A 72089-nucleotide genomic window follows, 5' to 3' on the forward strand; every position below is an offset into this window, starting at 1 on the left:
TTCCTGTTGTGGGTCAATGCCGGGTTGATGTCAAATGTGGGCTGACGGAATAGGTCCGGTGCGTCTTCCAGCGTTTGGTCGTGGAGGGTGAATACACCTTTGAGGTCCGCTAATTCGTCGAGAAAGGCGATCGTCGTGCCCTTGTTGAGATGCCGGTATTCTTCGGAGAAGTTTGTTACCAGAACCTGAGCTTGACCTCTCCGGAATTTCGTGATGCCTCTTGCGATGCCGACACCTCGTTCTAAGAGCAATTGGATATTTCCTTCGACGATGCCTTCAGCGGTTTCGATGTTGGTGCTACCTACGCAGACTGCGATACTTGATCGGGGCGGGACGTTCAATTCTTCGTCGAGGACGTTTAGAGGGATGTGTTGCATCGACGTCGTCGTAGCAGGAATGGCTTTGTCTGCAGAGAGCTTGATGAGCTTGGATCGCAGGTCGATGATAGCCCTATGTTCATTTAGGAAGTCCATGCCTAAAATCACGTCGCGGGAGTGCTGCTAGACCACAAAGCTGGTGGGGTAAGTACGCCCATTTACGGTTATTCTTGCAGTGCATCGTCCCGATGGAGTAATCAGGTTGCCACCTGCTGTGCGAATCAGCGGGCCATCCCAAGCGGTGGTAACTTTTCTTAGCTGAGAGGCTAACAGTCCACTAATGACTGAATAGTCAGCTCCGGTGTCTACTAGGGAAGTGACTCTGCGACCGTCGACATCAACTTCAAGGTCACTTGTTCGCGTCCTCGTATTGCACGTGGGCCTTACCGCCGTATTCACAAACACGCCTTCACTCGAACTTCTACTCCAAGCGGCCCTCGAGGCCTGTTTTTCGTTTCACAAAGCAATCTCCACTCGAATCGCTCCTCCAGTGGCGGAGAAAACTTGAGTTTTCTCGAGAATCTCGAGTCTGCGACGACGCTACCTTGGCCGCTCCTCGACCGCCACTCCGCTTGTAAACATGGCCGACATCGCATCGCTCGCTAGCTGTGTGGAATTCGTTCTACCGGTATACCAAAAGTTTCACGAAAGAAGATACGACAATGATGCACCGAACCTTTCGCTAAAGCATCAGCTGAAAGCGACAGTGACCCGGGACTTCTGGCACGCTACCGTTTTACGAATGTGGTCATGGATAGCCTCCGGCCGTCCCTGCCGCTCACGCCGAACGTGGATAACCGTGATCAGTCACCGACGTCTGTGTTGTTTGATCGTCACATCGTCGCATTGCGCGTGTGTGGCGCGGACACATCTTAATAAGGTGTCACTGGATAAATGGATAACCTTTTCGGAGCCCACCGAGTGCAGAGTTGAGGCGCGATTTGGCCAAATGGTGAGCTCGCCCGCGGCCGGAGTCGAGCTGCGGCGGCGCACTTTCCGTGGCTCGCCCCGCGAGCTTCCGCAGACGGCGTCGAACTTGTGGGGGAACAGCGTGTTTTATTGTGCGGACTTGCCCGTCGCCCGAGGGTACGTAGTACGTCTGCGGACGCGCGGCCGGCGCGGCACTGTTGAGGGAGCGCGTTGGTGTGCTCCTCCTACGTAGGGATATTCCCGGCCGACGAAGAGCATGGCTTTTAGAACACGTTTTCAATTAGGGCTCCCTACTTGTTTGGAAACCGCACGCGGCATTTTCTTCTGGAGGGTCGAATTCAGCGTGCATGAGCTGCAATGCGCTGCGAAGCAGCACGCATGTTTAGCTCGCCTCCGAGCAGGCCAGAGCCATGCTTGTAGGAGTTCGCGGCTTGTACTTTTTTTTTTCCTGCAATGTATTTTGACGCCCGGCAATAAAAAAAAGCATGGTAAAAAAAAGTTGGTCAAGCCTGTCAAAAAAAAAATAATAATAAAAAATGTCTGTAAAAGCCAGGCAATAAAAAAAGGCAAAGCGGCAAAGGGCAAAGGCCGAGCGTAGATCTCACACCAAAAAATAAACCGAAGTATTCACACCATTTCTCGAAGCTGACGTCACCAGCAGCGACTGTTGCCAGATGCGAAAACATTTTCAGCCGTTTTTCACAGCCGCCCTTTTCATCCAGCCCACAAAACAAGTTACACTATGCTGTTAACGTCGAGGTCGGTTGCGAAAGTTGTTTAGAAGACTTGACATGAAAAACTGAGCATGTTACATAGTTCAGCACGCAGTTTTCGGGCCAAAAGTTCATCTTAATCTCGTCCCCATATGCCACTTGCGCTGCTCCGAGTGGAGGAGGTATTCTCGAGGAGAACTTGTCGGAGGAAACGCCGAGGGACGTTCATGAATCCAAATCGGCCCTGGAGTGGAGTAGCCGCTGCATTCTCCGCTCCAACGAGTGGAGGTGGAGCGTCGAGTCGAGGCGCGTTTGTGAATACGGGCGTTAGTGTCCGATCACGGCTCCGTCGTTTCTTCAGGTCATGGCCGGGGCATACCGTTGTTACTTCGCTGGGCGGCGGTGTCTGCTTGCACTTTGGTCGTGTTGTCGTCGATGACGTCGTGTGGATCGGCGGTGAAACGGCTGCGTCGTCGTTAGTGGTCGTTGGCGGCCGAGGATCTTCGTCTTTTCGCCGTTGAGCAACCTCACCTCCAAAGGTTGCTGCCTTTAGTTTCCCCTACGGGGGCTTGGGGACCTTCCGCGCACACTATCATCATAGTTACGTCCTGGCGACGCAAAGCGGGCCCTGTACGGCGATGGAGACCTGAATCGACGGCTTGGTGGCGCAATCTCACCGCTACGCAGATAGTTGTCGATTTCAATCGGTCGTTCACCTGGGCGTGGTCGTGGAGCGTCGACTGCAAATCCGCGGAGACCGATTCGTCGGTACGGGCAGTGCCGCAGAATGTGGCCGGCCTCACCGCAGTGGAAGCATAATGGCCGGTTGTTCGCTGTCCTCCATGCGTCGCACTTCCTGGGGCTTGTTGGTCGTTGGTAAGCTTGGCGGGCGGGAGCCAAGGGGCGGTTTTCAGGAACAGGCCGGTAGCGGCGAGGGCTCGGAAAGTCATCACGTCGGGGCGGAGGGCGACGTAATGCACCAGCGTAGTTCATCGCTGTTGCCTCTTGTGCTGGAACAGTCGCAGCCGTCGCTTCAGGAACGCCCAGCGCCTGCTGGACTTCTTCACGGACGACGTCCGCGAGCGTCGCCACCTTGGGGTTGTTGCGATGATGGCTGCATTCGGCGGAGCTCTTCTCGCACGATCTCCCGGATGAGGTCACGAAGGTTCTCTCCACTTGCAGATGCGCTGGGGTAGTGGCTTGAGTAGTCTGGCTGAAGTGGCCGCTCGTAGTGGCGCATCCGGGTGTACAACGTCTTCTCGATGGCAGACGCTTCCGTTTCAAATTCCGCCACTGTTTTTGGCGGATTTCTTACAAGATTTACAAAAAGCGATTCTTTGACGCCTCGCATTAAAAGTTTCACTCTCTCACCTTCCGTCATGTTAGGGTCGGCGCGGCGAAAGAGGCGCTTCATCTCCTCAACGTACGCCAGGACAGACTCGTTAGGAAGTTGCAGTCTTGACTGAAGGAGGGCCTGAGCTCTTTCCTTTCGGACGATGCTTGAAAAGGCAGTCAGAAACGCTTCCTTGAAAGTCTCCCAATCCTTCATAGTTGCCTCATAATTTTCGAACCAAACTCGGGCATGTCCTTGAAGAACAAAGTAGACTTGCCTAAGTTTCGCGGCGTCATTCCAGCCGTTGAAATCTGCCACACGGTCGAAAAGGTCCATCCAATCTCCCGCATCTTCATCCGGTAGTCCATGGAAGCAGGGGGGCTCCCGGGGTTGGAAGAAAATAACCGGTGCTGTAGGCTGGGCCATTGTCAGCGTCGATGCCTTCCGCGATCGAATGGGGTCAGGCAGCAGACCGTGTTCGGGTTGTAGGCCTTGAAGTCGGCGGCTGGCTCGGTGACCTGTAGGCTGGTCTTCCAGGGCGACAGGAACACGGCTTGGGTCCTCGCTTGTAGGATCAAAGGCAGCACCTCCACCAGATGTCACGTAGTCGTGACAAGGCCGTACACGCCAAAAGAAAACACAGGCGTGATGGCACAGAAATAACTCTTTATTGGGGCTGACTTGCGCCCGCAAAAGAACTAAGCAACTCGGCGGCGGCGATAGCAACAAACGCGCTCGTCGGTCGTCGAACAAAGGATGCCCGTCACACTCGGCAACGCTCAATTTAAAGGCTGCACAGAACAATCTAGATAACGTCGCAAGCAGCTACCAGCATGGGCTGGAACATTGTGGAAAGACACCCGAGTGGCCGGAACCTTCGAGACAGATCTCGGTGTATCTTGTGCTACAACAAAACTGATAAAGGTGTAACTCGCGGCATCGAGCATTAACAAACAAAGATTACGGAACTGATACGCGGTCCAGTATCAGAGTGATAAGCCTGTATGCCGGCGGCTGTTAAAAAACAAGAAAAACTGTTTTGAAGGTTTCGCGGCAATATAGATACATGCATTGCACCAACACTTGTAATAGTGCTTGTTTTAGCTTCACCTGCTGCCAGCGGAGCCGCGACGTGCATGAATTTACTTCTGAACAAGTGTTTTGCATGCGTAAACACTCGAGGAAGCGACTCCCGATGTCCGGCTGACCTGTGCATATTTCGATGGTCAGCGCTGTTTCATTTATTCTCGAACGTATTTTATCCGCGCTAACGAAACGCTACGTTCTTGCTTGCACTTTCGCGTTGAAGGTGGCAGATCTTCAGTCGCAGATTATGAAGATGCACCGTAAGATCGTACAAGCTGCAGCGACTGTAGTACACGCAAAAACAAAACGCGATGCATTGTACTTGCTAGCGCACACATCCACGGCTTCATATCTTCTAGGTATGTACGAAACAACGCGTACTCCACATATACAGAAAAGATTTAACGTATATTATGTATGGTGTCATGCTTATTTAGCGCGAAGGCATGTTCCGACGTGGTCATCCTGGCTGAGCTTCACGATCCGCCCGAGTTGTACTGAGAAGCGGAAATACTCTGTCCCGTATCCGTTTTATTCATATCGGATTTGTCCGGTTTCTGTTAAAGCGGACATGACCTGTCCTATATATAAGCTCAATACAGGTCTGGTTCGCCCTGTTTCATATCCATACAGGACTGGGATGTCATGTATAAGATGCATATTGGAAATGGTCTGCCCTATATTAACTCGATACCGGACTGGACCAACCGGATTGAGATTCATACCGGACATGACCTGCCGATATAAACCCGTTTAAGCTTCATACAGGACTGGTCACACCGGTATCAAATTTATACGGGAAAATACAGGACCGCTTCAAACCCGTTTGTCGCGATACGGGATTTTTCACTAGGGAGGATACGGCCGGCAGGCCTCAGGTCTGGAGCCCCGGGTTAGGCCTGGCAGAAGACGCACCGCTCCGAGCTCCTTGGACAGCCGATCGGCTCCGCTGCTCGCCTGTTCTCCCCTCACCAGAGCTAAAAGCCTTCGCAAGAAATGGGATGACCACCCGGACACGCTCTACGTGGATGCAGCCGGTTCATTCCAAGGGCGGATGACAATCGCCATAACGAATCCCGAGGGCAAATTAGTCAACTGCGCATTAGTTGCACATCCAACCCCACTCACGCTGAGGAGGCAGCCATTGCACCATCGCTGGCTACCAACCCAAACGCTTTTGTACTCACCGACTCCCAAAATTCGGGCAGGAATATCACCAGTGGACTCATCCATCAATCATGTCTGACACTATTAGCAAAACGCACTCCTAATGGGCCTCAATCATATGGTTTCCGGGACACACGGAACACACAGGAGGGAATGACGCCGCCCACTGGCACGCCCGAGCTCTCTTACACCGGGATCCTCCCTTAGCCGATGAGGAAAAAGAGCATATCACACAGCCTATAATCACCTTTGCTGAACTTCTACAGGCCTACAGACAGGCCAGACAGACATATCCCACACCTCACAAAACTCTAGACAAGACAGAAGAACACACCCTCCGCAGGCTACACACAGACGCTCTCGTTACACCATTTAAACTCCACCAATGGTACCCCTCACTTTAAACACCAGAGTGCCCACACTGTGGAGAATTAGCTACGGCTTTTCACATGGTGTGGGCATGCCAAATAAATCCCTTTATTGATAAACTTCCTAATCCCAATTTGAAGCAGTGGGAGGCCATTCTGCACAGCGAGGACACCGACCAACAACGAGGACTGGTTCGCAGGGCCCACGCTGCAACGCAGGTCACTGGGCTGCCGTAATAGGCGGACCACCCACAACTCCGAGAACTACCAAGCACTCAATAATGTTTTCAATTAATCAATCCTCTCCTCGTGCCTCGCGCTTCTCGAGCCAACCTCCACGTTTTTCTCTTTTCTTCTTTCTCCGAACGTGTTTTCCTTCTTCGTCTTTTCTCAGGAAAAAGACGGTTGGTTTTTCCCCACCCCACACATGTTCTTCACAACAAGAAAGCCGTGCGCAGGTTCCTTGGGCTGGGCGCTTATTATCGACGATTTGTCAGAAGCCTTTCGCGCATCGTCGAACCGTTGACGAAGCTCACAAAGGCTGACGTACCTTTTAAATGGGAAGCGCCGCAAGGAGCAGCCTTCGAAGAACTTAAGCGCCGCCTGCAGTCCCCTTCTGTCCTGGGCCACTTTGATGAAAACGCCGAGACCGAAATTCACACCGACGCAAGCAGTTTGGGCCTAGGAGCCGTTCTCGTCCAGAAGAGTGCCGGACTGGAGAAGGTAATCGCCTGCGCTAGCAGGTCCCTCACTAAAGCCGAAGTCAATTTACTCGACGACCGAGAAGGAGTGCCTCGCGATCATCTCGGCCATTTCTAAGTTTCGTTCATACCTATACGGTCGACCATTCAATGTGGTAAGCGATCACCACGCGCTCTGCTGGCTGGCTAATTTGAAAGACCCCTCCGGCCACCTTTTGTCTCCCTTGTCTGATACTTATTGCGTTGTGGGGCTAGTTGGTTCATACTCAGAAGAGAGACAGGGCGCTCCGTCCTGTCTTCCTTGTTTTTTTTTTTGTGTCGTCTTTTTGTGCGCATAAAACCAAACTGAGTATGAACCAACTAGCCCCACAACATATATTACTGGAGTAGTCTATTAGTCGGGCCGCAAGAATTTAGACGCAGACTGCCTATCCCGCGCTCCCGTCGACGTTCCTCCGTAGGACGATGACAACGATGCCTTTCTGGGACCAGTGAGCGCCTGCAGGTTTGCACAACAGCGATCAGATCCTTACCTGAAAGACCTAGCAGATTACTTGGAAGGCAAGACCGCTTCTCCTCCTGCTGTGTTTAGGCGCCAGTTGTCGTCATTCGTCTTATGCAATGACGTGATCGTAAGGAAGAACTTCGCTCCCAACAAGACAGCGCACCTTCTTGTCGTGCCTAAAAACCTCAGACAGGAATTCTTCATGCGTTGCACGACGAGTCAATAGAAGGGCATCTTGGTTTTTCGCGCAGGTTGCATCGAATCCAGGAGAAGTACTACTGGCCGCGACTGCCTGCCGACACTGCCCATTACGTAAAAACGTGCCGTGAGTGCCAGCGACGCAAGACGCCGCCGATCAGGCCAGCTGGACTCAACCAAATACCGCCCCCAACCCTGCCCTTTCAACAAATTGGGATGGATCTTCTCGGCCCCTTTCCTTCATCATCTGCAAGTAACAAGTGGATCATCGTGGCAACCGACTACCTTACCCGATACACCGAAGCAAAAGCACTGCCCAACGGTACTGCGGCAGAAGTCGCAAAGTTTTTTGTCGAACAAATTGTCTTCTGACACGGCGCCCCAGAAGTCCTCATCACGGACAGGGGAACGGCATTTACGGCAGAGCTGACGCAAGCCATCCTAGAATACAGTCATACAAGTCATCGACGAACTACTGCGTACCAGCCCCAGACAAATAGACTTACGGAGTGTCTCAACAAAACTATTGCGGATATGATTGCAATGTACGTCGACGCCGAGCACACGACATGGGACACCATTCTACCCTGCGTCATCTTCGCTTATAATACCGCCGTCCAGGAGACAACCAGGGCGACCCCGTTCAGCCTTGTGTACGGCAGGGAGCTCACGAAGACGCTTGACGCAATGCTGCCACACGTAAGCGATGAGGATAACCTGGACGTCGCCGCCTACCTTTAACGTGCAGAGTTAGCCCGAAGACTCGCTCAAATGCGCATTAAAGATCAGCAACGAACCGACGCCCGACGGTACAACTTACGACGACGCGATGCTGAGTACAAGCCGGGAGATTAAGTCTGAGTTTGGACGCCGATTCGCCGCCGCGGACTGAGCGAAAAGCTTTTACGCTGATACTTCGGCCCCTACAAGGTGCTTCGCCGACTAGGACAATTGAACTACTGGGTCGTTCCCGACGGCGCGGCAGCATCGCAGCGGCGCCGAGTGCATCCAGAAATTGTGCATGTTGTACGCCTTAAGCCATATTATGCACGCTAAAGGCTATTCATGTTTGCTTTGCAATGTTTATGTTAATTCATGTCTGTTTATTTTGAAACATCGAGGCGATGTTTTTTTAAGAGGGGAGAAATGCCACGAACTGTTTAAATCTTTCTTTGTTCCTGTTCGACAGCCGCTGGCATGCGGCCTTATCATTGTTTTTCTGGCGCGCTTATGAATTCTGTATCCCGTGTTTGTTCATGCTCGTTGTCACGATACGACGCGTTACCATTTTCTTTGTCGCGAATGATGCGCCGAGATCTGTCTCGAAGATTCCGATCACTCGCATATGTTTCTAGAATGTTTCAGGTTGTGCTACAAGCCGTTTGCGACGTTATCTAGATTATTCTGAGCAGCCTTTAAATTGAGCGTTAACGAGTGCGACGGGCATTCTTTGTTCGACGATCGGCGATCACGATTGTTGCTATCGCCGCCGCCGAGTTGCTTAGTTTGTTTGCGGGCGCAAGTAACCCCAATTAGGAGTTAATTTCAGTACCATCAAGCCTGTGTCTTCTTTTGGTGTCAACGGAATTGTCACCACTACGTGACAATATGTCTTGTAATTTCAGGCAGCCAAATCAATGAGCTCTCAAATGCACATTTTTGAGATTCAATATTTCGAACCACCATTCCCATAAAAAATTAAAAAGAGGGCTCACGATTCATGATCATAAATATCACAATATAATATTGTCCCTTAATATAAAAAGCGGAGTTAATAGTTCAGCCAGTTGTTTTATTATCAAGGTCTATCACCATAATGTCAGCCTAGCTGTAAAACCCAACATAGGCATATCTCTCATACGTTTTGAAATACACACAATCTTATAAATTAGTAAAAAAGGAAGCATGCTGTACAATGTATAAATACCTGCACTACTCTACGTACTGTAAGGTAACGCGAAGGTCGGACTTGGGGAATCAGGCTTTATTACAGACCTGAAGCCTTGGTCGCACACTGCAGCCAAACACACTCCGCGATGACGATGGGTATCTACAAGAGGGAGCAGGATGAAGATGAAGCAGCACGTTCAGCAGTGTGGAAGATGAAGCGCCACACAGTGCTTACACTATTTCGCCCGCGCAGTTCAAGCGGCCAGCCTGGCCGCAATTAGTCCGCAGGATCGCGCCGAATAAAAGGTTTCATACGTGAAACGTGGACAACTTCGGTGCCACGGTAACGACAGTCCGGAGGAGGGTAAACAGGGGAGACGCGATAGTTGACCGGGGAGGTTTTTGCAAGAACTGTGTAAGGACCAATGTAACGGTGCTGTAACTTGTCACAAAGGCCAGGAGTGCGTAATGGGGTCCAAAGTAACACCTCGTCGCCGGGACGGAACGAAACTTGGCGATGGGTTGCATCATAGCGGTACTTGCGGTCTTCCTGGCTAGCTTCCGTGTTGACGCGAGCAAGCCGGCGTGATTTGGCCACTCGGGAAAGGAACTGGTCAGGAAGAGAGGATGAGGAACTGGCATGTGTAGAAAGAAAAGAGGCGTCAAGAAAGGTAGCGGGAGAACGGCCGTAAACGAGGAAAAACGGGGTGTAACCTGTGGTCCGCTGTACAGCCGTATTGTAGGCGAACGTAACAAAAGGAAGTATTACGTCCCAGTTTCGGTGGTCCTGGTCGACATACATAGACAACATGTCAGAAAGCGTGCGGTGGAACCGCTCAGTCAACCCATTGGTCTGCGGGTGATAGCTGGAGGTCAATTTGTGATGTGTGGTTGAGGCCTCAATAACTTCGGCTACAATCTTCGACAGAAATGTCCGACCACGATCGCTGAGAAGCACTTGAGGGGCCCCATGGCGCAGTACGAGCGATTCCAAAAAGAAGGTCGCGACCTCATGTGCTGATCCATTAGGCAGGGAAGCGGTCTCAGCGTAGCGTGTTAGGTGGTCGACGGCGGTGACGATCCAGCGATTACCTCGTGCGGACAATGGAAGTGGCCCGTATAAGTCTATGCCAACAACGGCAAAAGGAGTAGCAGGGCAAGGTAGCGGCTGTAGTAGGCCAGCAGGAGGAGAAGTGGGCCGTTTGCGGCGCTGACATGGCAGACAAGAGGCGACGTATTTTGCCACACTTGAGGCGAGGCCTGGCCAGAAGAAACGGGCTTTCACCCGGTGGTAAGTTTTATGAAAGCCTAAGTGACCGGCTGTAGCATCATCGTGGAAAGCCGCCAGGATACGGGTGCGAAGCGCTCTCGGAATAACGGGGACCCAACGCGTGCCTTCGGAGCAATAAATATAACGGGAGAGCACGCCGTTGTCAAGTTTGAACTTTTGGAGTTGCCTGCGCATCCTAGCGGTAGGAGGGTGAGAAGCACCGGTGAGAAGGTTGATTAGGGAAATACAGTAGGGATCTGCTCGCTGGTTTGAAATAATGGCGTAGCGATCTGGAGCAGCGGCAAGAGTAGCACAGGTTAAGGTTGGGGCTCTGGACGACATTGGGACGTCGAGGGTGCACGCAGGGAGGCTCGAGGAAGCACTAGGTGGTGATTCTGATAGCGGGCAGCGGGAAAGAGCATCGGCATCTCGATGTTTGCGTCCCGATTTGAATATGACATCAAAGTGGTACTCCTGCAAACGCAGAATCCAACGGCCCATGCGTCCAGTCAAATTTTTGAGGGTTGATAACCAGCACAGAGCGTGGTGATCGGTAATGATCGTGAAATGGCGGCCGTAGAGGTAGGGGCGGAATTTCTGAACTGCCCAAACGACGGCTAGGCACTCTTGCTCAGTGATGGTGTAGTTGCGTTCCGCTAGTGTTAGAGTTCGACTGGCAAACGCAATTACCTTTTCCCGAGAAGCGGTATCACGTTGCAGAAGTACGGCGCCGATACCGAGGCTGCTGGCATCGGTGTGAAGAATGGTGGCAGCAGTGTCGTCGAAGTGAGCGAGAACAGGGTCCGAAGTGAGGGCATTCTTTAGGGTTTGAAAAGCTTTTTCGCATTCTTCGGACCAATTGAAAGTAGTACGGTCTGTAAGGAGGCGGTGGAGCGGTGCAGCTATGGTAGCGAAATTTCGAATGAAACGGCGAAAGTACGAAGACAGGCCAAGGAAACTGCGTAGTTCCTTAGTCCGCTGAGGGCGTGCAAAGTTCAAAACTGCAGCAAGCTTGTCAGGGTCGGGTCGAATGCCATCGCGGCTGACGAGGTGGCCCAGGATCTTGATTTCTTTCTTGGCGAAATTACACTTTTTTGTGTTCAGCTGGAGACCGGCGGATGCCAGGCACGTTAATACTTGATCAAGGCGGCATAAATGATCAGAAAAAGTCGCAGAGAAAATAACTATGTCGTCCAGGTAGCACAAGCATGTTTTCCACTTAAGTCCTCTAAGAACAGTGTCAATCATGCGCTCAAACGTAGCGGGGGCATTACAAAGTCCAAAAGGCATGACATTGAATTCGTAAAGCCCATCGGGAGTAGCGAATGCGGTTTTTTCTTTTTCGGCTTCGTGCATCGGTATCTGCCAGTAACCAGAACGCAAATCCAAAGTGGAGAAATATTCGGCGCCCTGAAGACAGTCGAGGGAGTCGTCAATTCGTGGCATAGGGTAAACATCTTTTCGAGTGACTTTGTTAAGTGCGCGGTAATCAACGCAAAAACGCACGGACCCATCCTTTTTTTTTTGACCAAGACGACCGGAGATGACCAGGGGCTAGCTGATGGCCGAATAATGTCTCGCCGGAGCATATCATTCACATTATCTTCTATGATTTTACGTTCTGATAAGGAAACACGGTAAGGGCGGCGGCTTACAATAGAAGTACCTTCTGTAATAATGCGGTGCTGTGCAGAAGACGTTCGGCCCAAGGTCGGAGAAGTGACATCAAAGGAGGCTTGGTGTTTTCGAAGTAATTCCTGCAAAGCTTGACGGTGAGTCGCAGGAAGGTCAGGATTGATGGTGCCAAAGAGAACACAGAGAGAAGCATCGGAAGAAGCTGCTGGTGAGGAAGAGGGGGCGGTAAGGGTGGTGAGGGACACCGGGTGAATGTCCAGGACACAAGGAAAACATGTCCCTTTAGTCAGCACAATGGGCTCTGGGGAAGTGTTCGAAGCAGCGACAAGCACTGTGCCATGCTCAAACCGAACAAGACTTGGTGGTAGCGCGATTCCGCGGGTCAGATGGCGATCAGAAGGCACGATTAGCACATCTCCGTTATCAATGTCAGTAGAAGTAAGCGCGACAAGTTGTTCGCATCCAGGGGGCAACACTGAGTTAGTAGCAGCAAGCAGGCGATAACGGGGCTCGGGAGGTTCAGAAGACGGATCGCTCTCGTTCATGTAAATGACCCTGTCGCGACACGAAATGCTGGCTGATGCGGCAGACAGAAAATCCCAGCCTAAAATAATTGGGTGAGCGCACGGTGACATCACGGCAAATTGTACATGGTGGCGGACACCATCAACAAAAACTCGCACAGTACACTTAGCAGAAGGCCGAATTATTGCACCATTAGCTCCACGGAGTTCAGGTCCATCATAAGGCGTTTTCACTTTTCGCAAGCGGGAGCACAAGTCAGTGTGTATCACAGAAACAGCGGCGCCCGTGTCAACCAAAGCCTCAACAGATAATCCTTCAACCCGCACTAAAATAATATTCCAGGGACGTTCCGGAGGATTTTTGGGATGGCCGAAGAGTGCAGTTTTCCCTCCTAAAACTGCAGTGGTCAGTTTTCCGACAGGCGGGGGGTCGTCAGAGAAGCTTGACGGAGAGGCGAGGTTGAGCGGCGAAAAGGCGAAAGAGAACGGCGTCTTGAAGGCCTGTAACCAGCAGGCGGAGCGGGGCTTTCTGGCGGGGGTGATGAACGTCGGGGATAATCAGGGAATGAACGGTGGTTAGAGCCGGAAAAGCGAGGAGGGTAGTCTGCTTCAAATGATTCGTAGCCGCGGCGTTCATTCTGGAGCCTGCGACGACAGAAGCGGGAAATATGGCCTCGGTACCCGCAGTAGTAACACACTGGGCGGGCTGGGCGCCAGTTGGGGTAGTATGTCGGCGCCGCGGCAGGTGGTGCCAATGCAGCGACATGAGCAGTGGTAGGCGCCGGTGGCGTAGGCGCTCCAACTGCGGGCGGCAAGGACGTGATCTGGGCGTACGTTGGCACCTGACAGATGGTAGGAGCGACCGATGTTGGCGGGGAATAGGTCATTGAGGCCAGCTCTTCTTTAACAATGCTACGCAGGCCGGCACTTGAATTATGTGGCTCAGATGCAGGGCGGCACAAATTACCTTGAGCCGAGAGCTCTTCACGAATTAATTCGCGAATAAGCACACGGAGGTCAGCTTCGGCAGTGAAACCAAATGAAGTGGGATCAGGCTGCAGCCGTATCGACTGTAGTTCGTCAAGGCGTTGACAAGTCGATATGATGGCGTCAATTGTGGTTGGGTTCTGCACGGCCAGGGCGTTATAGGCGAGTGGACCAATACCTTTAAGGACGTGCCGAACCCGCTCGGCCTCTGGCATGGTGTCATTTATGCGCCGACAAAGTGCGAGAACGTCTTCGATATAAGAGGTATAGGTCTCATTGGACCGCTGAAGTCGGGCTTCTAGCTTTTTCTTGGCGGACTCCGTGCGAACAGTAGGAGCGCAGAAAATCTGGCGTAACTTTTGTTTAAAGGTAGCCCAGTCCGGAATCGTCGACTCATGATTTAGAAACCACGTTTTGGCCACATCCGTCAAATAAAAGGACACATTAATTAATTTAAGAGAATCGTCCCATCGGTTGAAAGCACTGACCCGGTCGTAGCTGTCGAGCCAGTCATCAGCGTCGTCGCCGCGGAGACCGGCGAACATCTGCGGGTCGCGCTGACGGCTACTGACGATCCAAGTGGCAAGGGGAGCTGGAGTCGAGTTGGTAGCAGCCGGAATAGCGGAGTGGCCCTCTTGTGTCATGACGATGGTGGTCGGGGTCAAACGGCGGCCAGAACGAAGCTCCAGGTGGATGCAGGTGACGAAGCAGCGGGGAAATCAAGGCGCACCTCCACCACGTGTAAGGTAACGCGAAGGTCGGACTTGGGGAATCAGGCTTTATTACAGACCTGAAGCCTTGGTCGCACACTGCAGCCAAACACACTCCGCGATGACGATGGGTATCTACAAGAGGGAGCAGGATGAAGATGAAGCAGCACGTTCAGCAGTGTGGAAGATGAAGCACCACACAGTGCTTACAGTACTAACAATTATTAAGTCTTGTGGTAGCAACACAAGGGTCCCTGGGCCTGAAGACACGTGTTGTAGCCATGGCTCAGGCTGAGCCAAGTGCTCTCTGGGATGCCCGAAGAGCCCACCGAGGCACTCTTACCGTCACCTACATGCTCCTGGTCCCAAGGAGCCACTACATTACTTCCCACCATTGCCTTAAGTACACGATCTTGAATTGGCAACTGCGACCCCGATTGCCTAGATACCTGTGCCTCCAAATCCCGAGGTTCATTTAACGAAAGCAGGATGACCAAAATCCAGAGCAGACAGAACCACTGGACACCACCTACACGCCGCCAATAAATGACAGCTACTGGAGGTATAGTTGTGAAGAGTATGTGTGTGAGTGGGGAGAATTTGATAAAGCCACTACATTACTGCCCACCATTGCCTTAAGTACACGATCTTGAATTGGCAGCTGCGACCCCGATTGCCTAGATACCTGTGCCTCCAAATCCCGAGGTTCATTTAACGAAAGCAGGATGACCAAAATCCAGAGCAGACAGAACCACTGGACACCACCTACACGCCGCCAATAAATGACAGCTACTGGAGGTATAGTTGTGAAGAGTATGTGTGTGAGTGGGGAGAATTTGATAAAAGACGAAGAAGGAGAACTACGTTTGGAGAAAAAAGAAGAGGAAAACGTGGCTTCGGCTAGCTAACCCTGCTAACGTATTAGGGCACCGCTACGAGCAGAAGGCGTGAATCGGCTAAGTATTGGGCGGCCAGTCCTCTTTTTCTGTTTTCCCCTGCGCATTCGCGCTTTTCACCGTGTTGATAACGCTCGCAGAGAGATTATAACTGTAAAGTGATGTCTACGCACTGATCTCCAGACCTCAATTGCGTGAAGGATCTGCTTAAATGCAATTCATTTGGATCGCTTCAGGTGAGCAGCTTTATCCCTACTCATCTTGCATGCACAAAAGGATTATTCCGAGGAGTAGACTCTTCTTTCGGCGGCTGGTGTGGTAGCGGTGTATCGTTGCAGCCGGGAGGTTAATAATGCGCGGGTACCAACAGAGTCGGTGATTGCCACATCTGCGGGAACTTCATGCCCGTCAGAGATAAAAGCATGGCCATTGATCTTCCGTGTGGATCCTCTTGAATCTAAGCCACTGCAGTGCACTAATTGCTGGCTATATGGTCACAGTGCTCGTGGTTGTAAGTCCTCCGTGCGGTGTTTCAAATGTGGCGATGGTAATCATTCGTCATCATGTTCACAACAAAACGACAAATGCTGCCTTTGCGGTGGAGCCCACGCTGCAAACTCCTTGGAGTGTCCATCTCGAAAACAGGGGCTGCAAATTCTAGAGGTAATAGATAGAAAACGCTGTTCGCGTCGTGACGCTGTAACAGAAGTTAAGGAGCGATTACACGGTTATGCAGGTGTGTCAGCCCGATCAGGTGTGCCTCTGGATGCATCAATCTCAAAGGCGATAATGACTGCAGTGGAAGCATCAATGACTAAAATGGTCGACCGAATAGTTGCTACTGTCACAGAGTGTTTTTCTAACGTTCTGGCAGTTCAGCTAACGCAAGCCCTGCAATCAGGAACAGCCCCTTTCATAGCAAATATGCCCTTTGAAAGCTCTCAACTGCTTGAAAGCACTACTGTTGCTTCGCCTCACAGGGCTGCTCCTCCAGATGACGATGGAAACATTAATAACGCAGAGATGGTAGAATCAGATGTAAGAATTCTAAAACGGTGTGGGTCTCCCATGTCCAACCATTCTTCCCCGCGGTCCCAACCAAAATCAAAGAAACATCAGCATACATTAAAGCCAAAGGATAATATTTTGGGGCAGGCAGTTGCGGCTGCCCAGATTTCGCAATCATAGGGGCACTAAGAGTTATCCAGTGGAACTGTCGTTCAATTCTAAGAGCTTCAACAGATTTAGTTTACATTTCTTCTCAATATAATGCACACATAATTATTTTGCAAGAAACTTGGCTAACAGCCGAAAAGCATTTCTATTTACAAAATTATCATTCATTCCGACAAGATCGCCAATCAAAAGAAGAGGTTTAATTATATTTGTCAGTACAAAATTCTGTCACAGGGCTAAGATTTCTTTCCAGCTATCTTCTATAGATTGTGAGTTATTGGCCCTAGACTTTGAAATGCCAGGGCACTGTCCGTTTTCCTTAGTGAATTCTTATTTCCCTAGCGGTGTACAAGAAAGATACAAAACTTCTAGATCTGCTATTATTTAATTGTCGAAACTCAGTTCTTCTGGCTGGTGATTTTAATTCGCATCATGTGTAATGGGGCTACAAGACAGATAGTTGTGGCAAGCGTCTTTGGGATTGGATAACAAATAATAACTTTTCCTGTAGAAATTCGGGTTCGGCCACTATTATAAGAAAACACAGTCAATCTGTGTTAGATTTAACTTTTACCTAACCCAGTCTCTTCGTTAATAATTGGTCGACACTTGACTGTGGCAGCTCTAGTGACCACATACCGATCGCGTTTGAGGTTAATCACCCTGTAACTCCAGCGACTTCTCAGTTGAAGTCATTTATCAACTATAATAACTTTCAGCTAACGTTACGCTCTAATCTTGAGTCATTGACTAACACGGATGAAGAACAAAAATCAAAACGCTTATGCTCGGTGATTGAGGATTGCCGTAAGAAGTCTGAGGTCTTGGTACGGAGCTCGAAGGGGAATACTTCAGCTGTTTGGTGGAATGCTGATTGTTCCCGAGATTACAGACGTAGAAAGGCGGCATGGAAAAAGCTTCTCCAAAACCAGTGCCCGAAAAACTGGCAGGATTACAAGTTCATTGCAGCTACTTTTAAACGTACAGTTGCAAAAGCGAAGGACGAGTATGATGCTAAGCATTTTGATTTCCTCTCTAAATCTGGCAATCGAACTGCTCTTTTTGGTTTTTTACGCTCGCGGAAAAAGATTCCGCAAGCACAAAATCTACATTCCTTTATTTTGTCTCCCCATGAAGCAATAGACACAATGAAACAATTGCCAAAGGACTGGAGAAGCCTTTCTCGTCTGCACTTCCTTCGGGCTCGATATCTGTAATGCCAATGGAACCAGTTAATTATGATCCTCAAATTTCCGTTTCTGAGCTTTCTCCTATAGTTATGAGATTACCAGCCGCTGCTCCCGGTCCTGATAAAGTAACTTCAAAAATGTTAAAAATTCTTTTTGACGAGTCACCTCAGACGTTATTAGAGCTAGTAAATTATTCCATCAAACATGCTTGGATACACCCAGAATGGAAACTTGCCAAAATAGTTCCTTTGCTTAAGAATAAAGGCGGTGCCTTGTCCATTGATAATATTAGACCAATTGCATTAACATCAAACATTGTAAAATTAATTGAAAGAGTCATACTTATACGTGTTTCGGAATTCATGAATAAAGAAAATATCCTCAGCCCTTGCCAAATTGGTTTCCGTCAAAAGTGTTCCATATGGAATGCGCATGCTGATCTCGAGAGTCGAGTTCTTTTAGCGCGGCGCCAAAAAATGCACGCTGCCTTGATAACGCTAGATATAGCCAAGGCCTATGATAGCGTTGAGCATAGCATTCTATTGCAAAAATTTAAATCTCTTCAGTTTCCACATTATCTAGTAGCCTGGATATCTGAACTCCTCCAAAACCGAGTTTTACTGTGCATTAAATGGCGTCCATTCTGGCAGATATAAGCAAGCCAGGGGAGTGCCGCAAGGAGCAGTCCTTTCACCAGTCCTTTTCAACGTACTTCAGCTCAATACCTGTTAATCATGACGTTCGCACTTACGTATATGCGGATGATATTGCATTTTTTGCAACTGCATCGGATATTCAATCCCTTTATCTCCACTTGCAAACGTACCTAAACTCTATTGAGAATTGGTTGTGTGGCTTGCGTCTCACATTAAATGTCAACAAAAGCGCAGTTCAGTAGCGTGGTTTTTTGGGCTTGTTGGTACATGATTCCAATACACTATAGCGCAGCAAAAGACGAGGACACAAGAGCGAGATGCGAGCGAGTGCGATGTCAGTGCACGTTAAAGAACCCCAGGTGGTCGAAATTTCCGGAGTCCTCCACTACGGCGTCTCTCATAGCCTGAGTCGCTTTGGGACGTTAAACCCCACAAACCAACCAAACCAACCAACAAGAGCGAGAGACGAACACCACGAGCGTCTTTTGCTGCGCTATAGTGTATTGAAAAGCGCAGTCTTCGTATTTAATATAAAAGATTCTGTAAGTCTGTCTGTAATGTATCAGCAGCAAATAATACCACAGGTTAAATCATTAAAGTATTTAGGGGTCACTTATGATGATAATCTTTCATGGCAGCCCCACATTTACCATATTGCTACGAAAGGGGCTCGGGCCGTGGGCATGTTGCGCCGAATTAGTCGTCCCAGGTCTGGAATGCGGAGAGATGTCCTTTTAATGATTTATGTTATGTATGTGCGTCCAATTTTAGAGTTCGGTTCAATCTTGTTTTCTGGATCAGCAGCTTATAAAATTCGACCGCTTGTTCTTTTGGAGCGAGAAGCGCTTCGGTTGTGTCTTGGACTTCCAAAATTTGTTGCCAACAATGTGCTCTACCTTGAAGCCCGGATTCCACCCTTGATATATAGATTACAAATTCTAACCGTTCAGACGTACTTAAGGATATATGAATCAGAGTTTCACCGATCTATGTCTATTTTTTGCTGTCAACCGACCTCCTTTTTCGGTGTCAATTGGTCTAAATTTCACACCCCGCAGGTTGTTATGGTCAAAAATTTGCTGGACCCTTTAAATGTTTCCCTTCCTAGTATTCTACCCATACAAACCATCGGTTCATCTATTGAAATTGTCTTTGACGACATATTCCCGAATAAGGCTAAAAACTTATCATCTGTTATTCTAAACGGATTATTAGAAGATCATTTAAGAAGTCTTTCTGCTAGTTTAGTTGTAGCTACTGACGCATCTCAAAGTAATGAAAAGGCGGGTGTGGGTATATATTGTCCACATTTAAACTGGTCTTTTTCTGTCCGGCTTCCGGATTTCACCCCAGTTTTTGAGGCGGAGTTTCTGGCGGTGGTACTCGCTTTACGGAAATTAGACTCCTCTTTTTCTAAAGTGGCTGTAATTTCCGACTCTCTATCCTTGTGTTCATCTCTCTCTTCGTCGGTGGATTCTGCAATAGTAAAAACATTTGTCTCCCTGATCCTTAGACATTTGAAAATTGTACATATGGTATGGGTACCAGGCCACAGCAATGTGTCTTTAAGTGAATATGCTGACAATTTGGCAAAAGAGTCCCTTAATGGCCCCGTATTATCTATCCTTCCGGCGACCGCGTACATCACCGCAGCGAGGTTTCGAAGAAACGTTCTATTAAATATAAAAAATGGACATCTTTTAAGATCTCATGACTACCTGCATCTAAATTATTCTTGGAATAGAAAATTATGTCATTCACGGCAACTTGAGATTTCACTAACAAGGCTGCGATGCCGTATCCCACCTTTAAATTTCTATCTTTACAGGTCTGGTTTGGCAATGTCTCCCGTCTGCGCATTTTGCGGTGAACAAGAAACATTAGATCACTTTTTATTGTTTTGCCGCCGCTTTACTACGCTGAGAAAACAGTTGATGGAAAGGCCATTGCAACAGCTTGGCCTTAGTTTAAGCATCCCGACATTGTTATCATTTGGCGCCACCATCCTTGGGCACAGTCACAGGTCTGTTTTTACCGCCATGCAAATTTTTTTACTGGACTCAAATCGTTTCCCTTGCTAAATATTTAAACATCACTTGTTCTACAATTGTAGTGTCAATCTCCCGTGAGTGTTACCACTTTTCATTTTATATTTCACTTATTTCCCGTTTAGTTTCCTTTCCTCTACCCCTCAAATCCAAAAAAAAATTCTTTGCTACCCAATTCTTGGCCGATCCCCCTCTGTGGGTATGTGCCATAAGTTATTTGGACAACAACAACAACAACAACAACACGAGCAGGGGAAAACAGGCGAGCAGCGCAGCCGATCGGTTGTGCTCGGATCTCGGAGCGGGGCGTCTTCTACCAGGCCTGACCCGGTGATCCAGACCTGGGGCCTACCGGCCGCATCCTGTCCTGTTCCTCCTGCTGTCCCAGGCCCGGGCTGCGGGCCCGGGAGCACCACAACTTCAGCTCACCGCCGCTGCTTTAAATGCAATTCGTCACAGGCACGGGCGTTCGGCGCCGTGCTGGACCCAGGCACGTCGGGGAGACTTGTCTCATCGGCCGTGGAACGGCAACCCGAGGCCTCGTGCCTCCACTGGGCCCCGTCCGGTGGCCTAGTCTTTCGCTAAGCCTGCCGAGGCCCCACGTCAGCGACCCTACAACACTGGACCAACTGGAGCGTCTACACCGACTTTCCTGCCTACCCAACGAACTGGTGACTGTAGACAATTTTGTGTTTAGTCTTCGTCCTACTTGCTTGTCCGACTCTCGTCCCGTCCATGTGTATACATAAAATTATTCGTCGTTAGATTGGTCGGTCTGGACATCTATTTAGATTGCTGTCTCTGAATAAGCCACAGAACAAGGTGGCCAGAAGATTTAAAGAAAAGAACCTCACAATAGTACTTTTGCCACGGGCGCTAAAAACTGGTTACAAGCTCAAATGCTCTTGTGAAAGTGCGACTTCGATTCTATACTGTGTGCTATATAAATCGGCAATTAATAGATAGCACCGCAATTTCAGTCCAAATTCTGATGCGTTCTTAGAGACTTGTCCTCAATAGTTCGCATGAGTCGTATAGGATTGGCTGTCTTTTTGTATTCTTGATGCACCTCCCTTATCAGAATCCTGAATTCTGTGAAGGCCTATTTGACACCTTGTTGCACACAGTGGCCCAAGCTGAAATTGAAGAATGTGGAAAATGTTCCCTCTACTGTTGCATGTAGATAAGAGAGTCTAGAAGACTATGCAGGAATATGCACGAATTGTAATTTACTACATTTTATTTGAAATGATCAAAAACTGTATGTCGAGGCACCTGTTTATGCGGAAAGTAAATTTATTGTATTTGAAAGCTGCCTCAGAGACTTTGTGAGCGCATGTCGCATGTGCCGCTCCTTTACGGGTCACACTACTGGCAGTGGAGGGTGAATGCCCGCAAGGTCATCGTTTAAAGTAGAAAAGCCAGCCATTCCAACCCAGCTAGCAGCTTCTTCCTGGCTGCCCAGTGGCTGCATCACTCCGTTTCCTGCAGTTCATAAATGTGCAAGGAATCACATAACGTACCTTCTACAACTACCCGCGGGGCTTACTTCTTCCCGCTATTAAAGACGTTTGGCTCTTTGTTTAGAGTGTGCCGTTTGCTTGCTGCACGCTTTCAAATGTAAGCGATTTCATACACATCCCTTATTGTTACTTGCGCAGTGGTCTGCAAAAACTGGCAACTGTGAGTGCTAGGGCGAGGAATAGGGCACAGGGTGGCTTAAACGGTGATACATACACTCATGTTTTATAGTGCACTTTTCTCGTATAGATTCAGCACTATAAAACATGAGAATCAATTTGTTGCATGCAAACATGGTGTTATCTACTCCATCCCACTATCTTGCGGCAAGCAGTACGTCGGCCAGACGGGCAGATGCCTTAATGAGCGCCTAAGAGAACACAATAATAATGTTTTCAACTTCGTTAAAGGGCATCTCGGCATCCATTGCAGAGATTGCGAAAGTAACGACTGCCAACCTTATTTCCAAAAAACAAAAGTGTTAAATAGGCATCGGGACAAGATAACCCGTGAAATTATTGAGGCCGCACAAATCGCACGGTCAAATGACGCCTGTGTCAGCAGCCCGTCCTTGGCGTTGTCAGCAAAGGAGCTTAGATATCTAGCTACAGGGAAGTGACGTGGTGGTATCACACGAGTTTTCAAGTGTTTATTCAAATGTGTATCGCTTCTGTGTTTTCTCTTGTTGTTTGGAGCCTGATATATATATTACCACGTTCCGAGCAATAAACTTCAGTTGCAAGTCAGCGCCTGTCCGTGTTGTCTTCCTTCCGTCCTTGTCCAAGTCGCGCTGTTCTTCAGAAAATGGCATACCAACTCGCCCAAGCATCAGTTCTGACAACTGAGCTTCTATATTCAGACATTGTGGCTGTGCAAAATGAATATACACAAAGTGTCCGCAGGATGTTCCCTAGATTTGCAACTAATATTTACTACGCAGAGAGGACTTATTTATGCGCACACTTTTTTGTTCCTTCTCTTTTTCCTTGTAGCAGTGATGCTTGCTTTAGTTGCAGTCGCGCTAAGAGCTGGTATAATCCACCAAAAACACCATGTTAAAAAATAAGAAAAGTATTACACCTGATAAGGGCAAAAAGCAATCTGTTTACGTGAGAAAGGTCCAAAGAAATAGAAAAACGAGGGGTTCAATAAAGAGCAAGTAACTAAGGTGTTGAAAAAAGTTTGCTAAAGGCAAGATAGAGTTTGCTAAAATACCAGACCACCCTGTAAAAACTTTTACACCCTTAAAGGAATATACTGAGAAGCACAACTTTGTACCTGACAAAATGGGAGCTCCTATTACGTTTGCATCTGTACTGCATTCACCTAATGCTTTGGCAGATCGCCGTGGGTGTATATATAGTTAGTATCCTAAAAGGTGTAAAGGTGTCTACTTCAAATTTGTAAAGCTGGCTTCACCTCAGTGTATGCCCGCCTGATTGGGAAACGAAAGCCCGTGTGGTACAAGGAGGCTATTCCAATTTTACGCACGTGCATGAAACAGGCTCCTGCTGCTCTATCACGCTTCACTGGTGCCAGCGAAGTGATTATTAAGGCAAAATGCGGCATATGGCGCAGCCTATTCAACTAGTTATGAAAACAATACAAATTCTCTGATGATGCCGACAGCATATGCTCCCTATAAGATTGCACATTTTGACACGCCTAAAATTTATATTTCACCAACGGTTGCAAGAATTCCAGTGTGCGGTGCGGGGTTCAATGTCTATAATTAAGCTAGAGCAATTACAGCTAAGGTGCCCCCATACGTACTGGAGCCATCGGAGGTTAACATTGGCTTCGTAGACACTGCATGTTTTTAGCTTCCTTTCATCACAAACTAGCGAACATCGTCTATCTTTGCGCAGCACCAAGCCAGTCAGAGACCATATGCATGAGATAGAAGCAGAAGCCACCCAGCGCGCAGCTTGTCACCTCGCGATGTGCGCGTTCAGTGACAGTGCCAAGCGGAGCGAGCAACGCCGCTGCGGCGTTAAAATCCATTCAGCGCTTCTTTTACACCCTCACGATTGAAGGGAAAGTTGCACGATACTGGAGACGCATTGTGATACATGCGTAGCTGGTAAACATCAGTGTATGTTGCTAATTTATTTATCCACACATAGGCACCTTTCCCCACCCCTCTCCGCCGCCACCCTCCCTCACTTTACGACTTTCCTTCCTCTCCGCTTGCTCTCCGCTTTTCAACTTTTCTGCCCATCCGCACTACTCTACTACAAATGATCAGATGCCGAACGTCTCTGAACAGGCCTTCGCACGTTAGAAGGCGTCGCTTGACGGGTTACGTGCTCAGCACTTAACTCGAGCGGTCCCATACCACGAGGCCGCGGTAGAAGGCAACACGATTGCCGACGGGAAAAAGCCTGCGCCGCTGAGTCCGTGCTGCCGACCTGGGCTACCTGAAAGAACGCTACCTGATTATTACTTCGGTGACAACAACACGACAGCCCGATGCGCTGAACCGATGGAGAAATACGCCCCACTGAAAAACAAGTCGAATTAATAAGCATCAGGGCTGCCGTTCCGCGCATATATCCTTCCAGCCAACTTTAAATTTAGCTTCCGTAACAATGCACACGAAAGAGTGGAAGTAACGAAACATCGATAAGCGGGGCGCTGCATACTCATTTTGAATTGGAAAATGGTCATTCAGTTCAGCTCAGGTTTCATGTATCATCATCATCATCATCAGCCTGACTATACCCACTGCAGGGCGAAGGCCTCTTCTATATTTCTCCACTTAACCCGGTTCAGTGCTAGCTGCATCCACTTGCCCCCGCGAACTCCTTAACCTCATCCGCCCACCTAACTTTCTGCCGCCCTCTGCTACGCTTTCCTTCTCTTGGAATCCAGTTTGTTACCCTAAGCGACCATCGGTTATACTCTCTTCGCACTACATGTCCTGCCCATGCCCATTTCTTCTTCTTAATTTCCCCTAGAATGTCGGTAACTTGAGTTATTTCTCTGACCCACTCTGCACGCTTCCTATCTCTTAATGTTACCCCTACCATTTTTTGTTCCATTGATCTCTGGGTTGTCCTCAACTTAAGTAGAACTCTCTTGGTTAGCCTCCACGTTTCAGCCCCATAGGTGAGTACAGGTAAGATGCAACTGTTGTATACTTTCCTCTTGAGCGATACCGGTAAGCTGCTAGTCATAATCTTCGAGTGCTTGCCAAATGCGCTCCATCCCAATCTTATTATTCTTGTTATTTCCTTTTCATGGACCGGATCTGCGGTTACTACCTGTCCTAAGTAAACATAATCGCCTACTACTTCCAGTACTTCGCTACCTAATGTAAACTGCTGTTCCTTCCCGAGGCTGTTGAACCTTGCCTTAGTCTTCTGCACATTGATTTTCAAGCCTAGCTTTCTACTTTTCCTGTCTAGGTCATCAATCATTATTTGCAGTTCATCCCCCGAGTTGCTTAGCAAGGCAATGTCATCAGCAAATCGCAGATTAAAGAGGTATTTTACATGTACCCTTATCCCTAACTGCTCCTATTCCAAGTCTCTGAATACTTCCTCTAAGCAAGCTGTGAATAGTACTGGGAAGATCGTGTATCCTTGCCTAACACCTTTCTTTATGGGAATTTTGTTACTTTCTTTATGCAGAATTATGGTTGCTGTGCAGCCACTATATATATCTTCCACCACTTTCATGTACGGCTCGTCTACCCCTGATCACCGCCGAGGTTTCAGCTGAGTGAAATGCTTTTTCGTACGCAATGAATGCTATTTATAAGGGCTGGTTATATTCCGAGCGTGTTTCTATCACCTGGAAGACTTTGAAAGAGCGCAAGCACACACGACCACTAAGGACAAGAGACGAGACACAAGCGCCGACTGTCAACTGATTTTTATTGGAGCAAGGCAACACCTGTATACACAGCAGCTTACATAAGATAAGAAGTTTCCGTAACGCACGTGCGAGCAAGAGACACTGGGAAAGAAAACGAAAAACCATAAAAAGCAAGAAGCTCAAGGGGTGAACATATTAGTCGCATCTAAAAAACAGACCTCAGCGTTTAAGAGAGATATCGAAGGCTTGCTAATGCATCTGTTGCCATATTTAGTGATATGACAGGCTTCCAAGCTGAGACGTGCTGTCTTATCAATGCTCTTGCCGAGAATCTTCGTCTCATTAAATCTGGCTACGCAACCACTGCAATTACTAATATGCGCAACTAAATGTGCATACTTGTCTTTAAAATTCTTAACATTTCTTGAATGGTCTCCTAATTGATCATTGATGCAACGGCCGGTTTGGCCGACATACACCTTCCCGCACGTCAAGGGAATAGCGTATACACCACTCCCGTGGAACAGGTCACAAACCGACGTTTATGATTAATTTGGCACCCACTCTTTTTCTGGCCACAGATGCGGGGGCATAGCCCTCCCAGCTTACTGGGTGCCGAAAACACAACCGGCACACCGTGCCTGTTGGCCACTTTTTTAAGTTGTGAGTGGTCTTGTGAAGGTACGGCACAACCAAAGGTTTTTCGGCCTTTTCCCGATTACAGCCGCTCTTTCCTGTTCCATGCTTCAACTTCTGGAGGAGGGTCTCGCATACAGCAATCAAGATCGAAGAGGGGAACCCCGCCGCTAAAAGTCGGTTTATCTGATTAAGGAAGCTATTTTGCATTCGATGCGGGCACGATTTCTTGAAAGCAGATTCCATGCATTGCAATGCTATCCCTCTCTTCACAGTCTTGGAATGCGCCGAGTCATATGGCAGCAGATCTTTTTTCGCTCGAGGGTAGTAAGACCAACAAACGTGTGTTTCGCAGAATGTTAGTTCGAGATCTAAAAAGTGTAAAACAGATGAGTCAGCTAGTTCATGGGTAAAATTTAGCCCAAGTCCATGCTTTTTGTCCTTGTCCTTAGTGGTCGTGTGTGTTTGCACTCTTTCAAAGTTTTCCAAAAATGAACCAACTCGCCCAAAAAGAAGTGTTAATAATTTTTATCACCTGGTTGACGCTATGGATATGATCTATAGTAGAGTACCGTTTCCGAAAACCTGCTTGATAATTTGCTTGATTGCAGTCTAAGGTTGTCCTGATTCTATTAACGATTACCTTAGTAAATACCTTATACGTAACAGACAGTAAGCTGATTGGTCTGTAATTTTTAGGGTCCTTAGAGTCCCCTTTCTTATGAATGAGCATAATGTTTGCATTCTTCCATGGTTCCGATACCGTTGATGACACCTTGATGACGTGGCCTTGTGGTAGAGCATCCGCCTCGCATTCGGGAGGTACCGGGTTCGATCCCTGGTGCCGCCGGTTACCCACCGGTTTATCAATGGGTACAAGCTTTCCCCCGGCCTGGTGCTCGGCTCTTCTGGGGTGAAATGCTTGGGAAAAGGTGTCACGGCCTAAATAGTTGCGCCGATGTTGCAGTGATCAGTTCCGCCATCGGACAACAATAAGCCCGCCTCGCGCGGCAAAAGCCCAGTATGTGGCCCTTTTTCTTTTTAGGACTGCTGCAGCTGAGGCTCTAGGGGAGCACTTCAGGTGAAGGTCAAAGGAAGTACCTTTGCAAGACAAACAGAACCACCTTTGCAGGCTGCGAGGTTCGAAACTGGGTTTGGGCCCACTGCGGAGGAGGGGCGCGCAGCGGGGTTTACGGAGCTTCTCCCAAGCGCACACCCCTGGAAAAGCCGAGCGCTAGGCCGGGGGACGCTTGTACCCATTTTTACCGGTGGGTGTCCGGCGGTGGGTTTCGAACTAACCACCTCCCGCAGCCGAGACGGGCGCTCTAGCATGATATCCCCCCCCCCCCCGTCCTTTAGCAAATCTGCAGTTATCTGATCCTAACCAGCTGATTTTCCCCTTTTCATAGTTTCTAATGCTTTCTTGACCTCGTCCTTCGTCACTGGTGGAACGTCTGACTGTTTTCTCTGCTGGCAATCTCGTTATGGTCCTTACTACTTTGGCTGCTGTAGAGGTCTGTATAGAACTCCTCGGCTACTTTGACTATCTTGTCCATATTCGTGATGACGTTGCCCGCCTTGTACCTTATCGCATACATCTGGTTTTTGCCTATGCCCAATGTCTACTTTACCGCTTTACCCCGTTCTTTACAGCATGCTCAATTTCCTCCATGTTATACTTCCTTATATCAGCTACCGTGCGCTTATTGATTAGCTTTGATATCTCGGCCAATTTGATCTGGTCTGTTGGATTGGAGCTTTCATACTCTGGCATTTCTTAATCAAATCTTTCGTCTCCTTAGACAGCTTACAGGTACCCTCTCTAACTATCCTACCGCCTACTTCTACCGCATACTCAGTAACGATATTTCTGAAATTATTGTTCATTGCTTCTAGGGTATTGTCGCCATCCTCGGTTAGAGCTGAATATCTATTCTGCAGCGAGATCCTGAATACTTCTGCCCTCCCCCTCACCGCTATTTCGTTGATGGGTTTCTTTCTTAGTAATCTGTTGCGTTCCTTCTTCAGATTTAGGCTAATTCGGGGCCTCACCATCCTGTGGTCACTGCATCGCACTTTCCCGATTACCTCTACATCTTGCACAATGGCAGGGATTGAACACATTATGAAGTCAATTTCATTTTAGTCTCCCCGTTAGGGCTTTTCCATGTCCATTTCCGGTTCTTCCGTTTGCTGAAGAAGGTATTCATGATTCCTAGGTTATTGCGCTGTGCAAACTCAACTAGTAACTCCCCCGGTTATTCCTAGAACCAATGCCATAGTCACCTACTGCCTGGTTTCCTGCCTGTTATTTCCCTACCTCGGCACTGAAGTCGCCCATTAGTACAGTATACTGCGTCTTTACTTTTCGCATTGCCGATTCTACATCTTCGTAGAAGCTTTCAACTGCCTGGTCATCATAACTACCTCTAGGTGCATAGGCCTGTACAATCTTCAGTTTATACCACTTATTAGGCCTAATTACGATTACTGCCACCCTCTCATTAGTACTATAGAATTCATCTATATTACCCGCTATATACTTATTGACAAGGAAACCTACTCCTAGTTGTCGCCTCTGCATCCTTCCGTACAGTATATGCCTCATTCGGCCTCCTAGCCTCACTAAGCCCTATGACATCCCATTACATACCTTCTAGTTCCTCTAAAGCACTGATAAACTAGCTTCACTAGCTAGGGTTCTAACGTTAAACGTTGCCAGGGTCAGTTTCCAATGGCGGCCTGTCCAGCGGAGCCAGAAGTACTTAGCACCTCGTCACAGGTCTGACCGCCGCCATGGTCAGTTATTCCGCAGCCGCTGGTGACTGAGGGCCGGTGTTCTATGGAGGTTATCATGAGAGGGTGCGGCCAATTACTGCACCAGGGTGACTAACTCCTGTCTGGTGAGGGAGTGCGTTGCCTGAGGTGTTCACCGGCATCAGGTCGCACCCTAAACCTGTTTATGCAATTCTATTGACACGCTGATTTTTTTTTTTTCAATCCGGTGGAGAATTTCGCGGCACCGGGATTTGAACCCCGGGCCTCTTGCATGCGAGGCGGATTTTCTACCGCTACGCCACCGCAATAAGCTCTTTTATAGCGAAAGAAATACTACGACAGCCAAAGCGAGACGAACTGTCAAAGAACGGCTGATGGGGGCGAGTTGGTGAACCGTGACGAACAGTAATATAAGAACACAACAGAAACTAGACAAAGATGTGAAGAGGACAGCAGAAGAGAGAGGACAGCAGAGGATGCAGCTACGCTGTGAAGAGGCGTGAAGAGGCGTAGCTGCGGCCTCATCATTAAAACAAAAATCAGCCTGCCATGACATTTGAATTCACATTACCCCTATGCCAAGGGCAGAAGCTCGCGTCGCTCCTTTTATATAAGAGAGTGATACCAGAAAGCCTGCCAGAACCGTTTGCATTATCGTTACCCCTACGACACAAAGCACGTCTTGGTCGAGGCGCGACTTTATCTGCGGGCTGGTAGCTTATGCTCTCGCGTCATACCCGTGAAGGATGAGCGTGTGTTCCCAATAATGTAGCACCTTACACTGATAGGGCATGATAGGGGAACACTTTTGCAGGCAACAAAAGCTTTCGCCATTGCTTTCGCAATTAAACTAGGGTTAATCAGAGCTAAAGCACTTGCGTTCCATATACCTACCTAGAGCTGGAGGCCGACAGCCTTCCTTAAAGCTCCATTTTACCTCGTTATGGAGGTATGTGAATTTGTTTGCTTTGTAATTCGTGTTTGCTTGTTTTGATGCGGACTTATTTTTCATTTGAATGCGTACCCCAACGTGCGCGGCGCTGGAGCAGGCAATAGATGCAATAGGCCGCAATCGTTCTGCCGGCTGCAATTGTGGGCAAATACATTATTCACTTCGCAATAAACCGAAAGCGAAACTTCAGGCATGCGAAACTGCTATAGCCTTTCCCCTCCTGACTCCTCATAAATGCTGCGCTGCTTAGTTGCACACATACAAAGGAACTGGACAAACGCTGAGGTTAAGCGCAATCTACCAACTCAAGTTTTATTTCTTAGAATAGCAAAAAGGAAACACAAGCACGCGACGTAATCTGAGGATCGTGAATACACATAAGTCATAACAGTGCACTGTAACAGCAAGAACAACTAAAGAATGAAACCATGAAAATGAAAATGTGAAAAATAAACACCTTATCTAAGCCCTTATAACTAAGCCCTTATAAATAAGCACCTTATCACTAAGTCATGTGACCATAAAATGAAAGATAGCTTGCTTATCCAAATGGGTCTTCTGGATACCCCTTAAAGGGGCCCACAAACACCTCCCGAGCACTCCTCACAAACTATCTCAGTCGCTAGATTATGCTGCGATACACATTTGAACGCAATAATACACGTCTACGCGCAGCGCAGGTCCCACAATCCCATTCGAAAGTTGGCGCGTTCTTTCCTTCGACTTTTGCCAGTCCTCCTTCTCCTCTGTGCAACGCTGCTACGTGCATGCGTTTTCGAATGACTATTGGTCTGCTTCTTTGCGACGTCACACAGCCATTAAACTATCGCTTATGCCAGAAAAATTGAAATACGTTTAACTTTTAATTATCAGGAAAGAAAATTAGGATGTTCTGTAGACAGAAACATTTTTTCAAAGCTTTTTTTTCCTGCACTTCCGGTCTCGCGCGCGCACGCGCGCATCTTTGCCCTTCGCGCAGGCACCACGGCAATCGCGGCGCGGTCGCAAGCGGCGGTCTCGTTTCAGTTCCTTGCAGTGTACTTGCGGGGCACTTTCCGCTTGTGAATGTTCTCGTTTCTTGTGTCGCCCATGCGAAATGAACTTCGAAGTCGGCTTACAGGTTTACAGCATTAAGTCGGTGCTTTAAATGTCGGGCCCCAATCCACTGCGCCTTACGTAGTGCAGCAAAATTTCGGAGGCAACCGCTGCTCCGTTCTTGTGTTCACCAAACCAAAATACGCACCGCGGATCAAGTCAAGGCGACAACATACGCTGGTAAGTAATGTGTTTACTAGCTTGAACATAGCGCACAGATAAGCGACGGTTTCACAGGTGCAATGAGTTAGTCATTGTTGTGATGCATCATTACTGTGGTGGCTATTACAATCCTACCGTCTTAACCGTTGACTTGATTGCGTGAAACTACTCACGGAGGTTGCATTTTGTCTCGTAGTAAGTTTGTAGGTTATAAACTTTTGCCTTATAGTAAATTACCTAAGACAACTGCGCCTACCTGGCTCGGCCGTGCGCGAACCCGCGGAATCGTGCGCCGGCGTTGGCGGCTTTCGGCCCCGATCCAGGTACAGACTGCGGGTTTGCATTGTACGCAGCAGCAACGAATTAAGCACCCTTACCTAACTTCCTACGAGCAAATAAAGTTTACTGTAATATCAAAGCTCCGTGCGCAGTTTCACTACAAACGACTGAGCGGTAGAGCCGGAGAGGTACAAGCCGCCGCGGTAAACATGTAGTATTAGGATACGCATGCCGTATCTGGACCTTGCAAGGTTTCACATGATGTGCAGTGATGAGGACGCACCGAATAAACAAAGAAAACGACTTTATTTCGAGATTATTCCTAGAGAATTGCTCTCCTCGGCGAAAAACTGTGCTTTCTTAGTTTTATAACTGACCTCCTTGTTGTTTCTTATGCTTGAGCCGGTGTACATTCGAATGTATGTGACACTTTAATATTTTTTTTGTCACCATGTCTTTCTTTTATGTTCTGTGCGTTAAAGATACTCAAAGTGTGTACAAGAGTCAGTGGCAAGTGAATGTAAATACATGTACATTTCTCACACTTTGTTTCCGACACAGCACCTGTCCATATTGCACATTTCTTTTACTTGCTGATCTTTTTTTTTCGCTAGCAGATCACTGTAAAAATATGACTGTCTGTCGTCCATGTCAAACAGGGGTAAAAACCTCGTCAAGCTACTGTATTAGTAGCCTTTTGTTCCTACCTTAGCATTTGTTTTTCTGTCGACAGGAGGAAAAAAATCTGAATGAAGTTGATTGAGTCGCTCAGCAGTTTAAATTGCCGCTAAGAACACTGTATTATTTCGCGCACATAATAATAATCAGCATAATTACACTGTTGTCTTGTAAACTGTGTAGCTTAACGGATGGGGAACAGCAAGCCCATGAAAAGAGAGATGTTGCATGGTCACTTGTGAAGCCGGCTCACTTGAAATTTCCATTTATTCCTAGTTTGGCCTCAAGAAGCTGAAAAACTCTGACTGGCATAATTATTCGCAATCTAGCCTTACACACCTTGAACCCACAGTTGCTCTGCCTTTTTTACTTTTGTTTCAAGCGGCAGCTTTGATATAATACTTGAAAGGCCTGCGAGTGGTGGCACACCATGTGTAGTTGCCGTGATAAGCAAACAGCAACATGTTTTGTGTGCACTTTTGCTTAGCCGCAGCCACAAGGAAAATGCAGAGATGTGGGTACAAGATTGCACTCACTCAGACAACAAAAGTCATATGAAACTGCGCTCCAGCTATTGTCAGCCGCAGCAAACATATTGAAACAATTTTCTTGGCTCCAGTGGCCAATGCTTTGCGGCGCTGATGCCAGTCTCAAAAGAACTGTGAGTTTAGCTAGTTGGTGCATCATTTTTTAAAAAATACACAGCGCAACAAACATAGGACAAGCGAGTAGACGGGAACAGCACTGACTAATCAACTGCATGATTTATTGAAAGAACACGAATATATACAAAAATGCTCTGACAATCAAGTGCGCATGTTCGCAGATAAAACTGGAAATGTTATTTTATCTGCAAACATGCGCACTTGGTTGTCAGAGCATTTTTGTATATATTAGTGTTCTTTCAATAAATCATGCAGTTGATAGTCAGCGCTGTTCCCGTCTACTCGCTTGTCCTATGTTTGTTGTGCTGTGTATTTTTAAAAAATGATGCCAGTCTGTTTAGCATTTAGGTTAAGCACACTGACAGTTGTACTGTGTAATTGACTAGTCATTGTGAAGAGCAAATCTGTGTGTGTGAGCAGCAATCAGTTCTTCTTTTGACGGTCTTTCATAGGCATCCGTCATAAACTGACGCTCTGAAGCTGTGCTTGCAGCTGTCTCTCTGTGCGAAGAGCCCTCAGACCGTTTCTCCACATCTTGGAGGACCTTGTGGACGTACGCTGCATGAAATAGTCATCGAGATTACAACAGTGCACTTAGTTTTTCGTGAAATATTATAAGTAGAACAAACTTTGAACTTACAAAACGTAGGCTGCGTTTTCACTGGAGCGACACTGAAATGTCCTTTCCTTGCTTTTTCCATCTTTACTTTCCAGCGGTCATCTCCTTTTTTTGTCTGTGCCTGGAGCCTTGAGGAATTTTCATTAAAGTGAATTACAGCCAGATGTGACCTATAAAGAAGGTAAATATGAATTAATTTTTCATACTTTGGAAAAAAATGTGTTTCTTGTTGCCTTACAGCAAAATTATACAGAAGAGGCTACCATAAGGAACCATTATGCATTATATCCACAACACTGCAGCAGAAATTGCTTCTGATTTAGCTACTATGTTCAGCGCCTTTAGAATTAAGAATGTGATGCAATGATCTCCAAGCAGCAAAATGAATGTATGACATGGGCTATACAACATCATACCGTGAATCACCTGTGTTCTCCCTGCTGTTGTATTCTAGCGATCATCATTAGTTCAAGTGGTCAAGTGAACCTTGAGCATTCTTGCAGCTTCAATACAGTAGCCTCGGGACATTCGAGGTGGTTCTAGAGGGGTCGGAAACTTTCGCTGATAACTTCCAGTTCTTTAAAAACTGCCTTTGTCTTGGGACTGCACGAAGATGAGGAGCACGAAAGAGAGACGAGGTGTTTTTTCAGCCTGCGCTTCATGCTTGTCCTCAACTTCGTTCTTTATGTCATCCCATCTGCCTATTCTAACATAAGAGCAGTGACTTCCAATGAGGACCCTTAGATGGCCTGTGCAGTCTGCAGCCTCCTGTCTCACTTTTTCTATGGAAGGGGATTATAGAATGGCTAGTGCTACCATGCTAACAAATATGTTTTTACGATATTATATGAAGCATTCTTAGAATGTCAGAAGTGTGCACTGCAGTCTCCTCAAAATGTATGAAAACTACCTTTGACATGGCAGCAGTCTTGAGATTCGAAGAGAAAGACACAAGATAGGTTCAGCTAATTTTGCAGCAGAGTATTTAATGTCAGGATGGAAGGATTGTGGGAAATTTCTCATTGGGTGCATACTTTGAGCAGGAGTTGGGATTCATTTGACATAGTGGGTGCCCTTTTTTGGCAGATGTCAGAATTGACTCCTGTGAGTCGTAATTGTAAGGTCTCATATTACCTGGCCTGATAACATGATAGCTCCAGATTAACCACTGTACTAAGGGGTGTGCTGGTCGTAGTGGCTATTGTAGCATTAACTAAATGCGATCTGCTTAGTTGGGCTACTTATCAAGTTGAAGAATCGAAAGGAGGAAAAGGATATGGTGCGAATGAAGCACAGGCTTTCATAGATGAACTTCTGATTTTCTTTTTTTTTTTTTTACTGAGTTCTATTTCCTCTGGCCTCTGTTCCTTTTACAATGACAATATTATGAACATACATTAAATGCTTCATGCAAGGATTGATTGTTTGCATATGCAATGCAGAAAAGTTGGAATGCGTACTGGCACTGGAGTAAAAAATAATGTCGTATCCTTCTCTTTCATTCAACTTACCTTGCTTGCATCCCATCATCCGAGTATGCAATTGATTTGGGAGAAAATCTGATTACCAAATTATGAAATGATTCAAGGGAGGATGTTTGGGCTTTAGGGGAGAGTTGTCGAATGTCCTTCAGGAACAGGGAGTTCATGAGAATGCAGTTTAGCTTCCTGAAAGCACATGAATCTGTAAAAAATGTACATTATATATATATATATATATATATATATATATATATATATATATATATATATATATATATATATATATATATATATATATATATATATATATATAGCATTTAAAGGAGCGAACAGTCTGCGAGTGCAAGGCAAACATTTTTTTTTTATGTTTATACTGTTGACATTTACAGGAATTCTTCTTATGATGATTATTGGAATAAAGAGCATTAAATGCAAAGCGGAAGGAAAAACAACGCGCCGACAGTATATATATATATATATATATATATATATATATATATATATATATCTATATATATATATATATATATTTGACTGATGAGTTGGTAGTGTTGGTGTGTATTCTAGTCAATCATAGATGCTGAACCTGCTTACAGCTGCTGCACTGCAGTTGAAAAGTTTTAGCAACATAATCGTTAAAAAACACCTGGTCTTGTACTGCTATTTTACTGTGACAAGAAATCTAAGAGGTGTTGTTGACCAAACAATTGTCAGTATAAGTATAGAACATCCCATTGTTTTTGTGTTTCTTACTGGCGTTATAACCAAGCTGCCTCAGTATTAAATTAATCTCGCAGTCTCAGCACTCACATTTACATTATGTTGTTTCTTCACTTCATTATGGGTTCCTTTCTTGGCTATGTCTTGCTGTAATGTGCGGATGTGTAAAAAGTTTTTTCCGTGAAGTTCTATTTGCATTACCTATCTCTTAAATTTATCATTGGTTGACAAATGCCACAAGTGTGAGCCGTGCACCTTCCAAACAATATCAAAGTGAAAAACTTTAGAAAAAAAAAACCTATACAAAACAGATTACCTCTGCTCATCCATTGCCTGTTTGCAAGGAGCTAATGCAGGCATTTGCTGTATGGTCTATCATGGCCATCACGCTTATCGCATATGTGGTTCAACAGGCTGCACTACATGCTGATGATCAGGTCATCATTACCCTGGCCCAAGGCAGCAACATAGACTTGTGATTGTCTGGATCCATGGTTCTATTGCTTCACAGCCCTTTGACCTGCTCACAGCTTTTAACTTAGTAAATGCAGTATAGAATAATGTTATTACCATGTATTCGCCCTAATTATTAAAGCAAGCAACTGCATGCATCTTTAGTAATGCGCCAAGCATCAAAGTTGTGCTGTATGGGCGATTTGCTGCTCTTGCAATATGTCCAGATAGCTGGGTGGCAGTTTGTAGATAGATGAAATTAAAACCTCATTACATAATAATATATGTCAGCAAATGTATATCTTCCCCAATGGTTTGGAATGATGAAACATTTTGTAATTCAATTGTTTGTATTATATAATGATTAATTTGATTCTTTTTATATATAGACATGCAAGCAGCACTTGCCAAGGACACTCTTGGTGAGGCTGAAATAAATTTCTCCTAATAATATGCAGAAATTGGCGCCTTTTGTTAAAGACTGCACTGAGACTCGTTAGTTGAGGCCAGGCCCCATGCTCGCACTATTGGGCACTGCAGCTGACTTCACACAGTTAATAGGAATTGCAGCTTGCCAATTTTCGTATCGCAGCATTACCTTACCTCTCCTATTCTTACCTGTTCCCATTGTAGAATATGGTCAGTCTGAATGATAACAACGTTGTACGTGCAGTACTTGGCGCTGTAGCCCGGGGAGTCGCAACGCCCATCTCCTGCGAGGTCCACTTCCATTCCATCCAGCTGGCTGATGATCTGCACCCTCTGTTCCTGGAAAATCTGGGACAAAAATAAATGTGCATTTGTGAGCCACTTGTAACATTGTGCCGAACTGTGTCACTCGATCGTTGCACTACTGCATGCGCGCGCTGTTCTTTCTTTTTTTATTACGCAAGCTTGCCATAAGGCATATTATAAGAACCCGTGCAAATTATTTTTCGTTAGGAACCGGAGAAGGCTCCTGCTCTTATTGCTGTCGGTGAGCCATTTGGAGAAGTCCTCTTCCCTTGTTGCGGTTTATCTCCCCCCGCCCCCCCCCCGCCCTTTCTGCAGGAAAAATCTAGTTGTGTATAACTCCTGTCTATGCTCCTGTCAAAACCAACTCTTACACTTCCGATCGGCAGCTGATCGCTTCGGGATAAAGATGCACAACTTTGAGCGACTAAGCCAGTTCACGCCCAGTTCACGCGAGTGATAACGTTTATTTTGCGATCCTCCCCCCCCCCCCCCTTTTTGCTGAAGGGTAAAGCCTCTTGGTACTTTTTTTTCTGTTTCCATCTCTTCATTCCTGACAGTGTCCCTCCTTTCTTCTCTTTCTTCTTATCAACGCCCATCTCGGTTTCACGTGTTTCTTTCCTGGCTGCATCGGTTGGTGAACTTGGACGCGGCTCCATTCGCGCGACATTTCAGAGTGCGCTCTGTACAAACACCACATGGCGTAAAAAAAAGAAAAAAAAAATGCTACAGGGCGGGAGTCATGCTGCGATAATAATCGGGCACCGAACAGAGTTTGTTTACTTCCTGTAGGCGCGCGCGTTCTCCGTTGCAGTCAGCTGACGCCGAACCGCGGCTGACAAACTACACCACAGCGCACAACTACGCAGTCCCCTGCTCCTCATCCCCTTCCTTTTTTTTATCTTTACAATCGATCGTTATCTTTCACGAAGGGGCATCGTATAGTCAAACGCAAGAGGAGCCTAAACACGAAGGTTTCAAGGTTCGGGCGGTTCGGGCAAGGTGCACGAGAGAGTTTCCCCCCGCAACGCCCGGAAGACCGCTCTCTGCGATCTCGATTCTGAATTTCTAGTCTTTCGCTAACATCTCATGCCCTTGCTGCGGTACGGATATTATGGACCCCGAGCTCGAAAAGCGACTTCGGCGAATGAGTACCGAGAAGGGACTCGACCCCCATAAGTACACGCCGTTGAAGAATCCGCTGCTGAACCCCGACGATGACAGTATACGGCTTATATGGGTGCATTGGTGCGTGGGGTCGACTAGCGTAACATTAAAAAATAAAATCCCATCGTAAGCTCGCCACTGGTTTATTTTGAGCAGTGTAGTTCACAGTGATCATGACAAATATTGCTATATGCATGCCACAACGCCGAGCAAGATCGCTCGAGTTAAAAAAAATATATATCCACACTACTGTGATAACGCGTCTAAAGCTATTATTATCACAATCTTTTCATTTTACACTTACCGGCAAGGTTGGAAGAAACAGCGTTGGTACCGCTCTTTCACGCAGACTCAGTCTTGTTGGGATCCCCCAATCGCGAACCACATATCCTGGTAAAGCAAACGTAGATAAACGCTTTGTTCACCGATGCTGGCTATCCGATGAGCTGTAGCCACTGTTTCCGGAGGTTGGCGTTTTGAAGCACTTGATGCAGAATTTTTTTCCTCCCGTCACTAGCAATACCTTCGCAGCCAGGGACTGCACACTGTAACAACCTCCCGCTCATGTCCCGTCAACAACAACTCAGCGCTTCGATAACTGCCTTCGCGAATTCAAGAGAGCGACCAGTCTAGCCCAAAACTGTCCTGCACCCGTCGCGCACACGACGTAACACAAAATCAAAGGTGAGGTCAACGCCAGGGATGTATAGCGTGGCAACAAAACTTGCGAGTTCGTGCCGAAGGGCGATCGGGCGATGACGATGAAGCAGACGACAAGAGGCCCCCGGCACCCCCGGCGGCGCGTCGGCATCCCAGGCAAGCAAGCGCGACAAAACGGAAGTTGCGGCGTGCGGCGCTAAGCAAAAAAAGTAAAAGCGCAGATGCGTCAGTTGTGACGTATCAGTGGGCGAGGCCTTGGAGGAGGGCCAGCCTTTGCGCGCGCTAAAAAGTTGAAAAGAGGAGGAAAGCCGCGAAGGCGCAGATATTCAAATTTTGATTGCCAATAACTCTGCTTCCAAATGCCGCATTTAAAAAAATTTTGCGGGAAGGTTATCTTAAATCGACATTCTTTCACATACTAGGCATAGGGAAACTGTATTGCTATGGCTGTTTTGGGCCCCTTTAAGGCTTCTAATTGCCGTTGCCTAAGGAACTTAAGAATACACCAAGAGCTTTCGCCTCCGAAGCAAAGTGATGGAAACAAGGCTTTCGTGGTCCTTTCTTATGTGCACGGCATTTCGCACCGGCTGAAGAAGATTGGGCAAAGGTTTGATGTGAAGGTTGTTTTTTCAGCTCCTTTAAAGTTTAAAGGGATCTGCAAAAAAGTTAACCAGGAAGAATCTGCAGATCATAAAAGTGCCTGCGGCGTTAAGCATGTTTCGCCGTTTGTTCCATGCTCTAAAGGGGTAGTTTACGAAATTCCCCTCTCTTGCTGCAAGTGCTACGTTGGGCAAACTGGGCGATGCCTCAATGAAAGGCTTTTGGAGCACAGGAGGAAATGTCGTTCCCTGTAGGGCGCAGAAAACTTGGCGAACCATTGCCTGAATTACGAGTGCAGCCCATATTTCTAAAACACGGTTATTTTGGCGTGGGCAACAGAAAAGAAAAGCGTGGGGTAACTGACGCCTTTCGGATGGTTTCTGGCAAAGAAGGTGATTACGTTAGCGCCCCTTCCGTAGCCCTCTCTAGCCGGGAAATATATATTTTGAGAAGCGACAAAAAAGCGTGTCTATTAAAGGCGCGGGGGGGGGGGGGGGGGTTGTTGAGTGCGATTTCATCCTGGGCTTAGATAAGGTGTTTATTTTTCACATTTTCATTTTCACGGTTTCATTCCTTAGTTGTTCTTGCTGTTACAGTGCACTGTTATGATTTATGTGTGTTCACGATCCTCAGACTACGTCGCGTGCTTGTGTTTCCTTTTTGCTATTCTAAGAAATAAACCTTCAGATGCTAGATTGCGCTTAACCTCCTCAGCGTTTGTCCAGTTCCTTTGTCCGTGTACGACTAAGCAGCGCAGCATTTATGAGATGTTCCATCTAGCCTAGTCTCAAGCACTTCTCCTCCTGACGTCATTCCATCATTTTTTTTTCTTCAGCGCGCGACATGGTTGCTATTGCGCAGTTCATACAGCGTTTACGCCAAGTACATTTTCGGCAGTATTTTCAAAGTATTGAAGTGAATCATGGTGTTTTCGTGTGCGTGTATAATTGCGAACCAAACGTCTGTAGTTTCGTTCACTCTTGTGACTGTTCCGCTTGACAGGCACTCAGAGCAGAAGTGGCCGTCGAAGGTTCTACCGAGGGATTTGCGCTATTTATTCTCGGTACGGCGATGCTCGACATCCCTCGAAAGGTAAGCTATCTTATGTATTGACACAAGTTGGCTGAGTGGTGAATTTTAGGCCGCGTGTTTTGCAGAAAGTATGCCTTTCATGATGCTGAGTTTGATGTTTAGGTAATTAGAAGCGTTACAGACTGCTCGGTGCTCGCTGCCGAGAGCGGTTTCAACACTAACGTAGGGGGGAGTAAGCCAGCCTTCCTATTGCAAAAACCAGCGTTTCCCAGCGCCTTCCAGTGCGAAACCAGTAAGATTTTCGCGCTGGTTTTGCACTGGATCTGCTGGGCACACTAGAGGTCTGCGATATTCTCTGGAGCAGTAACTGGAAGACACTGGTTGCACTGGTACGATGGGAGAAAAACGCTGGGATTAGCTTCTTGACGCTGGTTGTGTCGCTGGCATCCGCGATGCACTGGGAGAAGCGCTGTATGTGGGCTGGGGCCGCACTGGTCCCGGTGCCCCAGTATAGCCGGTGCGGCCTGCGGCGTCAGCCGGAGTAGCATCCCTCAGGGGCCAACATGGCAACAGCGTACTCGCAATCGCCATCGGGGCGCATATGAAAATACGGTTCAAGCAAGCGCTTTTTGCTGCGAAGTCGTTGCGCACCTGTAAGAAAACAAAGGCAGTATCTTTAGTTTTCTAGAGTTTCCATTTTCGATAGGCCGTTTCGAGCGTTTCGAGAGAGGCCACGACCGCCGGGCCTCTGATATCTCATGACACACTGACAATAAACGCACAACTAAAACTGGAATTGAATAATTGGGCTACCATGCATAGCAAACTTCACAGCTGATCTTAAGAGCACTCTAACACAATGATTACTGCCAAATTGTTCAATGCGGGCTCAATCGCAGGCAAGCGTAGTAGAAACAGCGGAAACAAAAAATAAAATGAGGAAGAGAGTAGTTTACCGAGCGATGGGCCCATGAGAGAAAAAACAACATACAGCGCTTGTATTGCATAATATTTTGCGTCTTTCGCAAGCTTTTGCGCCCCTTCTTACTCTGCGTATAAAGCAGCCAAGCCCTCGGTCATTGCTACGCTTCCCGAAATGTTTACATACAAATAAGTTTTAGTTACACGCAAAATAGTGTCGTCGCTGCTGCGCTTGCTGGTATTGAAGCTTGGTCGCACTTTTTTCCTTGAAGGTTTGTACTAAAGCTCCGTGTTCAGCGAAAATTACGCCCATGGTAGCAGAGCACCACCGAAGAGCCGGCGTTGGTAAATTTGCCAGCGATGTCAAACTCCACATGTTAAAATAATTCCAGTGCACAAAATAGCACGCATAGGCACCCAGAACATTAGTTGCAAGTCGTGAGAGCAGGCAGCAAGCTCCAATGATCCAGACGTTGTAATTGTTAGAGCGGCAGCAATGGCCTGTGTACTACGAAACATAAAGTCCCAACCTTATAAATGCGGGTCGTGACATGAAATGCAGACTTTTTTTGAAAAACTCCAGTTTTCGGCGTGGCCGAGTGGTTAGCGTGGTGAGCTAGTGATTGAATAGGTCCCTAGGGAGCGAGTTAGAAGCGCGCTTGGTGCTCTCTTTTTTTTTCTTTTTTAGGGTTTGTTTATGTACCTAACTTGTTTCGCTACTTTTTACTTTTTAATTTTTATGCCATACCTTTTTTTTTCGCCGGGCGAACAGTGCCGCCAATGCGGAGCGTGCCAGTATGCCGCGTCCCAGTGCGCCCAGTTTCCAGCGTCATACTGGGACCATAATCAGGTATGGCTCTGGGGCGCTGGGACCCAGTGGCACTGGTTTTTGCAATAGGGTATATTGAACAAAAATGTGGGAAAATGTTTCGTTTTATGGGTTATTGTTACAAATAAATGTTGCATTTTACTAGTACGTACGTTTTAGGACATCAGTGTTGTTCTTCCATATTTAAAATTTGTGAAGTTAGGCGTAAAAGATAATGCGTTTTGTAGACCCATCTCGTCCAGCGGTTTTTTCGCACAAGGCAATGCATTCTAGCTGGATATGAAATACACTGCGTAAGCACAACGCTTGAAACCAACGGTGACCACTGGTTTGTGCATTTGGCCTTTTTGCATTTTTGACGCTGTCCGGATTTAAGCGACAGCTTATACAGTATGCTCTTTCTGTCGAAGCGCTGTTGGCATGGCATTTTGCACCACGTGCAGGAAATAATTCATAGCTCTATAAAAAAATTGATTCATGGTAATCCGTTGTTCTGGTGATTAATGAGTGATTTGGGTGTGATTGGAGATGATGGGGGAACGGAATAATTTCAAATAATTGATAATTTATTGATTTGAATAAATGAAAAATCACGAACAGCAAAACAAATGTGTAAACATTTTCGCAATAAAAAGTCAAACATTGACGATTCTATTTAGGAAATTATGAAGCCTGCATTCGAACAATTAGTTAATTGAAATATCAGAAAATGGACACGATGCAAAGGTGTCAGACTGCTCTGAATGCAAGGGCAATGTTTCCTAATGTTAGGTATTGGTGTATATAAAGAAAAAATATACCAATGAAAATGAAAAGTTTAAGGATAGGATAGGGAAGGTCTTGTGCTAGTAGCAGTAGAAGTCCATCTTCTGTCTTCTCACAGGGTCGGTGCCCCTATTCCAGGGCTCCGCTGAGCTTCGCTGCACGCTGGGCGTGCTGGATTAGACCTAGTTGGCAATCCAAATCGCCGCTGGAGAGCCGGCTCTCCCACTGTTCCGCACTCAGGTCTTCACGAAAGTTATCGTTATTTCTACATTGCCACGTGATGTGATATAACGAAGGCTTGCTACCACACCATGGGCAGGTGTCCCGATATTGTGACGGGTAAATTTTGCTTAGGATATGCAGGTTAGCGAATGTTCCTGTCTGCAGTCTTCGCCGGGTACACTGCGTCTTGTTGTCTTAGATCCCGATGAGGCGGCGGATAGCGGATCCGTACTCCCTTATAGTAGTTCAGAATGTTTGAGTACATAGGGCCGACTTGCTCGGGTAGATCGTCCAATTGGGAGGAAGCTCGGCTCGTGTACCCTCGAGCTACCTGATCGGCGCGTTCGTTCTCCGCTATGTCGGTGTGTCCTGGCACCCAGTAGATGTTGTGTTTGACTTTTGATGGGGTCGCGCTCTGGAGGAGCCTGAGCGCGGCGCGACATATGCGGCCGTTCATGTAGTTACGGCACGCTTCTCTCGAATCTGTAAGAATGGTAAGGGACGTGTTGCTTTGATATCCGGCTACCACCGCGAGAGCAACAGCCAACTCCTCCCCTTCGGTTACCGTGCATTCCCTGACTGAGGCGCTAGCTAATTCCTTTAGGTTGGAATCAATAGCTACCGCCACTGCGCTATTATATGAGGTTCCTGTATACGGAGCCGCGTCCGTGTATACCGTTGTGGATCTTGTAGCTAAATTTATTTTTACATACTTCGCCCGGGCTGCTTTACGGGCCACATGCAAGTTGGGGTCCATGTTCCGGGGAAGGGAGCTAACCTTTAGCGTCTGGCGAATTGCGTCCGGTATGCTCGCAGTACGATTCTCGATTTCCGCAGTTGCACCTAGACCCAGTCGCCTAAACGAGCGCCCCGTAGGAGTCTGCTGGAGCCTGGCTATCTGCGTGACCAGTTGGGCTTCTTTGATCTCTTCGAAGGTGTTGTGAACGCCAAGAGCTAGTAGTTTTGCGTTAGAGGTGTTCATTGGTAGTTGCAGGGCTGTCTTGCAAGCTTTGCGGATGATGATATCTGCACTTTCCACTTCTCCTTTGTTGAGGTTGAAATACGGGAGGGCGTAGCCTACGCGGCTGATTACCAGGCTCTGAACCAGGCGCAGGGTATCCCCCTCTCGCATACCGCTCCGCTTCTGCGACACACGCGTGATCATCCTGGCGACCTGAGTGGTCGATTGCTTGAGAAGGCCGAGCGTATGTGGCCGCATCGCCGATTGCTCTGAAGCCACATTCCTAAGACTCGTATCTTGTCTCGTTCGGGAAGTAGCTGTCCTTCGAGGGAGACATTAAGGGTCCCTTCTTTGTGTTTCCCTTTGTGAACTCGCAAGAGTTCGGATTTTTCTGTGGAGCAGGCGAGACCGCGTGCACGGACATATTCTTCTACGCAGGTAGCCGCTGCTTGCAGTCGTTCTTCTTTCTGGCCGAGCGACCCGGAGGTAACCCAAACCGTGAAGTCGTCAGCGTACATGGCGTGATGTATGCCTTCGATCTTCTGAAGTTGTCTAGCGAGTCCGATCATAGCTACGTTGAAAAGTTGTGGTGAGATAACGGACCCTTGAGGTTTGCCTTTGTTGGGGGTCGAGAATTTATCGCTGCGAAGGTCTCCAAGCCCAACCGTTGCAGTTCGGGTGGAGAGAAAGGCCTTCACATAGCTGTGAATCTTCTCGCCACAGTGGAGGTTGTCGAGTCCTTCCATTACAGCCGCGTGGCTAACGTTGTCAAAGGCCCCTTTAATATCAAGGGCCATGACCGCGTTCTCGCCAGCGCTCGGGACATTGGTGAGGACTTCCTCTTTGAGTTGTATGAGGACGTCCTGGGTGGAGAGGTGAGCTCGGAAGCCGAACATGCTGTGGGGGTACAGGTCTTCATCCTCCATGTAATTTTGGAGCCTCTGAGTAAAGAGACGCTCGTAGAGCTTGCCTAGGCAGGAAGTGAGTGAGATAGGTCGGAGGGTTTCGATCTGGAGTTTCTTACCCGGTTTTGGGATCATTACGACCTCTGCATACTTCCACTCTTCAGGAACCGTTCCTGCGGCCCAGTGCCCGTTGAGGAAGGTTGTCAATTGGTCGACCGCCCCGTCGCTGAGGTTGCGTTTGAGTGCATTATGGATCTTGTCTGCACCCGCCGCCGTGTTGCGCGTGTATACCTTTATGGCAGCGAACACTTCTTCCCTAGTGATCGGCCTGTCCAGGTGGGTGTTCGGCCTTCCCAAGTATGGTTTCGGGTATGCTGCAGGCAAGGTCGTGCCGTAGCATTTCTCTTTTACTTTATCTAGCAGTTCCTTCTCCGTACCCTCGAAGGTGTGAATTAGTCTGCGGATAGCTTTCCCGCTTTCGGCCCTGGTTTGGATAGGGTCAAGGAGGGTCTTGAGTATACGCCACCTTTTGGCCGTGCTGAGGGTGCCGTCCAGCGAGCTACTGAACTGCTGCCAGCTCTGCCTGGCCAGTTGGGCTGCGTACTCCAAGTTTAAAAGTTTAAAAATATCGGCCATGTGGGCGATACGCTAATGTGTCATACCCTTAACGGCAGGGATTAAGTGTCCCATAATTTTTTTTTCAGTTGTGCTTCACAGTGATTGCTAGCAGATTTATTCTCTCCGTCGGTGATGTCGTGCTGATTAGGCTTGAAAATCTTTACCTTCCTTTCTCAAGTATTTCGGGATCTTCGCTTTCGGTCACGTTGACGTCTTTGTTTATGATGCCATCATATGGACGTCTGCAGGCCAAACACCCACATGGGAGTTCGTAGGATCGTCCTTGTAGCAACTACAAAATATTCGGGAGCTCTGTGCAATCGAAGGTGCGTGTTCTGGCTGCAGTTTTTGTTGCGGAAGCAACACTACGCTAGTCGTCGAGCCATGTCGCGTGGCACAGCGTAGGCCAAGCTGCGCATGCGCGAGGAGCCGCATGACGTCAGAGGCAGCATCCGATGTATCGGAGCCGCTGTCGAGGCCGCGCGCTCCGCCGGTGCCGGAGAAGTGACGTCATAACCACAGCCGGCGCCAGCTGCACATCACTCTCTCCGTTGGTTGTATGGAGAAGAGGTGTTTGTGGTTAATATATAGGTAGGAGCGCGCGGCTAGAATCGACCAACTATAGAGAAGGAGAGCCCGGTTGCTGTTTAGCGGCGCAGAAGAGCAGAGAAGTTTTAAACATCCGATCCCGAGGTGGTTGCCTGGCTGGTTGCTGCTGATAATAGAAGAATGAGAGTAAGAGAGCTAAGCGTGATAACACAAGCCAATCCTAAGCGTAGCTATGCAGCGGTCGCTTTTTTTCGAATTCGTCCACAGTTTTCGGCTGATTCCGGACCAGTCCTGCAAAAAGCGACTCTTTAACGCCTCACATGAAAAATTTCACTCTCTCACCTTCAGTCATGTTAGGGTCGGCGCGGCAAAATAGGCGCTTCATCTTCTCAACGTGCAGCATTGACAAAGACCGGTACCTGCTTCAACCTCACTTTTTATCTAGACGACTTGATCATCAATGGAAGATCTGAGAAATAAAATACCGGACAGATGTGTATAAAACCTCAATCTTTCCACTGATGATCATTGAGTGGGACAGACTGCCAGCTGGCATCACAGTGCTGCACGGATAATTTATTTCGGGCTTTTTTATGAGATGTGTGACGTGGCGCGTAGTTATCTTGAGCGCGTTTTCTTCATCACTTTGTTGTAGAGTGTTCTCATCACTTTATTCTCCGCGCAGTTGCCCCCTTTCGATGCATACTTTTCCGTCTGCATTATCACTTTTGTCGTTTTATTTTCTTCATTTTTATGTATTTTTATTGTACTTCTGGCCTTTCTAGTAATGCTATTTTTCATCTCTCCCCCTCCTGCAGTAATGCCTTCAGGCGCTCCAGGACTCTGTAATAAATAAATAAATAAAATATTAAAAACCAGGACAAGCTTGTTTGAGAGTTGAACTCTTAATTTATTTATTCATTACAGAGTCCTGCAGCGCCCGAAGGCATTATTGCAGCGGTGGAGATGACAAATAAAACTGCTGGAAAGGGCTGAAGTACAATAAATTACATAAAAATGAAGGACATAACACGACACAAGTGATAATGCAGATTGAAAAACATGCATCCAAAGGGGACACCTGCGCGACGAATAAAGTGATGAAAACACTCAACGACGAAGTGATGAAGAAACCATGCGCAAGATAACTGCGTGCCACGTCACACATCTGATAAAAAAGCTCGAAATAAATTTTCCGTGCAGCACTCAATGATGCCAGCTGGCAGTCTGTTCCACTCACTGATCGTCAGTGGAAAGAATGAGGTTTTACACACATCTGTCGGGCATTTTATTTCTCAGATCTTCCATTGATGATCAAGTCGTCTAGATAAAAAGTGAGGTTGAAGCAGGTACCGGTCTTTGTCAATGCTAAGCTTTCCAAAATAAATGCCATACATGATCTGCAATCTGAAATGTTTTCTGAGGTGAGCTTAAGATTCCCAACCAAGACGGTGTTTAATTGACGTGACACTAGAGGAAAAGTTGTAATTGCTAGACACAAATCTGGAACCATTATTTTCGAGGCGTTCGAACTTGTAAGATAAATAAATAAACCGGCCATGCATGTTCAAGAATTGGCTTTATGTAAGTGAAATGCATGAGGTGCTTGACATTTGACGTATATATATTTGTGTTCTTTCTGAGTAAAATCAGTCGCGAGTTTGCGCCCGTCCATGTCCTCTTCTCGCCCGTGTCTTTTTTAGCGCAATCCCCTTTTTTAAGTGTGACTAAATAATGAACACATTCAATCGCGAATGATTTTAAAACAAAGGTAGGTACTCCATTAGGGCCGCTGATGGAGGCGGTCCTGCAGTTACTAAGCAGTTTTATAACACCTTGGTAAGTAAAAATCAATTCAGGCATGGTTTCGTTAACATATTCACAAGTGTTCGGAAGTTCTCCGATGTACGCTGGCGCAAAGGCAGACAAAATATACATTAAAGCGGGTGGGGGGGGGGGGGGGGGTATCCTTATCAGTAGTAACAAAGTCGCCATCAACGTCTAAGTTTGAGATTCCGACTGGTTCGCGTTAGTTGTGTTTCAGCAACGTCCACAATTCCTTGGGGTTGCTACGCAGTTTAGAGCCCACATTATTAAAGAAGTTATCCTTATGAGCTTTCATTTCCGTTTTTAGTGTACCGCCAAGGGCCCGACTTGACTGCAATACAGCAGGGCATCCATTCCTTTTATGCGATTGTAGAAGGCGATGTGTTTTCTTGACAAGCCGTCTGATTTGTCGCGTGATCCATGGTTTGTCGCGGCACTGCTTACCAGAAAAAAGTTTTGTTGGGATTTATTGATCAATTAGGCTGTCCAATTTATTTTTGAATACCTCCCAGAGTGAACTGCAGTCTGAACTCTGTCTTAGATTAATAAAATTCGGAAGCAAGGAAGCAAGTTCGTTATTCATTGATGTGTAGTCGCTCCTCGTAAAAAAGAAAAATTTTCTAGGAAGACCATTTGGAATAGAGGATGGATGGATGGAATATAGGAGCGTCCCCTTTGAAACGGGGTGGTAGCAGTAGCTATCATGCTCATTTTTCTACCTATATCTTAATTATTGATTTAGACTGGTTATTAAATTTTTGTTCCTACATTACTAACATTATGTCACTTCTCTGCTTTTAAGCCACCAATCTTCCAGTCGTTTTTTCCTAGTTTCCACCGCCAGTTTATTCACCCGGCCACTGGTATCTCTAAACCCCAGAGCTTCAGCAACAGTGACTGCGCCTGCATCAACTTCCGGATGGATACCATCACATTCGAGTATAATTGGCCAATTGTTTTACTGGAGTTACCACATACAGGACATGCGTCATCTCCATTGTTAAATTTCTCTTTGTATAGCTACGTGTTCTAAGGCACCCTGATCTAGCTTCAAAAAGTAGGGCACTGCCTCTTCAGTTTTCAAAAAAATCTTCCTTCCTGATCTGCATTTTCCACTTTCGGTATAATTCCACACTGTGTTTCTTTTCAATCGAATTTATCCAATTTTTACCTTCTGTGTTTTTCACCTGTTGCTTAATGCTCTTTATTTCTCCGTCCTTGTAACACACTTACTAGTTAGTTTCCTAGTTCTTTTCCTCCATTGTGAGTCATTGCTTTTTAAGTACAGGTATTTAAATACTTTAGCTGCCCATCTATTACTGTTCAATTTTCTCAGGCGTTCCTCATATAATATTTTACTCTGAGCTTCCCGTACTTCGAAAGATGCCCAGCCCCTATCTCCCTGTACAGCGTCATTTGTGGTGGCCTGGGCACCTAGTGCTAATCGTCCAACGGATTTTTTAACAAAAGGACGAAGCGCTAACGACACATTCACAAGAGAAAGGACACGGACAAGCGCTCTCTTGTGAATGTGTCGTTAGCGCTTCGTCCTTTTGTTAAAAAATGCTGCACCAACTAGCCCAACAAAAAGTCCGTCCAACGGATCTCTGATCTATTTCTAATGTCGACTGTACCTCTGATTTTAGACACAAAACCGCATTTCCGAAAGTAAGACCGGGCACCATAATTCCTTTCCAAATACCCCCCAAAACATTATACCTGTTGTATCCCCGCAATGCCCTATTCTTCATTATCCCTGGTTTCCTTCGCCCTTTGGCCTTAAGTGATTGCTCATGCTTTCCAATGTATGCCAATCCTTCGTTTACCCATACTCCGAGATATTTATATTCTGCTCCTCTGGGTATTTCATGGCCGTGTATTTTAAGACCCTGATCAGTTGAGCCGTTGAAAGTCATCAGATCCGGCTTAACTGCGCTAAAACTGAAGCCTAGATCATCTCCTTCGTCTCCGCAATACTTAACTAGAGTTTGCAAGTCTTGATGAGAGGTTTTACAAAAGTTAACGCCATCTAGTGAAAGAAACACAAACTGCACGCGGCGGCCATGTTTTGATCAGTCCGCCCGCGCCTCCCACAGAGTGCTGCCAACGTGCGCCTTCGCGGAAGTCATGCATGCAGCGCAAGTTGCGTTGAAGTGCTCACAAGCGATTGTTTCAATTTTCAGTATCTGAGTATAGTCGCACCAAGCTCTATTCGGAACGATGCCAGCTTGTTGCTGCGTGCCCTCCTGCAGCCAGCGCACCTTCGTAGAAACGCACGGAATACGCGTGTATGCGACCGCTCATTTGCAATTCAATTTGGCTTTACGGGTGTCACTTCCATCATGTCAAGCATTACTGCACGTCCCTCTGACTGGGAGCTAGCTTACAGAACGTAATGTCGCCTAAACCAGCGAGGTTGAAGACTGGGCACGTTGGTATGGGTTCATACGTAACCAGCCAAAAGACGAGACACAGCAAAGAGGAGGACAGGACAAGGCTGGACTATCAACTGAATGTTTATTGATCAGAAAAAAAACAACGAAGACTCCTTCCGAAAAGCTCGCGCACAACCCAACCGGTGGAATGGCAGGAAATTGGGAAGAAGATGAAGAAGAAAATTCAAAGCCAAATCAAAGTCAAGGCCTAACTAACGACTTTTCTAATAGATCAAATTCCTTGCAATGAACGCTAACCGACGCCTTAGCCACACACTTGTCCTCGGCTTTAGCAATGTAAAATGCTTCAACCAACTCTCTGCAGAGTTAATTACCATTGCTGTAAACTACACCCGTGTTATTGAAGTCAGGCGCACAAAGGGACGGGTCATGCTCCGACTTACACTCTCGGGATTGCACATGTAGCGCAAGATTAGAACTCGCCTTCCCTGCCAGAGAATTAGAGTGCTCCGTCAGGCGCACATTTAGACATCTGCCTTTCTGCCCGTAGTAGCACCGGCCACAATTCAGAGGAACGCGGTAGACCACATTCTTTCTGCAGGTGGTGAACGTTTTCTTATGTGACACTGCACAACGAAAACTATCACGAGGTACACTGTCGAGCCCCTTTCTAACTCTAGCGCACAAGCCTCCTATCTTGTGTCTCGCTGTAAATACAACGTCAACATCGTAACTTGCCGCCAGTTTCTTAAGTCGGTGAGAAACGCCGTGGAGGTAAGGTATGGCAGCCACCTTCTTTCGCCGCGTCGCCACACCAACATCACCCTGCACCGCTTTACTCTTCCTCGATCGTGTTAAAACACGTTCTGACAGACGAGCGAGATGGACAGTTGGAAAGCCTGCCGCCAACAACTTCGAAATTTGTTGTGAAAAAGCATCTTCGACACGGTGATGGCAAGATTTACGTAATGCGGACTTGATGCATGCGACCGCCAACCCATCCTTTACCAACCTCGAGTGGTCCGATTCAAAGCTAAGTGGAGGCTTCCCTGACCTGGGGCTGTAGTTCCAACACACGTGATTGTCTTCAAAGCACAGGTCCAAATCCAGAAACTGTATATGGTGATCTTTAGGAAACTCATACGTAAAAGACAGACCCTGACCTTGCGCTTCGAAACATTCGTAACACATCTGCCAAACTATCGAAACCATCCTTATCCAAGAAAATAAGGTAGTCATCAACGTAGCGCAACGCTACTATACCGAAGGCATCCAAAGCTGGCTTCAATGCGGTGTCAACTTAGACAGAAAAATGTCGCTGAGCACAGGAGCGACCTGCGACCCAATGCATACCCCTGACTTCTGGATGTACGTGCTGCCTTGCCAACAGACGAAAGTGGAACTAAGGTAAAAGGATAACAGCTCCAAGAAACTAGCAACCGATATACCGCACGCATTAATGAATGCCAGTTCATCCTTATCAACAGTGATGAATTATGTATGCTTCTAAATCATCCTTTTTCTCATCAAAAGGGATAAGGAGTTTGCTTGCGTTTAGCTTTAGTTCACCCTTTTCTCCGCTTCCTTCCTTTTCTCTGGTCTCCTTCTCCAGTTGCTGGCACTGTATTATCAAGCGCATCATCTGAATCTGACGTTCGTCAGCTTCCTTTGCGGCCGAACGCTCTTCCTCGGCTGCCTGACTAGCAAACGCTCGCTCCTCACGCTGCTTATCCTCTACCCATTTCCTAAGCTCAGTGCCACTCAAGCCAAGCTGGCCACCCATCGCGATCAACTTTTCAAAATTCATGCTTCTATCTATGGAAACACTTTCAACAATTCAAATAGAAGCTTGCCACAAAAAATCGTGTTCATGCAAAACACTCTTCCAGTCTACGGAGGCACACCTCAAGAATCAACACGTCTCTCTCTCCGTTTGCCACGTTCCCTTTGCATCGAACGTCCTGTTCGCGGACGCCAGTTAAATTGCCACGCGTTCGGTAATCACCGGAGGTCATAACCGAGACATGACAAAAGGGGGGGTGGTCGTTCGATGCCCGGCGTAGCCGGTAAGCAAACGTGGAGAATGAGACGAAGACGCGTTGACTTGAAACAACAATAAGAAGAGGTTTATAGGCTCAGAACGAGGAATACACAAAACATTTAGAGGGCAGAATTTAACATTTTAAAAGGCAACGACATGAGTGAAGAAAGAATCTAATTAAATACTTCGAATTACGTATACAGAGTCATGTTTTTCCGGGATGGAAGTAACGATTCAAGTAACAGTAAGGGAAATAAAGTTCAGAGCAGTTTCGAACATACAATTGACCGGGGAGCGCGGCGGCAGTCCATCACTGAGACGACGCAGACGGGCGGCACTCGAAGGCGACGGTCCTTCCGGTGCATCGTGCGGTCTGAGGATGCTTTGCCGGCGGCGGCGCTCGGTACCCCCCGGGAGCACGCGGCAGCTCGGGTTTCGTTCTTCGGGGCGAACTGGGCGGACGGACTTTGGGGCCTGGGCGGCTCCTTTTTAAACACTCTTCGACGATGCCTTGTGCGCAGGGTCGGGGTCCGAACCAAAACACACACATAGAGCGCATAAAGTAGTTCACTCACACAGGAAGGCGCACGTAGACACACCACACTTCAGCACTGCATGGCCGCCCCGATCTTAGGTTTTAAAAACATAACGCACAACCAAAACAACAGTCACGTACGCCCCTAACTTCGGTTCTTCTGGGGGTCACATTGCCAGGGGAAAAAGAATATACGGATATACAAAGGAAGTAGTAGGGGTGACTTTGAGTGGCGAACGTACGACACAGGCAGCACGTACTCTTCTGCTCGAGCATGGAGAGAGTTGTAGCTAACACAGGGAAAGCTACACTGTTCCGAGGCAGCGTGCACGTACGCGTTCTTGCGCGCCCGACCGATGGTCACATATACAGATCCCGTGAACATATGGGGTTTACAAAACAACAATTCCTTGCGTGTATAAATGCAAAATGGGCAAATTAATGGATGCTGCCTATTCTGTGACAATCCTGTTGTGGCGTTGTGTAGCTTCTCTCATAGGCAGATTTCGTTTGAAAAACCCTGCAGCCTTACAGCTTGAAAAATGTCTTTTTTATTTCTGCAGTCCTCCTTCCAGTCCACCATAAGCGCTGCTTGACCAGCATTCACGGGATTTTGATGCGCTCTACGAAACGACTCCTCTTTCGCTTCCATCTTTTTTTATCTAGGGCAGCGCTGTTGAGCTCCTTCTGAAGGCCGACTCCCTTTCCTGGACCCCGCTCTTATCGTGAATGGAAAATCGCTCTTTTTCCATAGGTCGTGTGACCGCGCGAACCACCCGCGTACATCGTGTGACGAACCATGTCCGCGAGTTCACATGGCGTGATGGCTTTCTGTTCGGTGCTGCAGTAATTTTCTCTCTGTTGTACCACCGATTCAAAAGCCTGAAATTTGGCCTGTAGCGTTTGTTGTTTTCCTTTTTCTGTGCTCTCTGTGTGCGTTGCCTGCTCAAAATCAGCGTCCTCCCGTCTTTCCGATTGGCCCTGGCTGTTCCGACCTATGCGGCTCAAATATCAATTGCTCCTGCTGTTTAATTTCTGCGCGTACACTGCTCTTTCGGTTTACGAACAACATTCTTAACTAAACCGCAGCGAAACACAAATTCGCCATACTCAATTTAAGGACTTCTCACTGCCTCGGAGTTACACAACTCGCTCATATGACGGCTCTCCTTTGGCTTTTGCTCATCATACTGACTAGCTACCACCTCGCGTAGCTGCTTTGTGTCACACACAATGTAGGGTAGTGGAACACAGTATAGTATTCTGAGTTGCCTTGTGCACGCTTTTCCCAGCCATCCATCTTTAGGAGCTGCGCATTCCGCACCATAACCATCTATTGTTCCCTTTATACGTCCGGGCCGGTTTGATGGTTGGAAAAACTTTGTTCTCACTGTGTCCCACCTATCCAATTCGGCCGAAGTCTCGCGTGCCATTTCTTTCCTTACTGAGGCAACTCATTATCATCAGTATCATAATCATCATCAGCCGCACTATACCCACTGCGGGAGTGGCGGATCGCAGAAATCATCACCATCCCCAAGACAGACACGAAGTCATGTTTGGAGAATCTGCGGCCTATCTCACTGACCTCATGCCTAGGGAAACTATGACAGGATCGTTGTGATCAGACTATTTGGAAGATAGATTTCATGCCACACACAGTGTTTCGTTGGAATCATTTTGTAGCGGTAAAAACACGGACACAAAGAACACGAAACACACGGGACACCCGCTAGGCTACAACAAGTTTTTACTGTACAAATACATGATATATATAGATATAACAATCAGTGAGCACACGCAGGTACCTCATTAATCACACATGGTCTCACCCCCCCCCCTCACACACACACTCCCCACCCTCTTCCCTTTGTGGCATGCGATTACGAAGATAAATGTTAACGAAATTGTGAACGAAGTTAACAATGCCGAAGTTAACAAACCAAACATTGTTAACTTTGTTAACAATGTTTGCTTTTCTTCTGCTCCTCAAACAAGAGGTTCTTAGCAACGTGCCAAAGTATGGAGAGCATATGATCTTCGCTGTCGACCTCAAGGGGGCGTTCGACAATGTTAGTCTTGAAGCCATACAATCGGGTCAGCAATCTACATTGCGGGCGAAAGATTCTTGGTTACGTCAAAGACTTCCTTACGGATAGGACCCCGGCTATAGGGATCGGCGACTTGCGGTCGGACAAGATCAAGATGCCTAACAAGACAGACGGAAAAAGAGCAAGTGGAAGGAATCCTCGTGAAACCGTACAAGACAGCGCTGGGGGCTGCCAATCAGAGCGGCAAACGCAAATGTTATTGGCCCTTGGCTTAACAAACACATACGAAGAGCACCGGGAAGCGTAGCTTGTATCTCTGAAGATGAGGTACAACGCACTACGGCGAGACGAGCTCTCCTCCGAAGACTAGGCTATCATGACCACATACTGGAGATTGAACTGACGATAGAGATAACGGACGCAATCCCAAGCAACAAACGTGCTCGTCGATCGTCTAACAAACAATGCTCGCCACACTCGTCAACGCTCAATTTAAAGGCTGCTCAGAACAATCTAAATAACGTCGCAAACTGCTACTAGCACAACCTGGAACATTGTAGAAGCATACGCAAGTGATCGGAATCTCCAAGACCGATCTCGGCGCATCTTTCTGTATCATGAAAAAACACGGGATACAGAATTGATACGCGTGCCAGGATCACAGAGATAATCCCGCATGCCGGCGGCTGTTAAAAAACAAATACAGTTTTGAAGGTTATGTGGCAATATTTATATATACACGGTTTGGTTCGGTTTGCGTGAATTAGCGTCCCAAAGCAACTAAGCCTATGAGAGACGCCGCAGTGGACGACTCCAAAAAAACTTCAGTCACCTGCTGTTCATTAATGTGCACTGACATCGGACAGCACACGGGCGCCTCGCTTGTCACATCCATCGAAAAGCGGCCGCCGAGGCCGGAACTCGATCCCGCATCTTTGGGAACAGTAGTCGAGCGCCGTAACCACTGAGCCACCCCGGCATATATTGTAACGGTTGTTACACTAAAGAATTGCTGCAACCGCAGAACGAGGGCACCGAAAGAGCTGAATCTGGAATGCGGGCGACAGGAACGGGCGGGCACTCCAATGTCTTCTACTTCGTCCCATTTCGCTCCTTCTTCTAGCTTAAGGCACGTGTCACGGCCCCCTCCTCTGGAGCATCGCCCCGATGCGGTGTTACCGTCAGACAGAAGAGCGGGAAGAAAAATTGTTCAAGAGTACACCAATAGTCTGACATCACGGGATAGACTACATGCAGCCTGAAAGTCAGTCGGGGGTTCGCTCGTAGTAAGCTTCGTTCGCACCACATGCACAACGTCTTTGCGCTTGCCGTTGTGCGATAAATGAGCCGGCGAGGCTGGTACAACCTCATACGCTACGTCGCTGAGGCGGCGGACAACAAGGTAAGGGCCGAAGTAGCGGCACAAGAACGTTTTGGACAGCCCGCGGCGACGAACGGGCGTGTAGATCCACACATAGTCGCCCGGGTTGTAGGTAACGTAGCGGCGTCCAAGGTTGTAGCGGTCAGCATCGATCTGCTGCTGGCGGTGAATACGCTGTCTGGCCAGTTGCCACGCTTCTTCCGCGCGCTGAACATAGGTGGCGACATCGACGTCAAGTTCAGTCTCACTGTCAGGGAGGTCCGCGGGTGGCATAGCATTCAGGGGGGTGGTTACGTGGCGACCGAAGACTAATTCAAACGGTGTGAACCGCGTCGTTTCTTGTTGCCCGGTACTATACGCGAATGATGTGTACGGAAAACTTTTGTCTCATGTTTTGTGCTCGACATCAACAAACATGGAAAGCATGTCGGGCAAGGTCCTGTTGAGGCGTTCCACCAAGCCATTTGTCTGTGTGTGGTAGGCTGTTGTTCGTCTATGGCTGGTGTGCGTGAACTTCAGTACAGCCTGAGTGAAGCGAGTCGTAAATGCAGCTCCACGGTCGGTAACGATAGCTTCAGCAGCCCCATGACGTAGGACTATGTCGTGGACAGAGAATTCGGCGACTTCAGCAGCAGTACCGCTTGCAAGTGATGCAGTTTCAGCGTACCGCGTCAAGTAATCCGTCGCGACCACAATCCACCATTTTCCAGTGGACGACTTCGGAAAAGGGCCGAGGAGGTCTATGCCAATTTGCTGAAAAGGGGTCTTGGTGTGGGGTTCTATAGGCTGCAGAAAGCCAGCTGGTCTCAGAGGAGGAGATTTGCGCCATTGGCAATCACGGCATGTTGCTACGTATTTACGCGCTGATGGTAGTAAATCGGGCCAGTAGTACTTCAGCCGAATCTTCGCCAGCGTGCAACTGATCCCCAAGTTGCCGGCGGATGGCTCATCATGCGCTCAAGATTTCGGGCCGTAACTGGGATGGCACAACAAGCAGAAACGTCTCCCTGGTGCTGTCAGAGTTGCGCTTGTAGAGCACTCCACGCCGCACAGTGAAGGACCGCAGCCCACAACAAAACAAACGGGGTACACTAGCATTAACACTCTCCAGGTACCCAACGAGTGGCGACAACTCAGAGTCGGTCCGTTGAAGTTGCGCCATACGAGAGATGCTGACGGCACAAATGATAGGACGATCTTCGGTGATGTCTTGCGTAGCCGGTAACACGGGTGCTCGTGATAACCAGTCTGCGTCTTGGTGCTGCCGGCCCGACTTATAGACGAATGTCATGTCGTTCTCCTGTAACCGGAGGCTCCACCTGGCCAACCGCCCAGAAGGATCTTTAATGCTGGCTAGCAGGCATAGCGAGTGATGATCACTGACAACACGAGACGGTCATCCATAGATGTACGGTTAGTACTTACTCAGAGCCCAGATGACGGCAAGACAATCTTTTTCTGTCGTCGAATAGTTCCTTTCCGGACGAGAAAGTGTACGGCTCGCGTAGGCGACTCGATCTGAACCATCCTGCCACTGTGTGACGATCGCTCCGAGGCCGACATTGCTGGCGTCAGTGTGGATATCTGTGTCTGCATTCTCATCAAAATGAGCTGGTATCGGTGGACTTTGCAGGCGGTGACGGAGTTCCTTGAAGGCTTCGTCTTGGGCACTCCCCAATAAAAAAGGTGGGTCACCTTGAGTCAAGGCTGTCAATGGCTCAGTTAGGCGAGCAAAATCTTTAACAAAGCGGCGGTAATAGGAGCAGAGGCCCAGAAAACGTCGGAGGGCCTTCTTGTCGGTTGGGCGTGGGAAACTGGAGACGGCGGAAGTCTTGTCGGGATCTGGGAGAACATCTTGTGCGCTGACCACATATCCCAAGAAACGGAGCTCCTCGAAGGCGAAATGACATTTCTCTGGCTTGATAGTTAATTGCGCAGACAGGAGCGCCTGAAGGACAATGCGCAATTGCTTCAAGTGTTGTTCAAAACTAGACGAAAAGATGACCACGTCGTCGAGGTACACAAGGCATGGCTGCACTTCAGCCCAGCTAAACCAGTGTCCATCATGCGTTGAAACGTGGCCGGCGCAGCGCAGAGCCCAAACGGGAGCACCTTAAATTCGTACAGACCGTCGGGCATCACGAAAGCTGTTTTCTCGCAGTCTCGCTCATCCACCTCGATCTGCCAATATCCGCTTTTCAAATCTAAGGTAGAGAAGAACCTGGCGTCTCGGAATCGGTCAAGCGCATCATCGATACTGGGTAGTGGGTACCCATCCTTTTTAGTAAACTGATTCAGTTTCCTGTAATCAACGCAGAATCGTAACTTGTTGTCTTTCTTTTTACCAGGACGAAAGGTGACGCCCACGGACTTGTTGACGATTGTATAACATCGTCTGCAAGCATTTCATCGACTTGTACTCTAATAGCCGCCTACTCTTAGGGCGAAACACGGCATGGACGCTGACAAACTGGTGGAGTGGCTGAGACGATGACGATGCGATGCTTGGCTACCGGCGTACGTCCGACCTTGGAGCTCATCGCGAAGCAATCTTTAAAATCAAGTAGCAGGGACGACAGAAGGTTCTTTTTATGAGGTGACAAACCAGGGTTGATTTTAACTTCTGAAGGGCGTTGTGTGGTGCGGCATCGTCATGAAGATTCATTTCCACAGGGCACAGATTCGGCAACCCATCTACATCGTCGAGGAAGGCGACAGCCGTTCTCTTCGCGAGGCGTTGAATTTCATTGGTGAAATTCGTCAGGAAAACTGTCGCACAGCCGTCATCCAGGTTGACAAGACCGCGCGCAATAGCCACTCCCTTCTCGAGCAACAGCGAAGGGTTACTGTCCGCAATACTTTCGTAGTCGTGAAATCAGTGGTTCCTAACTAATACCAGCACACTGGACCTTGGTGGCAGCATTACGTCGTCTTCGACAATACGCAGAGCGTTGACTCCTGGGTCTTCTGTGTCACTGTGCGCCAAGGCTTGCTTTGTCGAAAATGTGACTCGCGCCTCGTGTAGGTCGATCAAAGTACCGTTTGCCTGTAGAAAGTCAAGACCCAGGATCAAATCCCTCGAACACTCGTGCAAGACGACGAATTCACAGATGTAGACAAAACCGCGGATGCTGATTCGGGCTGTGCACCTTCCGGCCGGGCTAATGAGGTGACCTCCAGCCTTGCGAATGCTAGGGCCCAACCATGGCGTCAAAACTTTGCTCAAGTCCTGGGTGAGGGCATGGCCCATCACCGAATAATCTGCCCCAGTAGCAAGTAAAGCGACCGTGTCAGTGCCGTCAATTGTCACAAACAAATCAGAGGTAGCACGTCGGATGCTGTCACTACCCTGCCCCTGTGAGAAATAAGCGTTTAGGCGTATCGGCGACGGAGGATCTTCGGTTTTCCCGACAGCAGCGGCCTTACCTTCGGAGACCGCTGGAAATAGTTTTCCCGGCGTGGACTGTGAGAACGCCGCTCAGGGTAGCCGGCGTCTCGGCGAGCACTTGGGGAACGGTAACGCCGAGGAGGCGATGATCTAGAGTCATAACGGCCGTATGTTCCAGGCCTCTGACGAGCCGACAGGTGAGCTTCAATTTCGAATGGTCGTTCGCCATTCCGTGGGCAAGGATCATCGGGTTCGAAACCACGCTGGCCCACTCGGTGATATGGGCAGGCCCTGTAAAGATGACCCACCTCACCACAGTGGTAGCAGAGGGGCCGTCGGTCTGGTGTACACCACACATCACAATTCCGTGGCCGCTGATAGACTGGTCGAGCAGGCACGCGGGAAAGACCAGGCTGCTGCACTGCTTGAGTGGCGGTACTCATGTCGTAGACTGGTGCTGGCGCCTGACAGATGACAGCTGCATATGTAGGCCTGACCTCAGTCTGTCTAGGAATCTCAGAGACTTGTTGCTGCTGCGATGCCAGGCGCACCTCGTGCCGGACGACTTCAGACAGCGATGTAACAGACGGCGCGCTGAGACAGATGGAGGGCTTGCAATTCCTCCCTGATGATCGACCTGATTAGGCCACGTAAAACAGCTATGTCACTCCTTAGCGGCATCGAAGAAATATTGTGCCCAAGCGTGCTTACATCTCGATTGTATTGCCGGGCTCGTTGCAGGAGCGTCGCCTCCATGGTGGCCGCTTCAGTGAGGAATTCGGAAACAGTACGCGGTGGACTGCGCACCAGACCGGCAAAAAGCTCCTGCTTGACCTCGCGCATGAGGTGGCGAAGCTTCGTCTCCTCGGCGATGGAGGGGTCAGCACGCTTGAAGAGGCGCGTCATGTCCTCCACATACATGCGGACGCTGTCGTTAGTCTGCTGGTTACGGGAGTGAAGCGCAGCTTCAGCTTTCTCCCGGCGGTCGGCGTTGGGGAATGTAGCTAGGAGATTTTGCCGAATGTCTCCCAGGTGGACAGGTTGCTTTCATGGTTCTCGTACCATGTGCTTGCGGAGTCATCGAGTGCAAAATACATGTTATGGAGCTTACGGTCGTCGCTCCAACCGTTGTAGCGGGCGACCCGCTCGAAAGTGCCAAGCCAGTCTTCCGCATCCTCGTAAACGTCGCCGTGGAAAGATGGTGGTGTTCGCGGCGTGTGGTAGAGGATTGGCGCCGAAGACCTGCTATCTGTGGCCATTTCTGGTGGAACAGGCGGTCGAGGGTGCGTCGTCCTCGTCGAGGTGGTAAGAGGCCCGAATTCAGGTGACTCAGGTGGCAAACTTTCAGGTGGCAAACTTTCCAGTTTTTCTAGGATAGCGGCAAGTCTTCCGAATAACAGATTCAGAATGAGAGCCATTGTCCTCTTTGCCTGTTACAGGAGCCTTTCCTGCTCGGCATTTACAACAGCGCCGCGTCTTTTTCTAATTAGGGGGCTTAGCTTGAAACGATTTCTCTTTTACCCCAGCACACTGGCCAAAATGGTATGCACAGTTACATTCCGTACAGATCACACGCGGGACACTTTCATTAATAGTTGATGCACAAGAAGAACACGTACTGGACATTTTTTTCACAAGGTGGCAGCAGCGGCAGCAATAAACTGCATACAAGTTTTGCGTAATATTGCACTAACCTGCGAAGACAGCAGTAGCTTTTTAGCGATGCAGACGTGTTGCTGCCGCTGCTGCCAAGTGACCGCTGCTCCGATGTTCGCTGTTTTAGCTGGTAGATGGTCCTAGTGTACGTCTGCGCAGCTTTTGCTAATAGAGCGCCAAGTGTCCGATGATGCAGTTGGATGACGGTGGCCTCAGGTTGGGTGCAAGTTCACACCAGCGGGGACCGTTCGCAGTAGTACGCAGATTCACATCAGGAGGGGTGGTATTCCTTGGACCCAGCCACAGGTTGTGAAGAACATGTGATAATTGGATAAAAGACGAAAAAAAACACGTTTGGAGAAAGAAGAAGAGAAAAACGTGGAGGTTGGCTCGAGGAGCGCGAGGCACGAGCAGGGAAGAACAGGCGAGCAGCGGAGCCGAACGGCTGTCCAAGGAGCTCGAAGCGGTGCGTCTTCTGCCAGGCCTGACCAGGGCATCCAGACCTGGGGCCTGCCGGCCGTATCCTGTCCTGTTCTCCTGTCGTCCACGAAACTCGGAACGGTGGTCGGGCCCGGGAGTGCCACAGCGCCAGCTCTTCACTGGCACGAGCGTTCGGCGCCGTGCTGAGCCCAGGCACGTCGGGGAGGCCTGACGCATCGGCCGTGGAGAGGCAACTCGAGGCCTCTTGCCTCTACTAGGCCCCGTCCGGTGGCCTAGCCTTCCGCTGGGCTTACCGAGGCCCTACTGCACCGACCCTTCAAAACTCTGACTACCCGGAGCGTCTGCACCGGCTTCTCCATCCAACAACTTGGTGACTTTTTGACAATTTGTGTTTTGCCATCGTCCCACTGACTCGTTCTACTCTCGTCCCGTCCATGTCTGTACATAAAAGTATTCGTTTTTAGCTTGGTCAGTCTGGTCGTCTATTTAGATCACTGTTTCCGAATAAGCCACAGAATAAGGTGGCCAGAAGATTTAAAGAAAAGAACCTCACAATTTTGGCGTCCACGGCAGGACCAGACCGGCCAAGCAGCATTTTCCCGCCGCTAGAGATTAGAGAAAAATGAGTGCACCAGAATTGCTCGCGGTAGGGGAACGTATAGGTTTGCAGGGAATCGAGTTGCGCGAGTGGGTTGAGAAAGAATTGCAAAAGGCAAGGGAAGACAAAGCTGCCGAACGCGAAGCGAAAGCTGCAGAACATGAAAGAGCGAAGCAGCGCTTGGAGCAAGAAAACTAGAATTTGCAGCTACGAGTACGACTTGCGCAATTGAGAGAAAGCGCCCCTAGTGCTGGAAGCGCTGAGCATGGTACCGTACCAGCTCCGTCTTTCCCCATTAGTCCTCATGGATTGATTCCACTGTTTAATGAGGAAAGGGACGATTTGGACGCGGATTTGAAGCGTTTTGAACATGTCGCCATTGGCCAAGGCTGGCCGAAAGAGAAGTGGGCCACGGCTTTGAGTCCGTGCCTCGGCGGAGAAGCTCTCAGAGTCTTTGGACGACTCTCTCCTGAGGACTCAGTCAATTACGATGTAGCGAAACTTGCCTTACTTCGGAGGTTTCGGTTCACGGCTGAGGGCTACGGAGAGAATTTTCGTGGAAGCCAGCCGCAAGATGGTGAGACAGCTTCCCAGTACACCACAAGGCTGTTAAGTTTTTTTGACCGCTGGGTTGAGATGCGAGGACAAGGTCGCACGTTTGAAGTGGTTCGGGACATGATAGTGGCTGAGCAGTTTTTAAACAGCTCTCACAATCGTTTAGTTCTCTTCTTGCGAGAACGTGATTGTAAAACGGTGGACGAGATTGCTGAGGCCGCCGATCACTTTCTTGAGGCTCAGCGACAGAATAACCTCGCGGTTTTTAAAGATAGAGCTGAGCAGAATTCTGCGAAACCGCAGGACGCAGCCCCAATTCCAAAGACTAGAATTCGATGCTTCATCTGTGAAGAGACCGGACATAGGTCGGCGGATTGCCGTACTAAACCGAAGCCCCCATATTGCACATTATGTCGCAAATCTGGGCATGAAACCCAGTTGTGTCGATACGGAAATTCAAATGACCAGGAGACGTCTGCTTGCTGCATGTCCCCTCGAGATTCCCGCCCTGGTCGTCAGCTGGGAACAACATGCCTAGAAGTTCGAAGGGACGATTCAGCTCTTAGTCCATCTCAGATTATTAACAACATGCCAGTGGAGCATGGAGAAGTGTTCGGACAAGCAGTGTCGGTGCTGCGTGACACTGGTTCTAATAGCATCGTGGTGCCTCAGGCTTTGGTGCCCGAGGCTGCATATATCGGAGCATCTTTACGTTTAGCGGATGGTTGTGACATCGAAGCGCCTGAGGCGGAGGTTATTATCAAGTCGCCATACTTCACAGGCAAAGCTATTGCTAGGTGCCTGCCGACGCCATTATAAGACGTAATTATCGGCAACGTTCCTGGTGCAAGCGTCCCACTCACCGACTCTCCAACAGTCTTGACGAGCCAGAGAAGCATACCTGCCAGTGATGATGGGTCCAGTGCTTCTTTCCAGGTTCTGGCGGCGAACGTTTCAGGGGCTGGTTTGGATGCCACTCAAACCGTACTCCACTTATCTCGGTCTGTTTTTCGCAAGAAACAAGAAGAGGACGCCAGCTTAGACGTGTGTCGTCGCAAGCTTAAGAAAACCTATCACGGAAAAGGGCAGACGGCCTACACCTTCCATCTAAGTGACGGCATTTTGTACCGGACCTATCAACTTTGTCCAGGAAAAACGATAGAACAAGCGGTCATTCCGAAGGTTTTGCGCCGTCAGGTCTTCGTGCAGGCACATGGGAGTGCACTTGTCGGCCACCAGGGTGTCAGAAAAACTACCGCAAGAGTGCTTGATGACTTTTACTGGCCAGGGGTGCAAGCTGACATTAAGCGATTTGTGAGGTCGTGCGATGTATGTCAGAGGACTGTCCCGAAAGGAAACCTGACGAACGCTCCATTAGGACGCATGTCCATTAACACAAAAAGCTACGAAGACTGCCAGCCAGTGAATGCCCTACAAACTTAATCCTTCGTAGTTCTTGATAACATCGGGTCGAAAACTCCGTTGTCAACGTTCAGTGAAGAACCTTGGTCCCAGAGTGGACTGGGAAACCGAGACTCGATACAGAATAGTGAACTGTTGAATCGAGAATGATACGGGAGACAATTTTAATCTCTGTGCTGTCTTCCAACGCCGTTGGAGATATATCGTCTTAGAGCACATTTCGTACAAAGCTTCTGGAGGTGTCGTCGTGCTGTTCATAGTATGTTTCTTAGAGTTTATTTCTTCTGACAAGTGTTGAGTGGTAATGTTACTTGTATTAGTACGAATGTTTTTTATTTTGTGTGCGCGAGTGACTCAGACTCTCAGCAGACAACAGCAATGGTGTGGCCACTCTGTGGGGTGTGCAGTGATGGGTGCAGCAGTGTTGTGGTGTGCGGTCGTCCTCCAAAAGAGTGCATCAGCGTCATGGCCCCAAGTTTTTTTTTCCGAAAAAAAAAACTTCTCAAAGGGGGGGCATATTTGTGAAGAACTTGTGATAATTGGATAAAAGACGAAGAAAACCACGTTTGGAGAAAGAAGAAGAGAAAAACGTGGAGGTTGGCTAGAGGAGCGCGAGGCACGAGCAGGAGAGAACAGGCGAGCAGCGGAGCCGATCGGCTGTCCAAGGAGCTCGGAGCGGTGAGTCTTCTGCCAGGCCTGACCCGGGGATCCAGACCTGGGGCCTGCCGGCCGTATCCTGTCCTGTTCTCCTGTCGTCCACGAAACTCGGAACGGTGGTCAGGCCCGGGTGTGCCACAGCGCCAGCTCTTCACTGGCACGAGCGTTCGGCGCCGTGCTGAGCCCAGGCACGTCGGGGAGGCCTGACGCATCGGCAGTGGAAAGGCAACTCGAGGCCTCTTGCCTCTACTGGGCCCCGTCCGGTGGCCTAGCTTTCCGCTGGGCTTACCGAGGTCCTACTGCACCGACCCTTCAAAACTCTGACTACCCGGAGCGTCTGCACCGGCTTCTCCATCCAACTTGGTGACTTTTTGACAATTTTTGTTTTGTCATCGTCCCACTTGCTCGTTCTACTCTCGTCCCGTCCATGTCTGTACATAAAAGTATTCGTCGTTAAACTGGTCGTTCTGGTCGTCCATTTAGATTGCTGTCTCTGAATAAGCCACAGAATAAGGTGGCCAGAATATTTAAAGAAAAGAACCTCACACAGGTGCATCCAAAGATCTGCGAAGACAGCAGTAGCTTTTTAGCGATGCAGTCGTGTTGCTGCCGCTGCTGCCAAGTTTATTTCTCGTATTATTTCTCGATAATGAGCAAGAATTTTGCGGATCGGCTCTCCAAGGTGAAAACTGAATGGCAGCAAATTCGTACTGCTGGCATCGATCGGACGGTGCACTTGCCGAGTAACCACCGCCGATTCAGCATTTCGTTTTCGACGCCAGTAACGACAACTCTGACCGACGCCACGCGCACCTTTACGGATCGTTGACGTGGATGTTCGTCTGCTCTCGTCACAGTCAGGTGCTGCCGGCGTTGCCGAACAGAACACAGAGCTTCTGTTACATCATGGAGTCTGTGTTGCACGCGGTATAGTTCATCTGGCCAACAGTATAGCGCACTTGCTGATTACGAACTTCGGGAACGAACGCCAACGCATCGCTAAAGGCACCACGGTCGGCTACTTTGAAGGTGTCGCCGAGTCAGCTCACGACTGCTTTGTTCTTGAGATAAACACGTCTGCCAGCCAAACGCCCTTGATGTGAATCCTGCTCTATCACCAGCAGAGAAGGACACACTCTTTGGGCTACTCTTTCAGTTTCAAGACTGCTTATCTTCCGCCTCCGTGGGTGAACAGACGCCCTTGACCAAGCACCGCATAATAACCGACGACCGCCCCCGACCAGTCCGACAGAACCCCTACCGAGTGTCACCGCGGGAAAGCGAAGTCATTGCTCAACAGGTAGACGAGATGTTAAATGACGATGTCATACAACCATCGAGGAGTCCCTGGGCTTCGCCTGTTGTCCTAGTTAAGAAGAAAGACGGAAGTTTACGGTTCTGTGTGGACTATCGTAAGCTCAGTCAGGTCACAAAAAATGACGTCTACCCACTGCCACGCATTGATGACTCATTAGACCGGCTGCGCCAAGCACGCTACATTTCATCGCTTGATCTTAAGAGCGGTTACTGGCAGATCGAAGTCGATGGACGTGATCGCGAGAAGACAGCGTTTGTCACGCCCGACGGACTTTGTGAATTTAAAGTCCTACCCACGGTGCAAGAAAGAGAGGTGCTCCGACGGCGCCGCGAGGAGCGGCCGCTTAGTGTGACTTTTACGCATGGCGCGGCCGCCAGGGGCAGCACCGGTACTGTGGGCCTACCCGGGTACTCCGGCACTGTAGCCGAGCATCTTAATGACTGCACCACCGCGGCGGGGCGAAATCGGCCCAGGAAATGAAATTTTGTCTATTTTGCAGTCCTTTGTCACAAAAAAAGTTTGTGGAAGAGCGGCAATATTTCCACACTATGTTCTCAGCATATTTATCTATCAAGCTGCGAAAGCTTATATTTATATATCATTTTAATAAAAACGTATGATCGCAGTAATTTCAAGAAAATAGCGAACAATGAAAATTTCTGGAGACATCTAATTTTTTTTATATCTTAAACTTTGTTTACCTATTCTCCTTTACTTCAGCTTTCAAATTCATTGAAAGCATATTGCATAATTTTGTAACGCTCTTGCGCAAGTCTCAGCGCACGACGCAGGTTTCAAGATGCTACATTTTTGAATAGCACACTATTTTCCAACTATGGCATAATATTGCATTTAGTCATTTATGTATCCACGTTACAAATTAGCTGGCAGACACCGTAGAGAATGATTAGGAAATTTGTACGCGTGGCGTTCCTGATGCGCTTGTGGCATCGGGCAGCACAGATATGTTTTTCGAATTTTACCCTCACCAAAACACGGATTGCACAAAAATACGATAAAGTGCAATGAGCAAGCAACGTACTCCAAATATTATTAGTGAAATGAAGAAATTGTGAAGGTCATGGAGAACTGCCTCATTAAAACAATGTTTCTTGGCTGCGATCGTTTATTTTTATCATTCTGACGACGCACATTGCCTTCATTCCGGCGCACAGTTTCTTTGTTTCTTTTATGCAGTCCAGGCTATGCGTGCGGCATCGAACGCGCGGCAAAAGACAGTCTGACCGTGTGGATGCCGTCATGCCGGCACGCGCATCCGGCTACAGATACCTTTCTTTTCTTTGTGTTCGATACTGCGCTTTGCCACTGGAGCGCCACGTTCATCCTGATACCATCTGGCGCAGCGCAGTTTCTCATGTGGCAACGGCTGTCGCACCCGCGAGGGTGAAGCGGGCGCTCAAACCTCCCCTACAGCGCTTTGATCTTGCTTCCTTCACCGCCGTGTTATCGGCGTCTGGTTGCCGTGCGAACAAGGGGCGGATAGAATAGCGAAACTCCATTGTACACGTTGAACAGCTACCAAAGAGGCATTGGACCGGTCATGAAGCTGCTCTTTAATTGGCCAGACGAGGCAACAATCTGCTAGAAGCGCGCCCGGTGCCCGCTTTGGAGCGGCGAGCGCAGGTGCTGGTGGTGGTGACAAACGTTTATTGGTCAAAAAGGGGTGGATGGATCTATGAACATCCAGCCCTTACAGATACTGGGTGGGGTCCCTAGTACGGGACCCCAGTGGCGTCGGCCGCTGCCCGGGCGCGCTCGACCAAGGGCTTTTGGGCCTGCAGGTCATAGCAGCCGAGCAGGGTCGCCTCCCAGTCCTCCCGAGTGGGGTTGGGATGAGGAGGAATAGCTGGGTTGGATGGGCAAGCCCACACCATGTGGTAGATGTCCGAAGACTTCTCCGCACAGTGCGGACAACTGCCCGTGAAGGAGGGATTAAAATGTTTTAGTGCTGCCGGGCACAGCAGATTGTTTATATACAGATGGAGTAGAAGCCTCTCCTCCGTCTTCGATAGACCTTTACTCGGGCAAGGGTAAAGGCTATGACAAGATTGATAATAAAGAACAATGTCTTTAAAAGAATACGCGGTTTCGAATTCGAGATCCTGATCTAGGGGGTCGAGATGGGAAGCCCGGAAAGAGAGCGCGCGGGCGGCGGCGTCGGCTGCCTCATTCTCCTCGAGACCCATATGAGCAGGAGCCCTCACTATTTTCCGGTAAGCGGGTCTCCGGTGTAGGTGCAATTTTGAAGTAGTCGGTAGGCTAAGTATGGAGCCCAGCCTTGCTCGACGTTCCGACAGGCCCCTCGCGAGTCGGAAATAATTGTTTTAGAATCAGTGTGGGTAGCTGCCAAAGCAATGGCGACCTCCTCCGCGTGGGTTATGTTACGGGCGCGAAATGTAAGCCCGTTAACTGTTTTAGACTGGTGGACCACTGCGGCCGTGTACCATCCCCCATGGTGGGGGCCGGAGGCGTCCACGTAGTAAATGCCGGGTTTCGACCCATAATGGTGGCCCAGGGCATCCGCCCGCGCCAGGCGCCGGCCATTGTGGTCTTCACGTGTCATGTTTTTAGGAAGAGGACGTACGTGGAGGGCGCATCTCCACTCGAAAGGGAGGCGCACACGATCTTCTATAAGGGTGGTATGTTGGATCTGTAGCCGGGCAAGGAGGCGGCGACCCGACAGTGTTTTAGGAAGACGTGTGTATTGGTTGGTTAGTTGAGCCTCTCGGATCTCCCGGAACGTATTCTCCATGCCCAGGCCCAGTAGACGCTGGTTGGAGGTGTTCACGAGGAGATCGAGGGCTCTCTTAAAAATTTTGCTCAGGACGACTTCGAGTGCATCCTCGTCTTGTTTCCGAAGTTGGAGGTAAGAAGTCGAATACAAGATTTGACTGGTCACGAATGAATGCGCCAGCCGCAAGGCGTCTTTGCACCGCAACCCCCCACGTTTGTTAGAAACCCGGCGGACCATGCGGCCCACCTGGGCCCCCACCTTACTGAGTTTCGCCAAGGTAGTGTCCGACCGTCTATGTTGATGAATGAAGAGCCCCAGTACCCGGACTTCTGTGCGTTCAGGAATTGATCCTGTCTCTAAAAAGAGCTCAATTTTGGCCGTACACTTTGGTGAGGGGCGTATGTGTACAAATTCAGATTTTTGAGGGGAGCATTGAAGGCCGCAGCGGCGAGCATAACGGTCCACTATGGTTGCCGCTTGCTGCAGGTTGGCCTCAATATCTCCAAGAGAACCTTGCGTGGCCCACAGGGTGATGTCATCGGCATACAGCGCATGCTGCACACCAGCGACAGCACCCAACTGGGCCGGCAGGTGCATCATAGCCAGATTGAATAAGAGAGGAGACAGCACTGCACCCTGTGGTGTTCCTCTGGTTCCAAGTTGGAACGGGCCATGTTCAGTGTCCTGGATTTTAATGTAGGATTGGCGATCTGTCAAAAATTGCCGAATGTATCTGAACGCGTTGCGTCCGCAACCGGTTTGTGAAAGATGAGTGAGTATTACCTCATGAGTAACATTGTCGAAGGCTCCTTTCAAGTCTAAGGCGAGTATGACCCTGTCGTTGTGAGGGCATTCAACCGGGTCAAGAACGTCCCGATTAAGTTTTAGCAAAACATCCTGTGCGGACCTGTACGGGCGAAATCCGAACATGGAGTCTGCGAAGATGTGTTGATTTTCCATGAACTCGGACAACCTGTCACGCACCATCGTCTCCATTAGTTTGCCCGCACACGAGGTTAGAGAGATGGGGCGAAGGTAGTCCGTGTTGATAGCCTTTCCAGCTTTTGGAATGAAAGTCACCAGAGCAGTCTTCCAATCGATGGGGAGTGGCGCGTCCCCAAGCCAAATTGAATTGATGTAATCCAATAAGGACTGGTAGGCCGGGTCGGGTAAGTTAGCTAGTAATTTGACTGTAATTTTGTCCCTACCCGGGGTTGTGCCACGTTTCATTTTCGCCAGGGCCGCCCGCAGATCGTGGAGCTGGAACGGCTGATCCAGCTCAGCGTTCTCCGAACCTGCATAAGAGTGCGCCGGTCCGCGAGGGACCTGGGTAGTGCACAAGTATTGGTCCCGCAACTTGTGCGCTAGCTGAGTTGTGTTGCCCTGAAAGCTGTGTATGGCACGTTGTAGATGTTTCTGAGTTTCTGTGTGTGTCCGCGTTGAGTCGATAAGAGCGCGGAAGAGCCGCCAGGTGTTCCTGCTGGACATCTCCCGCGCCGCCGTGTTGCAACGATCCACCCAGTTGGCGTCTGCGAGCTGGGCCGCATACTCGGCCGCCTGCTGGGTGTGCTCGGAAATTCGAGCCTTAAGTTTCATCATCATCATCATCAGCCTGATTATACCCACTACAGGGCGAAGGCCTCTCCCATATTTCTCCACTTAACCCGGTTCTGTGCTAGCTGCATCCACTTGACCCCTGCCAACTTCTTAATCTCATCCGCCCACCTAACTTTCTGCCGCCCCCTGCTACGCTTTCCTTCCCTTGGAATCCAGTTTGTTACCCTCAGCGACCATCGGTTATCCTCTCATCGCACTACATGTCCTGCCCATGTCCATTTCTTCTTCTTAATTTCCACTAGAATGTCGGTAACTTGAGTTATTTCTCTGACCCACTCTGCACGCTTTCTATCTCTTAATGTTACCCCTACCATTTTTCGTTCCATAGCCCTCTGGGTTGTCCTCAACTTAAGTAGAACTCTCTTGGTTAGCCTCCACGTTTCAGCCCCATAGGTGAGTACAGGCAAGATGACACTGTTGTATACTTTCCTCTTGAGCGATACCGGTAAGCTGCTAGTCATAATCTGCGAGTGCTTGCCAAATGCGCTCCATCCCAATCTTATTCTTCTTGTTATTTCCTTTTCATGGTCCGGATCTGCGGTTACTACCTGCCCTAAGTAGACATATTCGCCTACTACTTCCAGTAATTCGCTACCTAATGTAAACTGCTGTTCCTTCCCGAGGCTGTTGAACATTACCTTAGCCTTCTGCATATTGATTTTCAAGCCTACCTTTCTACTTTTTCTGTCTAGATCATCAATCATTATTTGCAGTTCATCCCCCGAGTTGCTTAGCAAGGCAATGTCAACAGCAAATCGCAAATTACTGAGGTATTCTCCATCTACCCTTATCCCTAACTGCTCCCATTCCAAGTCTCTGAATACTTCCTCTAAACAAGCTGTGAATAGTACTGGGGAGATTATGTCTCCTTGCCTAACACCTTTCTTTATGGGAATTTTGTTGCTTTCTTTTGCTGTGCAGCCACTATATATATCTTCCAGCACTGTCACGTACGGCTCGTCTACCTCCTGATTTCTCAATGCCTGCATCACCGCCGAGGTTTCAACTGAGTCAAATGCTTTTTCGTAATCAATGAATGCTATGTATAGGGGCTGGTTATATTCCGAGCATTTTTCTATCACCTGATTGATGGTATGGATATGATCGATAGTAGAGTACCGTTTCCGAAACCCTGCTTGATCCTTTGCTTGATTGCAGTCTAAGGTTGTTCTGATTCTATTAGCGATTACCTTAGTAAATACCTTATACGTAACAGACAGTAAGCTGATTGGTCTGTAATTTTTAAGATCCTTAGAGTCCCCTTTCTTG

The sequence above is a fragment of the Amblyomma maculatum genome, chromosome 6 (genome assembly GCF_055883805.1).
Source record: "Amblyomma maculatum isolate TAMU_Amacu chromosome 6, ASM5588380v1, whole genome shotgun sequence".
NCBI lineage: Eukaryota > Metazoa > Arthropoda > Arachnida > Ixodida > Ixodidae > Amblyomma > Amblyomma maculatum.